We start from the raw sequence: 72,089 nt of genomic DNA, 5'->3' as shown, positions 1-72,089 counted from the left end.
CTTGAAGAAGCCTGGTGTACCCTAACAACTCTTCAGTGCTATCCCATTAATCTCTGAATTGAGGGACTCACTCCCCATCTATTCTCTCACCACAGGTAAAGCCCATGACCCACTGCCTTGTCATATACTCAAGCTGTCTGAACATAACTGGTATAACATCCAGGCTCCTCTGAACTGACTAACTCCACCAGGAGGTGCTAACAATGACCCAGATTCAAAGTTCTCCCAGTGGGCAGAGAAAAGCCTTCTAACATCTGGTCATCTGGCTTAACCTTTCCTACATAATGGGCACCGAGCCTGACCAGATGGGCCTCTCTACTGTGCAACTCCACCACTGCAGCCAAGCCACTCTCTGGAACTTCTATCCATGCCATGGATTCTGGAAGCCTCCACCCTCAACTCTCTACATCTCCGTCAAGTCTAAGGTCCAAGTCAGGCATCTATACCACCACACTGAAGCTTTCCTTTTAGGTAGAAAGCTATCTTAATTGCTGGCCAAGTAACATAATAGTCCTTTCTTCTTTACTAAACATTTTCTGTTATCTGCAGGGGTCGTAGCCAGACAAGTCCTCACTCAGGGCTTCAGTCCTCTGCAGGCTTCTAGTTACAAACTTTTCACCTTAATGGCAATGTTGACTGCCACATTGGAAACATAGGCTCCAGAAGCCATGGCACTATTGCATCATACAGCTTTCACAGTTCCTACTGGATCTGTTTCTCTGCCAGTACTAATACCCTGAAAAGCTCCACCAAATGGAAGAAGCCACCTGCGAGCCACTGATGAAGATCCTTAAGCATCCTCTATCACCAGGCAGATTTTAAAGACCTCTCCCAAATGGGTGGATTTGCTCTGTAGATACAGTATAGACAAGTTGCCTTCTTGGCCTGCTATAAGCAAAAAAATATTCATTTTAAATATTAGCAATTCTGTTTCTATCCCATTCCTCTCCAAGGACATTGGAGAAGCAAAAAATTCAGAAATTCCTTCTACTTGTGTAGGAGTTTTTAACAAAACATTTATTTAACAAAATCACTGTATTAGCCTTTCCTAACCTGCTGTTCTCCAGATGCGTTGCAAGCATAATTTCCAGATTTCCTAGCCAGTAACATCATTGGCCATACTGCTGGAAAATTCTGGGAGCTGTATCCCAGCAGATCTAAAAGACTGTACTGTAGAGTGGAGGGATAATTTGAACTTCTGTAAACTAAGCTAATAGATAGATGTGACAGTCAGAATAACACATGCCTCACTTGTTCAGCTATTACAGCTGTCATAGTACTTGAAGTGGGAAAGGGCAACACAACACTCAATGACAAGATGGAGAGGTAGAGAGGTTTTACAAAATTTGAAGTCGTGTATAAACAGCTGCCACTTGAGTAATAGCCCCGACCCAAGACATATGAATCCCACAACTTGCCATTAAAAACATAAAGGTGGAAAATTTCAAGACATTTTTGGATCTTTTTTCTTTAAGGCCTTTACAAAAATTCAGGTGTGTAAAAGGGAAATTAGGAGAATACTGGAAAACTCTTCAATGAAAAATCACTGTCATATAGTGGCTATGGTATTAGAGGGGACACTGAAGATCCTGGTTTAAGTCCTCAGTCAAACCCAGAGCTTACTAAGTGACTGAAAATCATTCCCACTCAACCTAACTTACCTCACTGGGTTATTATTTTGGAAACAAAACTACAAAAGAACCCCCACCCCCCATGTAAGCTATCTTAAGCACTTAGTGAAAAAATAAAAAGTAAAATAAATACAATGTAATCAATAATAAAAAATCATTCTATTTGGGTATACCATGGAAGAAGTGCATCACTAAAAAAAACAACAACAAAGGTGGATATTGCAGAATATTTCCATATGCTCCTTTCTCTGTCTAGATGAAAATCCAGCATGGATTTCTCTGAAGAACAACAAAATACTCAATCAAACCTTTACTGGCATTAAAAGGACGAAAAAGGAAATATAAAAAACACACAGTTACATATCAAAAATTAATCAAAGGGGTAGCCATACTCATTGTGGGAATTGTTTGTGTTTACTTTTGAGTATTTCATCCATGAATTTAGCAACAATTCTGGTAACTGCAGGCACGGTGTCTTTCAATAAATTTTGGCAGGATGAGACAGTGTTTAGCGGATATTTGCCCTGCAAAGGTTTTAAAGCAGTTCATAATGGAGCGTCTCAACTAAGTGGCAGTCAAAAATTATATGGTGAATTGTATCAGAAGTGCTACAAGAACAGCCCCTCGTGATTCGGGATGTGTTTGTATCTTCTGAAAAGTACCTTGGAAGTACTTACTTCTGGCCAAACTTACTCTGGCCAAAAAGAAGGCCCTGCACTGAGTTGGAACCTCAAGATAACCGCAAAATACATCTCACCATCATGAGGAAGACCAGGATTTTTATGTGGTGTGCTGTCCAGGTTGCAAATGTGGATGGATGAATGCAAGATGCTTATTCTATCTTAAACTGAGCATCCCTCCCAAACAAGGGATTCTCTTCTATATCAGTCAGAGTCTTTCTACATCAGGGATCCTCAGGAGAACCTCGCCTCTACTGTGGCATTGTGCTGCCATTTTGGGATAGGGTTGGCATGTTCTAACTCTCATCCTATCAAGTGTCTTCCCTAAACAGAAGGACGTGTGAGTATTTTGAAGACACCAATCAGCTAATAAATAGCCAACAGTACCTGGACAAAGAAATTCACTGTTAAGGTTGGTCTGAAAACATAAAAACACATACCTGAAAAAAAGCAGGGACGAAGGCTGTTATTGTATATTACTTGTTAAATGTATATGGCTGCCTACCCACAGAGCAAACATTAAACTTTTAAAGCATGGCAATGTGGCAGTTTAAGAAAGTAAGCTTAAGTATTTTAAAGAGCTCAAATCAGTTGGATAATAAGATTTAAAGTAGGGGCTAGAGACAAAATAAGGTCATTGCTGTGGGGGTAAAATGAGAGTTGTTAGGTCATTCAGGTGTTGTTGTAAATTGCAAGTAAAGAGGGCTCTCTTAATGATAGCCATACAATTGCAAAAAGTGCCCGACATTATTTTTCAAGGTCCTTTAAAGAAGAAGTACACAAGTTAAATGTGTGTGTGTGTGCGCGTATGTGTGTTTATCCCTGTCTTACAGCAAGTCCAATTTTATCCATGCACAGATATACAAGGCATTATTTTTAGAGAGGCTTTCTCTAGCTTTTTAATTAGAAGCTTATCACTTTCCTGGAATGGATTTATCAAAGGACAAAAAGTTCTAAGACTTGCTCTTTTCAGGGCTTCAAAAACTCCATAGAAACATCTCAGAAAAGCAAAATCTAACTTAGCTTCCCATACTTTTCTTCTTAGTTTGCTTGTTTGCTACCCTTTGCATTTAATTGGTTGTTAATAACAGAGCTGGTGGTGTGTAATGAACCAAATGTTATTGTGGATGGACAGAGAGCATTTAAACTGAACAAATTCCCAGTTCTGATTGCTCGGAGTCTGGTTCTGCCTGTTTCTTTTTTAATCACATTTCATGTCATTTTACATCGTAATTAAACTAATTTTGAAGAGAGAAAGGTACAAAAAAAAATGGTAACAGATTGAATGATCAGTGTGCATTAAGGGCAGCATTAATAAGGGTTCTAGAACTTGGGGGATCTATAAAACTAGCAGGAATGTTTCCATATTCACAACTCTTTGCCAGCAACTGTGCAAACTGCTTTTTTTCTGTCTGCCGCTACAGTTGGTGATATGCCTTTGAATATATTTTATGTATATATATATTTATTTATTTATGCAACTAAGGACCATAGAGAGAAGATAGTAGCATAATGAGAGGGTGGGGTGAGAATTTTGTGTTTGTTTTTTCCTCCCATGGAAAGTGATTTTTTAAAAATATGTTTAGATCCATCTGTAATAAGACCATTTAAGTAAGGAAGAGAGGGCACAGCTGATATGTATTACCAAGATCTGGTTGGGCAAGGACAGGTTCTGCCATCAGAAATTTGTCCAAAATGGATTTTGGGTGGTACAATGGCCACAGTTACAAGGCCAGAAAGGGAAAGGGGCAATGAACTTTCAAGAAACTTTAGTAATGCCCAGATGATCTAGTGTGCACATGAGCAGAATATAATTCCCTGCAATTCAAGCTGGGGACATTTTTAATGTACTACCTAGTTGTCTAGATAGTCTCAATAAAACATATAACTCACACTGGGTAATGAAACCTTTGAATAACTCTGGCTTGTCATCATACTTATCAGGGAAGAAGCAGGAAGAACAGGGACAGGAATAGTGGCAACACAGATGACAGATTAATTGGGTCAAACAGATAGATAATCTGGACATCCATCTACTTCTGGTGGAGGTCCACTAGATTCTTATACTGGAGCAAGACACTGGCAACTTATTAAGCAATCAGTGATGTTTGGGAGAAAATATGATTAAATCAATCAATCCAGTGTTTTGCAGAGTGCAGCTATAACCACAGTTCTTGCCAAAAATACACACCAGTGTTAGAGAGATTTAAAGAATGCAATGTCCTTATCTTGTTCTCCAAAGAAATCCAGCCAGAAAGTATAAAATATCTGGTTGTTTATTGAGAAAAAATAAAAACTACATAAAATACAAGTTTCATGCAAAACATAGAAAAAAGCACTTCTTCTCATATATGTGGCATCCAAGACTTATCCACTACACAAGTTTAACAAAGTCTCTAACCAAAAACTCTCAGAGAAGAGGTACACTACTTGGTTATTAGTTACTACTACATAACCCATAAAACTGATTACATGATGGCTAAAATTCTACTGAGCAGTGAGACATGTAATCCTCCCACTTTATTGACACTATGCACTACCCCTTGAGTAACTAGCATACAGACGCCAATAGGTGGCAGTAAATAGCAGTATACGTGTGTACTAACAAAAATAACTGCAGATGGTCTGTTAGTAGTCTAAACAATGTTTGGAGATAGCGAGGTGCATTTCTTCCCATGAGAAAATCCTAACATCCAGAGTTCTCACTTCAGTGCTTTGAAGCAATGAAACTTCAAGTAATATGAGCATTGGAAATCTACTCCAATCATATTCTCTCCCACTCATGGATATAGCTGTGTTGAGTTATACTAGGGAACAGACAGATCTTATGTAAGTTTAGGAGTCACAGGTAGGTTACTGCAGTTTATAGATTTGCTGAATCTATAACCATCAGAAAGTTGGTTACCTGGTTAATATAACTTCACATAAATTGTGCCCCTATGATTTCAAAGTTATGATCAATGGAATGTAACATCAAATCCCAGTGGCACTGATTTGCTATTTCCAGATAGCAAATTGACCTCACTACTTGCTTCATTATTTTATTTATGTATTTATCAAATATCTACCTTGCTGCAATTAAATGACACCTGGCAGCTTACACAGTGTATCAAAAACTAAAACTTCTACAGATTAAAACCAATCACAATCATAACAATAATAGCATAAAAACCTTGTCAGAAACATAAAAAACAAACAGCAGATGACAATAAAGGTAAGTGAAATAAGTCAAAAATAAAGAAAAAGGACAAGATGACATCAGATTATAATCCTAAGAAAAAGCCCTCCAAAATAATTCACTTTTTAATATTTACCTAAAAAACAGAAGGGGAGGAATTAGCCTTATCTCCATTAGAAGGTAGTAATAGTTCCCCTAAACCTCTCAGTAATGAGAGACTGTGAGTATTTTTTCCTTAGAAATACCCTAGCTAGATCAGACCAACCCTGACTGGAGAAGGAAATCCTGTAGGTACCCTGGAAAAATGGCAAAAAATATTAAGGTACTGGATTCCTATAATCTAGATGCTGAATCTGACATGATGCTTTTGCTATCCTATTTTATTGCCAAAAAAATAAAAAAATAAAAAATCACATTGTCTCTTAATGAGTTACTTCTGTTTTTATAGTAGCCTCAGAGAATCAGGATAACTAAGTGAAGTTCATGGCAATTGATAATAAAGGAGATTTTTTTCATTTAATGTGGTGAATATATTAGATGAGCTTAAGGAAAACTAACTTGCTTGTTTTTCATCTTGCTTTGTATAAATATCATGTCCTGGTTGACCAGATTTCCAAAAATAAAAATTGGGACATTTTAATGTATATCTTTCAATCAGTCTTAACTCTTGGCAACTGCTTGGACAAGTTCCTGCAGGTATCTTTGGCAGCATTTTTGAGAATGATTTGCCCTTGTCTTCTTCCTAGGGCTTCTTCTTGGACTGAGAGAAAGGGACTGGCCAAAGTCATCCAGGTGGCTTTATGCCTAAGGCAGGACTAGAACTCACAGTCTCCCAGTTTCTATCCTAGTGCCTTTAACCACTACATCAAACTGTCTCTCTGTATAAATGTATTTATTAATTAATGTGCTCAGGTGCTCAGACAGGCACAGTTTATCTTTGTTGCAAAAATGTGAATGATCATTATATGGCAGCAAACAGATACAGCAAATGCTAACTTACTCTTCTCATCTAGTGGCCAACTGGAGTTTTGCAATCCTAATATATTAGCCCTATACACAATGAATTGTGTCCTGTGTTACAACTTGCTTGAACCTGCTTATGTTGCTATTATTATCCAGCTGGGATCTTGAAGTCTGGGAAATTTTCCTGATTTGGGAGTATGCTTAGCACCTAAGATGCCTCCTCCAAAACCTGGACTGTCTGATCACCTGGTCATGTGAAGTTTATGATCATATACTTAATACATGTGATGGTTTTACATTACCATTTAACTTGCATCAACACAGCTGAGTTGCTTTAAGATACGTTGGTAGGAAAGACCTCACAGAGAGGGCAGCACGTCCTGCTAAGACTGTGATGCTTTGTAATAGAGAGATGAGAAAAGCTGCAAAATTGCAAAGCATGGTGTTAACCATAAGCATGTGGAGGCAGGGGGGGACCAATTGTTTGCTATGGTGACTCTGCTAAATTGTCTAGTAGTAGGCATCTTTACAAATCAATGACCATACTGGGTGTTTTAAAATTGGCACAGAGTAGGATATAACCACATTTTTAGTATTTATCTATGGAAGTTTCCAGAGCCTGCTGATCTCTAACAAATATAATTGGAAGCCCTGGCAGGAAAAATGTACTTAGGACATTTATAGCCAGTATTCAGCCCCAGGCAGTGAATGTGGATTTAAAGTACACAATCTCTTGGACAGATAAGCAATCTTCTTGGATAACAGGCACCTCTAACAATAGATCTAATGTGCCATGTGGAATAATTGTCCATGTAGCCCAACAAAGAAACAGGAACATTAATGATTCTTCTGATAAGACGTGGTTTAAGAAGGAATGATTGATTATGTGCCATCAAGTCATTATCAACTCATAGTGACCACATAGATAGATTTTTCTCCATGATGATCTGTCCTTAATCTAGTATTTCAAGTCTTCCAACAGCATACTTATCGTCACTGTAGCTGCTGGTTGTCCTCTTCTTCTCTTTCCTTTCACCTTTCCCAGCATTAGAGCCTTCTCCAGAGAACTGGGTCTCCACATAATGTGTCTAAAAGAGGATAATTTGAGCCTGGTCATTTGTGCCTCAAATAAGAACTGTGGGTTGGTTTGTTCAATAATCCATTTGTTTGTTTTCTTGGCTGTCAACAGTACTCTCAGGAGTCTTCTCCAAAACCAAAGTTCAAAGGTGTCAATACTTTTCCTATCCTACTTGGTATACATTTCATATAGTTAGGATGGTATCAGTCTCAAAGTAAAAGAATTTCAGAATATAGTCCCATCTGAAATGATTCCAACAGTCAGTGAACCAGAAGACTAGTCACACTAACATTTCCAGTGCCCAAGAAAAGTGAAACAATTCACTCATGTGAAGGTTTGAAACAAAGGTGTGAAAAGGGGGAGATACTTCCTTCCTATAAGATACTTCCTTCTTACTACAGATGATATTCTTCAGTGACATGCATGTGTCCATATTATTACTGCCTGATCTAGCCACTATATTTTAGAAAATCTAGTTACATTCAGATTGTGCCAATTATATTTATTACACAATTTGGGACATTTTTCTGTAAAAGAATACCATTTAGGATTTCTAGTGCTCCCAAGATGTTCCAAAGGAAGATGGTGAGCATTTGAGTTTTTGAGTTTTCATGGCTAATTTAAGATGAACCTGTCCAAAGACTGCCTAAAGTTCTTGCAATGTTAAAGACTGCAGATTGAAAACTAAACACAAGAAAATGTCTCCTATCCCTAAAAGAGCTCACATATCTGGGTCACCGCATAAATTAACATGGAGTTAGTCCTCATCCAAATAAAGTTGAAGTATTTTAGGAATTAACACCCCCCACCATCTGTTGTTGATTTAAAGAAATTCAAGGGTATGGTGCAATACTTTGGAAGATCTTGTAGGAGGTCGTGCACCCTTTAAATGAACTGTTCAGAACAATAATATTGAGCAATGAGGACTGTTTGGTAATAGGGTAAAAGATGAAGCTTTCATGAAGTTAAATAATTTTTAATGAAAGCCCTGATGATGGCATCTTTTATGGGTGTGGTGTAGTCAGTTCTGACAGAAGCACCTATAAAATAGTCAAAATACAACTTCAAATTCAAAAAAGATTGCTAAAGCTAATAGAACATTCATAGATCCAGAAACACCATATCCCCAAATTGGACAGTGCAGCCATATGAACAATTTTCCAAGCTTCCTGTTATTGCACTTGAGATACTGCAAAAAATACTGGAGGATTTGCTGGCCATGATTGAATCAAAGTCTTAAACTGCCAAGACCAAGAGAGTACCATTAGGAGAACAGAAGACTCTTACAGGTAATTCCAGCAGTATTCCTCATAATCACAGGGATTTCCAATAATGGCATACAAGGTCAGTGTTCAGGTAGTACTAAGAAAGGCCAACAACATCCAACTACTATCACCTAACCAGGTTTTGTTTTACCTCTAGAGGCATAGCAATCTGGAAACCTGTGCATATAGAGGCTAGTTTGTATAGCTAGAAATATCACACATTAATTGGGGGATAAATATTATTATTGTATATGCAACAACATGAAATCACAGCTGCCAATTCTTTAGCTGGTGTTGGCCTTCATTTGCACTGAGTTCTTCCCAAGAACCTAGGATGTCATATTATATTCATGGTATATGCTGCTATCATGAACCATTATTTAGGTTTTTTTAAAAATCTTTGATCTATTTAGTTTGGGGATTGAATTTGGAATAACTGGTTATGTAACGTAATCTTCATCAGTTACTATTTTGTACATGTTTACATTTCCATGAATTTTATATGACTCTAAATTATGAAATATGACCCAAATACTTATATATTTTTCTAAATGTATACAAAACAATATAAGTCATCAGGCAGAAAGCTGATTATTGAACAATGTATAGATTGTAATCTGGTATTTCTATAATTCCTCATATTTTGAAAGTTCTACCTCCCCTTTTGTTACTGAGAAGCATACATACAGCAATTGTATCTTGGCAAAAATAGGAGAAATAAATAACTCAGCATGGATTAAGGAACATAAATAACTCAGCATGGATTAAGGAACAGATGGTCTATTTCAAATTCTTTGTCCAAAAGAAAACTAAAGATAAAAAACAATATGATTATTAGGGGTCTAATTAAATATGACTACTACTTATATAGTACAATTACTCATGGACAGGGAGATCTGGAATGAAGAATTGGTAGATGTGAGAGAAATGGCCTATAACCCATTTTCTCCCAACAATTTCTCTGTTCCCATTCTCCTCCCCAACTCCTTTTTGCCCAGAATTTCAGTGATATCAGTGTGAATCTTAAATTTGGCAAGAGGCAACAGCTGAGGGAAATGCAACAGAAAAATGACAGGCAAGGAAAACATCAGGCACACTTTGTTCTCCCCCTCCTTGGCAACATCTTGGCCCTAAATCACTCCTCTTGAAACAGAAGCATATGCCAAGAATTTTGTTACATGTTTTATTGGATAACATTCAATTTAAGTTCTCTCAACACAGAAAAGATGTACATATATTATCATACACATACTTAAATGTGCTTTAAAATTAGCTTTAAAATAAACTTTTTTCAAATACGGTAATTTCAGTTATCTTCAGATTATAAGAGAGTCAGCTTTGGAAGAAATGGTTAAAAATTATCTAAACTAATAAAAAATTCTTCAGTTGTTCTTGCAATATGCAAATTTCACTTTGTGGAAAAGTGAATTCTATTTTTGTATTTTGCTTAGTTTTCCTACACTATTTCACTGAAAATTTTATAAATAAAGTGTTACTGTTTTATTAGGGTCCATTTATCCTGTTAGTTCACACTCTGATGGAGATAATACAACAAACATTGGAATGACTGGCACATTGAGTGATTTGCTGTTTTTACTTACCTACTCTCTCATTCCCAGCAGCTTCAAGATAGCTTATATAAAATACTGAAGTACAATAAAAGATAAAAAGAATAGAATGGAAACCAAAAAAAATTAAAAATACAATAGCAGATCAAGCAGTTAAAAGAGATTACTCATACTGAAATCCAAGAAGATGACCCCTAGCCTGAAAGTTAGTAATAAAGTCACCATATATGGAGGCTACCATAGAAATATCATTATCTCTAATGGCCGTCCATCTATCCTCCTATTAAAAAGTGTAAGGAGAAGTATGTCTGAACATCTTAAACTTGCACCTTGTAAATGCATGATTCATACACCTAACTAGGGCATGCAAAGCAAAGATCCTTGGGGGAAAAAAGACTGTGTCTATTATTTTAAACCATTTTGCTCTTGACAAAATGCTCTCTGTACACTTTTCAGGCATCAGATGCCGTTGTGCAAACTTCTGCAATAGCATGACTCCTCTCAAAACTAAAAATACCTGAAACCTTGTGAAATCACCACTTGTCATGAAATTTCAAAGATATCCCTGAGATATTATGAGGTGTCATGTGAGAATGCCAAAATCTTGCAAGATTTGATCATTATTCCATGTTCTGTATCCTGGGGTGTTAGAAAGCTGGTGTAGCCCTTTTCAAGGTACTTGAAGAGGGCTATCATATCCCCACCTTTCACCCCAGTTTCTTCAATTTCTCCTTTAGGACTTTGTTTCCAATTTCCTGATTATCCACGGTGCTCTTCTTCAAACTGATTCAAGATTGTCTGAATACTGTTTTAAATGTGATGGCCTGAACTAGACACGATATTCAAGGTGAGATTTAATAAAAGCAGAATTAGGTCCCATATCCTCATAGAGACATCCATCTTACTGGGGTAAGTTCCTCAAATTCATTTTGATATTACTGTTCTTTATACAATATAATTATGGGTTTGCACCAAGAGCAGAAGCAAATAGATCTTTGCTCCAAAAAGCTTATTGTCTTAACTTTGACAAAAAAGAAAGAGAAGGGAAGGAAAAAGAAAAGGAAAAGGAAGTGGGGTACAGGAAGCAATATGTGGGTCTTTCAGTCCCATCAGTTCAATATGCAATAATCTAGTAACTCATAGCAAGGCAAAGGAACTGGGGAGCTTGATAGAAAATTGTGAAACTCAGTCTGGGAAATTGATTTATAATATACTAAACAATGATTTAATACCAGTAAAATGTTTTCTATAAATTATTGCTAAGAGGAAAAGGAATGTCATGAAATACCTTATCTATCTATCTATCCTGGTAGATTTATATCTAGATTAATATCTAGAACCTCAAGGAAGGATACTTAACAATCTGTCCTCTATTTTTTCTCTACAATAACAATCCTATCAGGTAAATGAGCTAGCCCAAAGTTATACTATGAGCTTCATGGCAGATGGTGGATGAATTGTGTCTCCCCAGTCTGTATGGGGACAGTCTGTATTACTGTATTACACTAACTGGTTTATATTCTTATATTTTTGCATTGCACTACTAATCCAAATAAAAAGCACATGTATAAGAAAGTCTCACCTTAAGACCTTGAATGTATTACTCATTACTATTATGTTCTTTTATTAATCTCTAAAAAAAAAATTTTTTTAAATGCTCTTTAACTTCTGCCAGTCAGAAACTGGTATTTCCAAGGCCATTGTTTTATTTACCTTCTTCAGAATACCCAGGGATGGATCATTTTAGGGCATTCTGAAAAAGAAAGGCAGCTAGTACAAAAAGTAACCATCTTTGTTGGCTGTGTAGTCAGAGGAGTCTGCAGAGTATGGTTAAAAAAAAAAAATGTTGGCCACAATGACTGATTGAAGCTCTGCCTGCTTTTTATGTGCAATGTGGCCCTCATCTTAACTTTTTTTTTAACCATACCCAGAAGACGCCACTATATATATTTCCACATATCCATAGTTGGTGAGTTGCTGAGGTGGCTCCACTGTTGTTAATATCTGCCGCTCCCTCCTTGCCTCATTTTAATCATTGTTTATTATTTTGATTGTTATATTACTGTTTTATTGTTTTTATTGTACGCCACCCAGAGTCGCTTTTTGTGAGATGGGCAGCCATATAAATATGATGGATGGATGGATGGATGGATGGATGGATGGATGGATGGATGGATGGATGGATGGATGGATGGATGCTTATACCAGCCTTGTCCCCACCTACTCAGTTGCTGATTCTCTCATGTTGAACATGGAACTCTTCAGAAGAGAAGGCTATTTGGGACTGTACATCCAGAAAGAGGACAATAGTAGAAACAGAGACATTGGAAGTAAAGCATGCTTTAATGTCTCCTTTCACTTTCAGCTTTCACTTGGCCAGAATTCTCTCTCTGATGGAAAATCAAAGATCCAGTAATTTACCAAGCCAATCAATCAATCAATCAATTAATCAATCAATCAATCAATAAGACTGAATCTGAGTCTCTATGGCCCAGGTTCAGATGTAATGTTAATCACTACATTACATAAACTCATTATAGTGTTTAAACCATATATTTTCAGATAAGAAGCTCTAGGTGGGGGGAGGGGTGACAAAAAGGGAGGAGAGTTTGGGATTGTAAATTTAAAGTGAGGGAATATAGGGAAAATGCCATATAGAAACAATTGTCTATCAAAGAACAGTCTCATTTCTTATGACCTGAAACGTTGAGAATAAAAAGTTAACTGTACATTGCTGTTTATCAGTAGAGAATATTTTGGGTCATTTACAAGAAAATACAAGTTCACTGTGAGAAATCTGTATGTATGATTATCATTGTCTCAATGAGCAATTTGGCAAAAAGGACAGATTACCAATAGTATGACAGTAACTCCATTTTCTTCAACAGACTTTCATCCAGGATTAATTTAGCCCACTATTATTTACAAATAATAGATGCCCTATTTAATTCAGAGTCATCAGAAAAATAACAGAGTGAACCAGACCAACCACAGTGATGCGCGAGGAAACAATTATGGCAATCACTCCCATCCTCAAGATGTGATAAAATAAAGATTGAAGAAATTATCAACAACTTTGGTTAATACCAATACTGGGGAAAAATTCTTTAGATAATAATCAGAAAATCAGTCCAGAATAAAATATAAGAGAACATACTAATTAATTGAAAACAACGCAAGTGTACTTCAGAAAAGAAATATATCAGAAGTATTCCTGCTGAAGTTGAGCACATCCTGTTGACTGCAGTGGGAGAACTAAACAAATGTCTAGTTCTTTCTTGTTCAAATCAGTGGAACCTGTAAATGCTTAACTTTGTATGGAATGTGCCCTTTGTGTTTTTAATATATTTTTGATGAAAGTTTTGGTCTTAAAGTTCTTAAGAAAGGTGTAAGAGGAATCCCTGTCTCAGAAAGCTACTTAGCTTTCTTTATGCCAAGTTACCAAGGCATCTAAGAACAGTAATAGAATGCATGGTTTATATTAAAGAGATCCCAGATTCAGGAATAAGGATTTCTTCCACAAAAGTGCTGGCCACTGGAACTGACCACAGTGGACTAGTTGGACAAACAGTGTTACTTAGTAATAGCAACTTCCTATATTCTTAAAATAAATGCAAAATAATTATTATTTCAGAGGGTCTGCCCTTCCCGCCCCCCGCCCCCCATTCTTCCTGAGAATGCTTTTATTAGTTTTAATAAAATGCATAGGGATCCTGTCTCACTATTTGCATACAAAAACCTCTATGCTCATATCATTCTGGATCCAGTCAGTGAAAAACAGATATACAAGAGACTTCAAAATATTTTCTAATAATTCTTAAGGTTAGTATTATTCATATTTGCATGATATTTTGAACTACAAATTAGCCAGTTACATTTTAGTGTAGGATGCTGCATGAGCCCATCCTGTATGGGGAGTTTATGGTCCAATGTGTTGTGCACATCTAGGACCCTGCTTTCATTCCACAAATCATGGTTAAGTTAATATGAATAAACATGTCATCGGAACCTAGTCTCTGTGTCTTACCCATAACATTGTAGAAACTGTGTCTGTGACTTTAGACTCTTATCTGTGATTATGTGATTTAAAAAAAAATAAAGCATTATAAGCCAGTATTTGAAACAACCATGACATCTTATGGCACTCATATAGTTTTCTCATTTTATAGATAAGAAATTAAAGCTGAATGAAGGCCAGACAGTGAGTCTGGAGATGTGCTCATGATTTAAGATAAGCACTCTAGGTCAAGCCTGTGCACATTATGTTTAGCACACAGTTGGTGCTGCCTGGTTCCTTTAAAAAGTTTAAATAGCTGCTGGAGGGAGAGGAGTCCAGACTAAGGCTGTAGTAAGAAGGGGAGGTATTCTCTTAAGGCTCTGTTAAACTGTGAGTATGGCATGTTCTCCCCTATGCCTAACAGCAGCATAGGAGGGAAGGGCATCATCCAAGAGAACAATGTCATTTATTCCTCTCCTACCACAATTCCTATTGTCCTTTTAAATGTTTCTTCAAATTTGGAAGGAAACAGGCAGAAACATCATTGTCATGCTTTAATGTATAGCTTATCTATGAGTCTCAGTGTTTCTAATATTTCTGGTTTCTGTTTCTAGAAATATTCCTTTTATACTAAATGAGGGCTTTTGTTTTTATTTTTTAAAAGGGGAGGGGTGAGAATCCAGATCCTTGTTATAAAAAATGAATATCACTAAAACTTCTGAGAGTGTGGAAGGGTATTTTTTCCTTTGGAATACCAATATCTAATATGGTTTGATTTTTGCCCATATAAAATTAATCCTTAAGCATTCACAGAAACCTATGGCATAGCCAAGATTTGCTCCGTACCTACACTGATTTCACAAAGGGCATATGTGCTGTCCACATGGAATTAATGCAAGAACCAGCTGCCAGTCACCAATTGCACATGCTCAAACCATATAGTGAAGGTCAAAACTTGTTGCTTTAGGGTAATCTACAAATTTCAAAATTCCAACAAATTCTGTATTAAATCTTTCCTGAACATAACTGTATTTTAGTATTAATAGAATTCACACCATCTTTTGCATATTGTAGGGCATCTGTAATTTCTCACTATATATTTGGCTTGAAGAATGTCTGGATATTCCTGTGATTTACAGAAATTATTCATAGGATTTTTCTGAATAGCAAAGGCTCTTATTTTCATTATTTAACATTAGATAACTTTCAGCACTCATATTTTATGTTAAGACATGTTCTATCAAGAAAATCCAAATTCTTTCTCCTCAAAACAGAAAATAGGCCAAATTCTGTCCAAGTCATACTTCGAAGTTATATCAGAAAACCCTTCTTGCCTGCTTGCTTGAAAAACTGAGATGGCAGATAGCTATCATGCCAAAACCATTCTCTCTATATAGAGGCATAGAACAATATATTTAACCAAAAGGAACTCAATGCTTAAATTAACCCCCACCCCAGAAAGAATAAGAGAAAAATATAAGCAGAGAAAAAAATCCTGTCCCACCTTCTCAACCTAGAGTTGTCAACTTCAGCTGAAACCAATCCTAAGATTCCTCACTCCATTAGATGTTCCATGTGACACCCTACTAAAGGTGTAAACATGTGTTTGTATACAAAGTTCATTGACCCTCCATCTGCATGTGACAACTCCTTTCTCATACACAACCCATTCTCTCACATAGAAATATATATACAAGTCTCCCTCCCTCCTTCAGCAATGAAGGAGGAGGAAAGTGAGGTAAGGGAAAGGGTTGCAGAACTGGATGGAAATGAGGCACAGGAGATAGCAAAGCAAACTTGGAAGGAATCAAAAAGAGAGGAAAGACCTATTTAGATATTATACAAAGGATTAGCTTTAGCAGGTAAGTTGCTAGCACCAAGCAACTGCTAATTTTCCAAGGTATCCATGCTTTTCAGCTGCAATGGTTCCAGCCATTTGAACTGCCACCCACCTCCTTGTTTTTAGCGGCTCTTTTCTTCTAGTCACTGAATATCAGACTTCCTTCCTCTTCCCATTCGCTGATAATTATTGCTTTCTATCAGATAAAAGGAGCAGTGTGCATTTCTCAGTAATAAATAAAAACAATTTACAAGGTGTAGCCATGGATAACTGGATATGCAAAATGATCTAGCACTGCTCAGAAACCACAGAGAAATCCATTATTGGAAACGTGGAGCAAGATGACAAACATGGAATGTGAAGGAGACAGAGACTGAGGAGAGGAGAGGAGGATCTGGAAGACCATCAGCTGAACCAGAGTGGGAGGCAAAGAGATCTGATTCATAGGGACACAGTTCATTCAAAAAGCTTCCTTCCACTACTCTTTAATTCAATAAACACATTTCTTCTGGTTCAAGAGAACTTCCCAATTAATTGTGCCTCATATTGTTTGGGTTTGAATTTTCTGCCTGAGGCATTAAACTGTCTTAGGCAGAAACCATTTTTTCCCATTGCATTAGAAAGCAGCTTAGTATAGACCTGACTACTCAGCACCATTTCTAAAATCCAGCTGTTAAAAAAAAGTTGATGACAATATTGCTATAGATTCATTGATCAATTCATTGAATTGGGATCAATAGCTGCAGTTAAGAATAAACCATCTGAAAAGCCCTCCCCCACAACTTAATGGCAAAAATTTCAGACATGCAGATTTTGATGCGTCCTCCCTTTCCCTCTTCTCCTACATGCGCCAAACATGGCTTTAGTCAGAAAATGCTGATTATGCAGAGACAGCAAAGAAAAAGAATGTTGTCACATTCCTTTTTCATACCAGCGATATCGCTAACAAGAAATGCAACCACATCGGCAACTTTGGATAAACATTTTCTCCCTTAATAAATACAAATTACTTTTGCACCAAACTAGTTAAATCATAAAAAAATGGAGCTTCCAACATTGACATATTTTAAAGAAGAGGAAGGTCTTTTCACTTTTTACTCCAAATCTCACACCAGTCAAAATAAGATGCTTTTTTTCCTCACACATTAGAATATTACATCAGCGTTATATTGCACATAATTGTGGATAGTGCACAGAAGAGCCACTTCTTTCTAGAATTCATCATCTGAAAAGATCCTTCATTTAGGCCTGTTTTCTGGAGCACCATCGTGTTAGTTTTGAAGAATGGAGTAATAGTGCTTTAATAAGTAGAGTCTAAACAAAATGAGACCAACAATACTTACAGTTATGACCTGAAGTAGTATGGATACTGTTGTGGTGAAGAAGAAAAAAACCCTCACGATACTCCTTGGAAGTCATTCTGAAATTCCTTTGAATTTCTGACTTAGAAAACAGATGTGCAAGCACAAAACTGCCAGACTCCTCTCCATTGAATATACATGAACGGCTGCTGAGGAACATATGTCACTCCTGTTTCAACATTAAGAGGAAGCTGAAAAGGTACACTTGCAAGTGCATAATAGCAGACATCCAGCATCACCACCACCATCATCATAATTATTAAGTTTAGAAATAATTTAAGTGTTCATTAAAGAAATTTTATCTAATATAGCATCGAGTGGGGGACTAATCAGATTTCTTGTAAGTATTTCTCTCTACTACATATCTGTTCCTTATGTATTGCATGCAACATTGTCACACAAATACAAAAGGGCAGTGGCTTGCATATCCAAGCAATGTGTCTTTATTTTGGCATCATTATGATTAGGAATACCAATGACACTGAGACAACATCTGAAGTTTTTTAGAAAAAAAAAAATCTAAAACTAAGGTTGAATAAATCCATTTAAGGAATGTTTTTCTATTTAATTATATGATCCATACCAAAGGCCACATCTGTATTACATGGATGGAAGGTTTATAAATAGCATTCACGTTACTGAATTTTCAAGAACTTGTCACCAAGCAAAATTTCAAAAATGTATGGGACAAATGAAGGAGGGGGAGGGACAAGGCTGATGGTCAAGCCATGTTATAGCATGTTATGATCTTAATATTCCAATAGTATTCTCAATATAGATGTGGGATTTCCCATAAGATTCTTATTGTTGCTTGTTTTAATGCAACTCTGTATTTTTCTAGAGTTATATTTTTTCTCATTTTCTTTTTCTATTTCATTTAGACATTATAGTAGGTATTGGAGCTACTGCTTTGATTTAGACCATATAATAATAATAATAATAATAATAATAATAATAATAATAATATAACTGTAATTTATTGAAATTTTTATTTGTACTTATGTTTCTCTTGGTGTTTAGATTGAACTTTGACAATTTCTTTAAATAAATAGTAAAGAAATCATACCTCTCAACATTTGATTTTTCCTACTACTATTGTTCAGTTCAATACAGTGTTACACAAGTTTAAGAATTTGAATTCAGAAGTTTACATATTATGTAAATCCATATTTCTTCTTATATATGAATGAATACAACTTTTTGGCAAGCATTCCCCTCACTATATTACATTTGCCAGTTATTTTGACTATGTTTTCTTCTATACACTTTTCTTTCACTGGTGAATTATACCATGACATTTGAAGAAATATGAATTTCAAAGAATTGTTTTCTGGCTTGCATTCTCATTTGTAATGACGCATTGTTTGAGTAGTTTCCAGAAGAACAGTTCAGGTTAGCAAATTACAACAATAACACCAAAGAATCTTGCGCAGCCTTTCTTTTTTTATAATAACTTTATTAAATGTTAAATAAGAAAGATAAAAACTAACAAGAACTAATATTTAAGATAAAGGAAGAAAATAAAATAAATAGAGAACAAAGTCAAGAGTGCATAAAGAGAAGAAAGAAAAAAGAAGTATAAAGAAATGACTTCCGATTTTCTTTTACAACAGCTATATAGATTTAAATTGAACTCTTACTCTAGGATTACAACATATTTTTTCTAATCACCAAACCCATATATCATAATTTCATTTTTTCTGTTTTGCACAAAAAGTCCACAAGGGATTTCCAATTAGCATTAAACTTAATCAATGTCTTTTCTCTGGTCAAAGCTGTTAATTTTGCCATCTCTGCTAATTCCATCAACTTCACCAACCATTCTTCCACCGTCAGTAATATCTTGTCTTTCGATCTCTGCGCATATAAAAGTCTCACTGCTGTTATCATGTGTAAGAACAAAGTTCCATGAGTTTTTTTCCAGTTCTTTATCAATCAGTCCCAAAAGAAACATCTCTGATTTCAATTGTATATTAATCTATAAAATCTTCTGAATTAATGTATGTATTTGGATCCAATCTTTTTTTTAGCTTTTTTACATGTCTACCAAGCATGATAAAAAGTCCCCTCTTGTTCACATTTCCAACATATATTCGAAGTACCTTTATAGATTTTAGACAATTTTTTCCAGTGACAAGCACCAACAATACATCATTTTATAAAAATTATTTTTAAGATTATAACATAATGTAAATTTCAGTCTTTCCATCCATATATTCTCCATTTTTGGCCCATTTTATCATACATTCTTTCACTTCTTCTTCTGTTTTAAATCTCAGTAAAAGTTTATACATTTTAGCAATAACATGTGCACCATTTGTGCATAGTTCTGTTTCAAATTCAGTCTTAGAATATTCAAAACCAAAATTCCTTTTATCTACTTTAAATCTTTCTAATAATTATAGATAGGAAAACCATTGACACGTATATCCTTCTAATGTCAAATCATCTCCTGATTTCATTTTGAATTTTCCTTGGGAAAATTCTAATATATCACCATAAGTTAACCATTTATATTTAGTTATCATTTGTCTTCTATAATATGCTTCTTGTGGTGAAAGCCTCAAAGGAATTTTCAGACACAATCTGCATTTATATCTATTCCATATTCTCAATATGGCCTGTCTAACAAAATGGTTTTTAAAGTCAACATTAACCTTAGCTTTATCATACCATAAATAACCAAGCCACCAAACTTCAAATTGTGTTCTAGCTCCAATAATCTTCTATTTCTCAGCATCACTCACTCTTTCAATCAAAGTAAACAGCAAGCTGTAAAATATAATTTAAAATCAGATAAACTCAAACCTTCTTTCTCTTCAGCATCTTGTAACACCTTATATTTGACTCATGGCCTTTTCCCCTGCCAGATAAATTTAGATATATCTTTCTGCCACTGTTTAATTGGTATATTAGTTGTCAAAACAGGTATTGTCTGAAACAAAAATAACATTCTAAGCAAAAGATTCATCTTAATCACAGAAATTCTCCCCAACAACAACAATTGTAATTCATCCCATCTTAACATATCCTTTTTAACTTCCATGTCTTAACAGTTATTTTGAAATAACATATAGTTCATATTTGTCACCCAAATATGTTACTATTTCTCAATCGTGAAACCCATTTTGTTAATCAATTCTGTTTGATCTTGTGTCTTCATATTTTTGTTAGCATCTTTGTCTTCTGTTTATTAATCTTAAAACCAGCTAATGCACCAAATTCTTTTATTTTTCTCATTAGTAGTTCAATCCCCTTTAAAGGATCTTCCAAAACCAGCATCAGATCATCTGCAAAAGCTCTCAACTTAGAATCTTGTGCAGCCTTAGAGACTAGCATACCTTATGACATAGGTTCTTGTGGACTACAGTTCACATTTCATCCAATGCACATGGAGCATAAAACATGAAAGTTTATTGCATAATTTTTGTTAGCCTGAATGCCACAAACCCTGATTTTCTTGATTAGATCAATCACCAAACCATTGGAGATGCACCTAATCATTTAGCAACCAGCCAACTACTTTTAAAAGGATCTTCCACAACCCTACTGTTTCTTCACTGCAGCTGAGATACAAGTTGACTCAAATGCAGGTTCTGTTTGTCACCCAGGGCAGATCCTTAGCTTCCAGTGCTGATGATAAATCATGTCATCTCTCACCTTGCTGGCTCAACATCAGGCCTTTACTGCATGTTCACTCTTCTATTATCCACATCACTGTAAGGACCCTGATTGGTCCTCCTTCACTGGCAACCCTTCTCCCCGGACAGTCACGGTTCCAGCCCCACTGACTGCTGTATAACCAGTGTGCAACCCTTTTTTAAACATCTGTTTTAATGTGCAGTCAACTGCTCATTTAAGAGTTTGAAGCATTTATTATTGCATTTAGAATAAATATACATAATCATACATACATTAGTGTCAGTTTTCCACATCATAATCAAGTTCCTCATTTCATGAATATTCAGAGTTGCACGCTCAAGCCAGAAGGAATGCCCTTACCATCATTGCTGACACTTTCCAATGCTCAATCAGCATGATCTCTCTCTTTTCTTCTTTTTTCTATCCTGTGTCATTGTCTGGTTGAGCTGACAATGGTGTATGAACATCCTTCTCTCCATTTACACATAATTATATATATTCCCATATTTCACACTCAAGGATCCAATGGGGCTCTTTAACTCCATCAATCTTAGAAATCGACTGCCCTTTTCAATGCATCCACCCATGAACTATCCAGTTGCTGTGAACCCTGTCCTCTGTTTTCCAGTCACATTGTGAACTACTCGGCCTTTTACATGCTGTTACAAAAGGATTTCAATAGAGGCTGTGCACCTCTGTCATGTTCTTGCCAATTTCCAGAGGGCAACTGTCTTTGCACTCTGGGCTTCTCATGTACCACAGCTGGTAAGGCTGGGGCACATTGGTGGGCTGAGGAAATTGAGCTCCTCTTGGTTGGTCCTGGAGTTGGTCCTGGAGTCAGGCTGAAAGGGGTTGCTTATTGCCAGCAGCCATCTACTCTTTTTAGCTGCAGACTGGCGCATTGTGCATGATCTCAAGAGGAAAGTCTTTGAACATACATCTCTGCAAGTCTGGATGAAATTTACAAGGCTACAGGAAGAGTTGTATAGGGTTCTCTGTAGAAGGGGAAGCCACCACTCATACACTAACCCTCGTGGGACTGTGTGAAAAGGAGGGAGTTGCAGCTGACCAAAGACCACATTGTTGCTTCTCCACTTCTGTGATAGTGGCCATCTGCTGTCTGTGAGGAAATCTTGCCCATCTTTTGTTCCACAGTGCAAGCAGCTCTGCTTTTCCTTAAAGCCATTTCTGCCCCCACTCAGGGATTTTACCCCACAGACCGGTTCTTGACTGCTGGTGTTCCTGGAGGTGGCTAGTGTGTGCTGTTCTAATCAAGCAAAGTGCTTTAAGCTGCCCAGATAAAAGTCCAGACTCTCCCCGTCTGTTTTTTCAATCCAAGCCAAAGGGTATGGCATAGCAGCAACTAGGTACCTGATGAACATCCCAAGATAAGAGGATTGGGAAAGCAGGATCTAAAGCAACCACATGAGAAAAGGTCCAAAGGACCAAGTACGGGTAAAGTGTAGGGCACGTTCTGAGGCTTTGGTGTTTCACAGAAGCAACGAATAGTTGACTTTGTGACCGATGGGCCCTTTTTCAAAAAAGAGAATAAAAATACATAGAGACTTGCACAAAACAGGAATTGCCTTGGTGTGAAGAGCTCCACTTGGCTGTGCAGCCATGGGAACACGGAGGGGCAGACAGAGCAGCAAAGGACCAGGGTGTGCTATGGCATACGGCAGGACCAGTGGGAGAAGCAGAAGTGCCATCTGACATACCTCCCCAACACTCATCAATGCAGTGTTCATTGCCTGCATACGGTGACTTGAAACAGGATGAGGGGGAACACCACTTTGCTGAGGAGCACAAGTACCCACCCTATGGATGAATCTGCAGTGGGATACTGGTAGAAGTTTATGGACACGTGCTCTTGACATGAAGGATGAGGCATGCCTGCAGTGGCACAAGGCACTGTACGGATTAGGCCTCAGTGTATTCCAGTAGGAGATCTGGGTTCAAATCCCAAATTAAATCCCCACAAAGTGCAAAACAAAACTAAACTAACATATCAAAAGAAATGTCCAGTTAAGTTATACATTTTGCCCACTTGTCTGCCGTTTGCATTTGATTTGAAGATGATGTTGAGACAGGGAAGGCAACCTGGCATTCCCCAGATGTTTTGGATCTCATCTGTCACAATCCCTTTACATTGGTTCCTGCCCATAGCAGAGAATGGGTGTTTAAGTCCCAGACATCTAGAAGTTACTGGGTCCAGATCTGAGAACTACCAAGACGTTGTACAAAAGTTTTGAGCACAGTATAAAAGGCAAAATAGAAGGTGCTGAGCTGTTATCCCCATCCCACTCCCACACAAACACACACACACACACACACACACAATGTAAGAACTTCAGAAACCAGTGAGGGAGGCTGTGTGAAATGCTCTGCAACTCACACACTTGAGGTGCAATGCCCAGACCATACTGAGCTGTGCCTCAGGTCATCGCTCCCATGAGGACCTGCTGGAGGCCCTTGAAAATGTGAACAAGCTGCTCGCTTTCCGTCGGCGGGCGGCTCTTTGGAAATCGTCCGAGGAGAAAGCGCCGCCGCTTCAGCCTTCCGCCTCCCTCGGATAAAGGCAAAACACACTGGAACTTCAGTTCCCCCGCCGGTCAAAGAACGCAAAACTTTGCAAAGGACCCTCCTCCGGCCGAGGGATCGTTCCCAGCTTTATTTCCATCTTTCTCCTCTAAGTTCTGAAGAAACAGGGCGAAAAGTTGTCTCGACCCAAAAGCGGGAGAACCAGAAAAGAAACGAAGTCGCATAGGGCGAGGAGACGCGGGAGGGCAGCGCGCTGATGGATACCTTTCCCTCAGGCGCCGGGAAGGCGAAGCTGAGGCACACGCGTGTCCGTCAACGCCGCAATTTCATTACGGGAGCCTGGTGGACGACGGGGGCGGGGAAGAGGATCGTGGAGGTTGGAAGGCAGGCTGAATCACGCGCTGGGAGGGGCAATGGGGCGGGAAGAAAGAGAGATGGTCAAAAGGGGGTCTCCCAGGAGGGAATGGGGCGGGTGGAGTGAGCTAGATGGGAAACAAGCGGGCAGAGTCCCTTGCTATAAATCCAGAACTAACACCGGACAGGTCCAAGTCTCATGACACTCTCTTCGAGTTACCCAGGGGACTGGATTGAGCTCAGCCTCCGCCTTCTAGCAATAGTACCACCAGCACGCTCAGAAGGCGAAGAGAAGGGCTTGGAGCGGGCAGAGAGACTGAACTAAGCAAGAAGAGGGGACGCTCCACCAGCCCGTAGGTGTACCGCCGCGGCCGCCTCCTCGCCCTGCGAGACACGCGCGGAGGCTGTCCTGTAAGTTTCTTTCCCCTCCGCTCTTTTTAGCGCAACTCCAACTTTCTTAATAACACCCGTGCATTTGGTTTTTCTCCGAGCCCACATCTGTAGGATCAGGTAAGATGGAAAGGTCTAAGTAACTAGGACTTGAGGGATACTGATGTTGCAGCAGCGGTGAGCGCTGGCTGCTCCTGCGAGGTGCAGTTGCGTTAGTAATACTGGGGGTGGGGTATTGTTATTTCCTCCTCCCTGTTCTTTGCTTAAAAGATCAGACAATTCCAGCTAAATTCCAGCAACTTGATTTATGAATCTCATAGAACTGGGGTAAACTTATTGAATGGGCTACAGAACGTTAGCCAAGAATTACAGCTGTGGAATACTTAACCCCCTCCATTAAAATCTATAGAATTTGGAGGTATTTAACTTGCTAAGATGTTTAAAGATATTTCATTGTTGCTAGGATAAAGTATTCTTATGCTCTTCATGTTCCCAAATTATTAAGATTTACTATTATTTACAGTGCTACAAAGATAGCTCTTTCTCTGATGATGTGCAATACAAAATATATCTGTTTCTATATATATCATTTTCCAAACACTTTTTTTGGAGGTTGTACACTCTGTTCAGGGAACACTGAAAGTGGAATTGCATTAATCAGTTCACAACAATAATTTAGCAACTGGGCCCCACAATGAAGAGAGTTCTGCTGTTTCAAGGCTAGCTCCTTGAAACAATGCCACAGATTTAGTTGTGTGCAAAAGTTAGAGTGTTGGTACACTTCTGGCCACATCATATGAATCCTCTTGTATTTCTTGTCAGCACCTCCAAACCATCACTTAACAGGGTAGGCTATAGGCCCATTACAAGTGGCCAATTTTCCAACTTATCACAGCAACCAGTGGAAGAGGTGACATTCTCAACCATAATTTGGATCTAGAAAATAAACAATTGATTTCACAATCTATTCTTTTCTGAACACCTGAAATAATTTTCCTGCCAGTATTGTATCTTAACTATCTCCTTGTTTTTCTAGATTTTCTCTCACAAGATAAAGTTTATGGATACTGATTTCTGGGGGCTTCAATGCATTGGCTCTGTGCTGGATTTCAGCCAAACACTGCAATTCTGGGGAAGCTCTTTAGGTTCGGTTAGGCTGTTTAAAGTCCATTGAATTCAGTGGCATTTAAATAGCCAAACTATATACAGGATCATAGTCACATACAGTATTCTGGTTAGGAAAGAGTCTCACTCCATTCTATGACCTTCAGTGCCTTTCATGTCCCCCTGATTATTATTAAAGCCTGGCTTAAATAAAAGTTTAGCATTTAACTAGTAGGAATGTGTACTTTAATGTACTTTGCATTTGGAAAGCTCCATGGATATGTTTAACTTAGTTACTTGTTATTACTTCTGACTCTTCCAAACCTGTTAATTCTATCGACACTTGGCTGTTCTATATGTGTCTCTGTACTGTGGAACACAGAAGCTGGCTTATGTTGGTAAGATGAGGGGTGATTTCTTAACAGTCCAATCTTGGTAGGCAGGTTGGAGTTGATAGTCTTTGGAGTCACAATAACTGAAAGAATCTGTCATTTACTGTATTGCAAGTGCAGTACTGGATTAATCACTAATAAATATTTAAAACTCTGATTAAGAAAAACTGAAGATTATACTAACCTTGGGTCCCACAACATAGCCATTTCAAATGGCAATATTTGAAACCATGTGGAAGAAAAATGGTAAAACAACTCCGCATGTCAAACGTCACCAGAATGGGACCTAAGTGGACATTTCCATTACTGTACAAAAGTAAAGGGTGAATCGCACCTACATAAAATCTGCCTAATACATCAAAATGAACACAGATTCTTTGCTATGTGTAAAACAACCATAATAAATATTGCTTGGGTTGGGATATGTACAGAAAAATGTGCATGAAAGATTAAAAGCCATCCCTTTCTGTCTCTGCCTTTCAACTGAAATTAATGCTATTATGTGAGTAGCGTTGGGAAGATTTGCTCCATGACCTTTGGGGTATAATTATGGGACCCTATAAGAAACTGACATTTGAAAAGGGCAAAATATGCTTCGGAAATAAAGACAGAGAAAATGGTGGGAATTCCCCAAATGGAATGTTGATCACTTTTTCATCTGTGGAAAGCATGCATGTGAACATCCCAAGAGTCTAGATAGGAAAAGAATTATGTAAGATTGGAAGGAGCAATACCAGAGACACCTTAGCTTGCATAATGTGTAGAGTCCACCAAAGAAACTTCAAACAGGAACCAAGGAACAGCCCTGGCATTTGAGAAGAGCAGCCATGTGCTAGGCCTCAGACACTGAGGAGAAGGGAAATTGAATGGGGAGTAAACACAGTCAACCCAATTCTCATCTCCTTCTGCAATTGGATACAAACCAAACTTGATCCCTTTTGTTATTTCTTAAGGAGTCATGAGTTGGGGGGAAGCAGGTGGCTCAGAAACACAGTTTTGGCATATTGACAGTGTCCCTGAACCTAGTCACCTCCCAGGTAGAGTTTTGGGTTTTTCTTTCTCCCCACCCCCCACCCCCACACTATGGCCTTTGGGCTCACTAGCTCTGTCAGCTACGTTAAAGAGGATACATTTTTGTCCATCAGCTTTTTCCCTCCCACTGGTGGTTCCAGGGCTAAGAATTGTTTGAGGCTTCCTTTTATTGTCCTAGTGACATCATAGCAAATAATTCTGACCTGATTCACCAGCTTAAAATTAGAATAGATTCTTGCTTTGCTATCTCATTGTTCTGGCTAAGCACTGCAATAGTTAAGGCTGTAGACCCTCAGACCAAGAGCCAATGTGGTGCACTAGGTAAGGTGTGGAACAGGACTGGGGAGAGTCAGGTTCAACTCCAATCACAGCCATAGGAATGGATTTGGGACCAGTTACACTTCCTTAGTTCAACTTACTTCCCAATGTTGTTGTTCCCCATGAAAGCTGTCTTGAGTGCCTGGAAAAAAAGTTATAATGCTGATGACATCTAGCTTTTTCCAAACTGCTCCTAATCCACAGCATGTTTATGGACTTGGTTGACTGGGGGCTGTAGTCCTACACTTCCAAAAGATGCCAGGTAAGGGAAGTGTGGTATAACCCTAAACTAGTCCTATTGAACTAATTAGGGCTTCTTTCACAATAATCATGGATAAAACTGAACTGTCAGAATGAGATCTGTGTCTGTCTTTCAGAGCAAAAAAATGTTGTAACCTGAACCCATGTAGAAATTTATCTGGGGCTTCAGAAAATCAGTAAATCAAAATGGTTAATGATGGGTTTCATTATGGGGAAGAGAAGATCAATAGTAGATGTCTTATATATAAACGATCTCAAATTCAAGCCTTTGCAGTGGTTGGAGAAGACCTCTGTTTAAGAATTGCTACCAGTGAAGTACACAAAACTGAGTTAGTAGTCTGTATGATCTCATAAATTGGCTTCTTAAAGAACTATAATGATGAAATCTATCAACATCAGAAGAGACAGAAACAACATCAAACCATTACACTGCATTGTTGACTGACTTTGCACCTATCTTTTTTTTCAAAATCCAACTTTTACAAATAAAAAGAGAAGGACTAGTTCATTTGTACGCAGAATGTCCCATGCATTATCACTAACTAAAAGGATCAGGTAGAATTGGATTACTGGAAAGACCTCTGCCTAAGATTTAGGAAACTGATGCAAGTTCAGCAATATTTTATTATCTTTCAGACAGCCTACTCAGAAGGCTTGCCTCATCTATTCTAAAAATCTTCCATTTCCAAGAGAAAAAAAAATATTTTCCCATGCCTTTAGCTCACTTTGATTTTATACTGTTTTAGTTCTCTAGATTATTTTTCTGCCCTGAGTTTTAGGCTGACTTGTTATTACAAAGTTCCTTTCATTGCTGTGTTTAAAACTGGTATGCAGATTTTATAGATGCATTAATATGAATTTGTTTATATTATAAGTCTTCCTGACAGCTGAACTAAAGTGCTACCCACCTGTCCTTGAGTTTTTAGAAAACTATAACTTGCTGGGTCTATTGACAGTCCTATTTCTGCTATAGGCATGCCAGCAAATGGTGCCGTATTTATTTAAGGTGCATAGTGCAGATTAATGACAAAGATTGGTGGATTCCCCAGCTATGTTTTTCTCCATTCCCACCAAATGTAACCATCCGATGGGAAAATAACCACCAATATTACTGTAACATGGGATGGTGTTGGGGAGGAGATAAGTTTTGAAGATGGCTAGACCAGCATGTTTAACTACCAACCATTCATTCTGGTTGGGGCAAGTGTTTTGTGCGAGTGCATTAAACTAGATCATGACTATGAGCTTATAATTGAATTCCCATAAACAGGGCTTTAGGCTATTCTGGAACAATGCTAAGCTCATCTCCAAAAGAAGCCTGTTCATCAACCGCAAAACACTGCCAAAGCAGAGATGCTGGTTGGGCTCCTTTTAGATACAACTTGAGTAGAATTCTAGAAGAGTGCTAAATCTTTGTTCAAAAACTGCCTGAAAAATAGCTTACAGGTGCTAGGAAAAATTGCATTGGGAAGCAGCAGAGAAATTATCATCTTATTTTCTCTTTTTAACATACAGCCTCTCCCTCACCCTCACAGCTGCTGTTTGGTCTGATTCATTACTCTCCCACTATTTCCTCTACTCAAAGCAGAATGACCTTGGAAAATACTACCCATAGATTATGGAACATGCCCACAGAAGTCTAACTTGGTCAGAAAGTGCCAGAATGATCCTCCCTGTAAAGTTCACCTGACTGCAGCACTGACCAAATGATCTGTGAAGTGTGTTAGACTGTGCTCATTGCAAAACTGCACAGCTTATTGTCCACTTAAAGAGGAATACTTTAACATAGCATGGTTATGGATGATTTTAAGCTGTCTCAGGTATGGTTGAAGATGAGATGAAAGTAACATCATGAGAACATAGCAGAAAAAATGTTGTCAGACCATGTCCATGTCAAGATGCAAGTGGAGAAAGGCCCTTAATCTCTGCTAGCTGCCCAGAGAACTGCAGAGAAAGAAAGGGAGAAGGAGAATGAAAATTCTTTACTGTGCTTACGAGATTTGTAGTCCAACACAACCGAAGAACACCAGGTTGAAAAGGTATGAGATGGCTAGATGAATAGGCAGATGATAAGTCTACAGTGGTTTTCTAATAGCCATAGTTTTGTGCTAAATCATTTATATCTGTAAAGTAAGGCATAACCCAGAAGGAATTATTATTGGCAGAAGATTTTTGACAACCCACCACCTTGTTAATCTCCCACTATTATCATAGCAATGTTAGAAAGAAGCAAATCCCATGGAGATCTGTGTGGTTAACTCTCTAGTGAATGTGTGTAAGAATTTGTCTTTTTTTTTTGAAACAATATTGCTAAGTACACTTGATTCAACACACATTTCTTGTTTTAGATGTATATATTCCATTGCTAGCCTCCTTGCATATTTTACAATCAGAATTGCTGTGAGATACTTCTCTTAAATGATCTGTAAATGTCTGGGCTTTTTCTAAATGGCAGCAAAGAGTCAGAACTTTCTGTAACTTTTTCTTTTCATGTAGTGGACATCAGGATGTTTGTAATCCAGATTTCATAACCCTATTTTAAACACAGCATTATTACTTCCTCATACATTGTCCTGGTAAGAATAACACCAATCATATGTTAGCATTGTATTTAGCACATCTTAATTGAATTTGAATGGTATTCTATTGCCTTCTACAATGGTAGGGCCACTATGCATATTGTAAACCACTTGTTAATCGACTGAAAGTCTTTACGTTTTTTAGAACACAGGGATTTCATAAATCCCCCAGCCTATTTTTCTTGCCACATTAAGGCATTAGATTGGCTAAAACAGAGATGATGCCTGATAATACACAGTGGTACAAAAGTAAGACATTTGTCAGGGTGACTACTCTTAGAGGAATGTCCTGCTCTCTATTTTTGCCAAAATCCTTTTGATTTTGTGGAAAACATGACAACTCAAATAATAACACTGAAAAAATAGCTTCCTGTATCATCTGTTGAGGTCTTGGAAGAGGTCTATCTATGTGGTGGCTAAGAATCGACACCAATTTGATGATACATAACCAATCAATATTATCTGAGTTGTTTTAAAAAAATCCTCATTTTGTTGGTAGTTTTCACATAATTTCCTTAAAAATAAAAATAATAATGCTTTATTGGTGGGCTTCAGTCCACTGTGTTTATTTTATTTATTTGTTAGATTTATATCTCACCTCTCCTCCTCCATACATGGGGAGATCTCCATTCATTTTATCCCCATAACAGCAATTCTGTCTCTTTTTATACCGTTCCCAAGAAGTCTACCTGGATGTCTTTTTGCAGTCATTAATTCAGCTCAGAAAAGACTTAGTTCTATTGGTCATTCAAGCAGCTATACCCAACGGTGCATATTGCCCTTCCACCCAAAATAAAACACAGAAAGTACTAGGAGCTCTGCTTAATGATTCAGAAGGTTGTGCCAAATAGTGTACATGCTCCACCAGTATTTTTTTGGGATGGGGGAAAAGAAGCAGAGTGAGTATTGAACATTATGTTCTGAGGCACATGAGACAAGTTTGGGTAATAATTCCCAGCTGTCCATGTTTCCCCAGCTTTCTCCTTGTGAGAGAGGACGTTCTTGCTAGCATTTTCTTTGGAAAAGGAAAATAATTTCTAAACATTTGACCTCTAGCGTGTGGCATGATAACTATTTAATGTATGTTAACATTTCATTTCTTTATAAGGGATGAATGGAATGTGAAGTGAGCTTGAAGAAAGGAAACAGTTCCTAATAGAATAAAGGTCTCCTGACTCAGCTTTCTGAAATCTCACAGTAATAGATCAGGTTAATAAGAGGGCTTCTTTGCAAGAGGGAGTGCATAGACCTTTACAAAAAATACCACATTACATTTAGTTGGTTCATTTATATTTCTATAAACCAATCAGAGCAAACCAAGGCAATAAAACCTACAATTCTGAGACAATTGTAAAACCACCACACATCCTAAACTACCACTAGGATTAAAACTAAAGTGGAAAGGAAGGAAAATAGATTTTTCATTCAGCATTGCAAAGAGTGGATGCATGAATAAAGTATATAGTGGAAGGACATTTGGAAAACACCTTAAAATTAAACAAGATATTCTCTGGACTCCATTCACAGCATTTTCCTTTTTTTTTTTCAAATAATTTGATTAAGAATTATAAATGAATAAAAGAATAAAAGCCAATACAGGCTACAAAAAATACAAACAGAAAAATACAAAAGAAAAGAAAAAGTGTGAAAAAGAAAAAGAAAAAGAAAAAGAAAAAGAAAAAGAAAAAGAAGGAAGTAACTCCCCCCCTTCATCCCAGCAAGTAAAGGCAAATAGCTATTGCTATCTCTAAATACAACATAATCTCTCTCTACCCCATATCTCATCTATTGAATAAAAAAAACCAAAATGCTTCGTCAGTCAATCTTTATCAGCAAAAGTCCAGTAAGGGCAATCAGATGTAACTATTTTGCTCCTTATTCACAACATTTTCCCCAACTGGTGCCTGAGGTTACATTGGACAACAACATACATCATCCCAGTCAAGATTACCAATGGATTCTTACACAATTCAGAATTTAGGTTAAAAAAAATGTAGAGAAGGAAATCATTTCAGGTTTGTCAATCACAATCCTTTGTTGTTCAAAGTGATTTTAAGAAAGAAACCTGTTCTTGAATGTCACAGATGTGCAGATGGAAAGAACAAGCAAGATTAGTTTCCCTTTAATTTTAAGGCAAACAGAAAAAAAGAAAAATTATCTCAATTTCAGTATTGCATTAACTTGGATATGAAAATATTCTTTTGGAATATTTTCCAAATACTTTTTGGAAGTATTTGGAAAATTTGTTATTTCCAAATACCTTTGGAAGGTAGATGTTAACTGAAGACTCCATCGTACTGGATTTTATGTTTGCCCACTGTTCAATTTCTATGTAGAACATATTCAAAACGAGACAAAAATAGTTCTTTCACTACAATTTTTATTTTCTTGGGAGAATAATTTGCAGAGATCTTCTCAAACTTTTTCTATCATTTGCAAAACTAGTCCAAAGTTTGGATTCTCTTTTATTATTATCTTAATAAATTATATTGTACAGTTATGCAATGTCTCCTCCCCAATTCATTGTTTTAATAATAATCATTTGTGATAATTCACTGCTTTTCTGCTTTGCAAATGAGTAACATCAAGAAATGCGGAAAGTGTTTTATGACTCAGTGGCAGAATAGATTACCCCTAAATACATTTTGGTTTAAATTAAAAGCATTTTAGAACTCACATGAGGTAGGACTTGAATCTGAGCAGGAATACTAGACAGTTCAGAAATTCCTTGCTACTAGTTATTGTGGCGATTATAAACATCACACTTTCCTTCCAGCAACAAATAAAACTGCTGTAATTTGCAGGAAACATGTTTTTTCATGATCCATTTCTCTAGTTGTCATTACAGTATAAATTTGAAAATATGGGTATTCAACCTATGACTGCAAGACTATAAGCAGTCTTCCCAAAATTCCCCAAAGCCCCTTCAGAACTTGTCACTGAATTCTAATGTCTGTATGATAGAAGGAATAAATTATTAAACATATAGAGAATGAATATATTGTTATTTAACAATTCAGTCTAAAGCTAATGAAATTTAAATGAAGTGAAACCAATGAACTCTTTTTCCTGGACAAGGTTACTTGTTGGAGTGACCTCCCTGTAATCTATTCAAAACCCAGATGTTACTTTTAGTTTGAAAAAGATGAATCCTTCTGCTGTAAACTGTAAGCCAGACTGCTTCATGTTGACAAAAATGAAGAAATTCAGATAATTCGTGCAGCAAAGCTGAAGATATAAAGTGAATCTCAAACCTGCGATTAGACGATAGAAAGACGCAGAGACAGAGACCGACAGACAGACAAATATTATTTAAAAAGCTATGTGTTCTTTATAAGTTTAAGTACTGTGTCAGAATTACTGACCATTCCGCATGCTGGAGAGTGAAGACATGCATTATTGATCCTCATCTCCAGCTTCATGTAGGTTGGGGCAATATCTAAAGAGAAAGCTAAAGTGGACTGGGATTCTGTGAACATCTACCACACCAGGAAAAGCTTAGAGATATTTAAGAGAGAAAATCTCGAACTGGAATTTTATTTCTAATGTGAAACAGTAGACATGCTTGAATGGGAAGATGTGCATTTGACTAAACAGTTGGTCAGATAATTTACTAATTATCTGGTCAGGTGAAATGTCAGTCATTACAGTGAGCCTTTAGGAAGAAAAGGTTTTACTCTCCATTTTCACACTTTCCATACTCTGACTCCTGCATTTATCCATTTGTTTTGCATGGTACAAGGATGCTAAATTGCAATAAAATAACACTCTCTTGTTTGCATAAAAACAGATGTTAGGATAATATGTAGTGTTATCTTAACATCTGGTAGGAATATATATTAGATTTTCATAGATTCTAAGGTTTATTGTAGACTGCACAGTCTGTCCACATAAGATAATACCTTATATTATCCAAACATCTGGTATCCAACATCTGTGAAACATGCCTTATACTTCCAAGCTTTCTTAAAGTGTATCCTTGTTTGCACACTCTGGTTGCCAGAGTTACTGATTTATGATTTTCCTCATTTCTACCCCACTGCAATCCAGAGACTCTTGGTGATTTAAATAAAGCATAAAAACCAAATAAAACACCCACAATATAACAACTATCAAAACAGTAAAACACTTCCGCCCAAACAGAAAACAGAGTTGTGTATGAAGCTGGAACAGCGCTGGGTGGAAGGATGCATTTTCGATGATACATGCCTAGCCAGTCATGTCCTGAAAAAACAATACATTCTACATAAACATCGGAAAGCACATCTCTGTGTGATTGCCTGTTTAACATTAGGGGCGTATGTAATCCAATGTCCTGACGGCACATAGTCCTAAAGCCTTTTCAGATGACTATGTTCTGGGACAGGGCAAAACTGGGCATGTACCATTGGACGCAGAACCAGCAACTTGAGTCTGCTCCTGATCCAACGCATGAATGCACTGTTCTCTCTCTGAATCAGATTTTAGTCAGATTGTTCTAATTCAACAATATCTGGAGGAAAGCCATCGCTTTCCCATCCCAGCTCTATTTGAAGTATTCTTCAAGTTTGGCTAAAAGATAAAGAACCATAAGAAGAATGTGACTATACTCTTCAATGCTGTTTTTAGTTTAGCTAATTCCAAATCTGGAATGTTGGTTTAAAACTACGTACTGTATATTCACTATTCACTAGCAGAAAGTAATGTGCAATTTATTGCTGATCATTTATTAGACTTATTATTTATAATTTGTCATTTTCTATTTCAATATATAAGGAACTAGAATTTTGTACCATATCCCTGGGATTGTAAAATGATAAATTGCAAAAGGCTTAATTATCAATAGCAAATTATGACTGAAGTAAATTAGTCAAAATAAGCTAAAGTTATTTAGAATGCTTAATGGAAGTATATTAAATATTCAGTATATGTCAATGGTAATGATGAGTGATCTAATTTGGTTTGATGGAGTGGCTGCAACAGAAATCCAAGGGTTTTGTGGTACCAAAGATGATGGGCCCAATTTTATAAACTCTAATTTAAGGAATGTGATCATTTGAGTTTTCCTATGTGTATTGGAGCTCCAGTTTTCTTGGGAAAGACTGAAAAGCTTTCAATTTCTGCATTTTTCTTCTTCCCAATCTGAGTCAGGCTTTCTGTCAGCCCCAGAGAGAAGGAATAATATCAACACATTCACAGTGCCTGTATTTCTGTGTGAAATATTATTTAAATAGTTTCTGTCACCCTTCAGTTTAATAAATTCTTTTTGTTCCATATGGCTAGTAGAAGGAAGGAACAATTTCAAGGGAAATACTTAATCAAAGGCCCACATTATTGTGGGGGTGGGGGGTTGTTAAAAATGCTCATGCGCTCCAAACTGCACTTGAGTAAAGAGAAGAGCAAGTTAAGGTCACTAGCCATCATGACTTCTTTTGCAGAAAGCATTTTTGGCTCCGACTGATTCATTATTAAGTTATAATAAATTTATCTTTAAAGTGTCCCATGAATGTTGGTATTTTTGTTTGTTTATTAATCTCAATAGAAAATTATTCCAACTTTAATAGCAGCCAAGACAATCTTGTAGCAATAAAGCAAGTTGAAATGTTTTCTTTTGCTTATCCATCCTTGGGAAACCATCACTGGATCCTTATATAGTCAACAAAATAGCATCATCCATACACAAGTTCAGTAGGTTTCAGAATAGCTAAAAGAGTTTCAGCAAGGAGAGGAAGCATCCAAAAACAAGTGAGACACCTGTCACTTATCATCCACATTTGATTTCTTGCCTCATTTTTGCCAGTCCTGAAACCTCTCAAGCTTGTACTGCTGCAATTTGGTGGCAAAGTAACACTGGATTATACAGTTTTGGGCAGGTTTGTGTGTTAAACCAAAGCTGCAGTAACATCCATTAAATAACCACTAGGCCTCACACACCCATATTCTATTTAATTACTGCAATTCCCCACCAGTTACATCACTGTTTCATTACAATGCTTCTTGCATATCTTAAAAGTAATGTAGAAGAAGATAGAAGCAAGCATGGACCCAGATGGAAAAAATGTCAAGAGAAGTTCAAGAATTGACCATGCTGAATGACCACCAAATGTTGATGAACTAATGGGGAAGATAGAATGTAGTATCTTGAATAAACATTTTTACAGGTCCAACTTATTCTCTTTTAATTGCAATGGGAATTAGTGTTATTAACTTTTTTTGGAGTGGAGCCAAGATCCACAATCCATATCATCTCAACCAATGGCATGCATGGGAAAAAGTTGGTGGCATTCAATCTTGTTCTCATAATTCTTGAAGAGTTGGATCTGAAATTACTATGAAGGGAAATATGTTTCAAATACACTTCCTATTTATTTCTTTGCTGCTGCAATGTGAGATGGTAGGATGAAGCATGGAAAGCTGCAGGATGAAGGAGGCTTGGTCCAAAATCAGGTGAAAAAGAAATTTCATCAGATACTTTCACCCAAACTGGGGGGATTTCTTCATCTTCCAGCACCTTCACACCATGATTGATTGATTGGTTATGTGCCATCAAGTCATTGTCGACTCTTAGTGATGACATACAGTAGATTTTCTTCATGACAATCTATCCCTTTCAGCTCTTCTAATGGTACATTCATTGCCACTGTAACTCAATCCATCCACCTTGCTGCTGGTTGTCCTCTTCTTCTTCTTTTTCCTTCTACTTTTCCCAGCATTAGAGCCTTCTCCAGAAAGCTAGGTCTTTCCATAATGTGTCCAAAGTAGGATAATTTGATCCTGGTCATTTGTGCCTCGAGTGAGAACTCTGGGTTGATTTGTTCAATTTTTTTTTTTTTTTTGGTGTCCACAGTATTCTCAGAAGTCCTCTCCAACACCAAAGTTCAAAAGCATCAATACTCTTCCTATCCTGCTTCTTCAAAGTCCAACTTTCTGTTCCATAGAATGTCATGGGGAATACCATGGCTTGCACGATTCTGATCTTTGTAGTTATAGACACATCATGGCATCTGAATATCCTTTCCAAGACTTTTGTGGCTGCCTTACCAACTGCTAGTCTGTGGGGTGTTTCTTGACTGCTTGTTCCCTTACTTTAATGCAAATGGCTTACATTTATTTTTAGAAAATTATTTATCATCCAATCACAGCAGGGTGAGAGCAGAAAGTCTTCAGAGAGATGTAGGTAAAAGTTTAAAGAGTTTGAACTACAAGGCAAAAGCAATAAAGTTGGCTATTAAAAGCCTCTGAGAGGAAAAACAGAACAAAGTGACTAAATGTAATCTGTTTTTAGAGTTATAAACACACCTGTATTACTCTTACCTCTCTGAAAGCTACTCCATAAAAGATGAGACACCACCACTGAGCCAACCTTGTCCTTTGTTGCCACACCTCTGCCCTCTGCTGGTGTAGACCTCAGGAGGTTTGTCTCCAGCTAGTTCACCTCAACCTATTTATATTTCTATATAACTTGAATGTTTCACTCCACCCTCTAATTTTTTACCTAATTCTAGGACCATAACAAAGGACCCATTAAGAAGCCCCATGCTGATTCTGCTGCTCTTTTTTTTTTTTTTTAATCTTTCTGCTTCAGGCACTTTTAAGCAGCCTTTTTATCATTTTTAGAAAATATATTTAAGTAAGGTCCCTCCAACAGTGTCGTTGTCATATGTAATAATGCTAAAGTTACTAGGAAGTTCAACTTGCATATACATCTTAACCATCTCTTTTTATTCAGGACCTGATGGGAGAAAGAATGTCGAAGGACTGTTTTGCAATATTATAAATATCTTCTAATGTTAGAATTTTATTTGTAACTGCTTTAGCTTACTTTTCATTAGAAGTGATCCCAAAGTGGGGCATGATTGTTGTTGTTTAGTCATTAAGTCGTGTCCGACTCTTCGTGACCCCATGAACCATATTGCGCCAGGCCTTCCTGTCCTTCACTGCCTCCCTGAGTTTGCTCAGTTTCATGCTCAAGGGCATGATAACACAAACCAAAAAAAAAAAACCATATGAAATTCAAAAGTTTAAAGTATACCAAATTATATAGCTACAATTTAGCCATGTATAATATCAATTTTATTTCCTACAATGTAATCGATCTTGGTGGAGAAAATTACATAACACAATACACAATTTCATTCCGTTAATCATACATGATTTACTGTAGCAGAAAGTCGAACTTTTAATTGTTGACCATAGAATGCCATTGCAGCATGAATGCTTTCTTGCTTTATGAATTTGCTTTCTCTTTCTACAGACAGAACTGGAATCCTTCTGAAGTGTGATTGTAGTGTATACTTTGTATACTTTGTATACTTTGTATACTTTGTAGCGTATACGCAGTCCTATCCTATACATGTTTATCCCTGTTGAGTTCATGATACCTAGCTCTCAAAACTTACTACTTGACTTCTTAAAGAAGTCCAGTGATGTACAAAACAATGGTTATAACTATAAATTTATAAATAGTTATAAATATGTTATATATTCAGCTATACAACAATAAAATTACTATCCACCAGCGAGCATCCATGGGGGAGGGGGGTCAAGAAGTCAAGAAATTGGGCATAACTGTGTGATTGAAGCCCCACCCCCTTTTAATGTGTGTAACATGTTGTGCACGTAAAAAGAGGTGAGGTTTCATTCACTCAGTGGCACACATCACCTTGACTTTTTTGAGCCACCCTGCAGATATCCCTGCTATCAGCACTAAAAATGAAGTAGGTCTTAATTATGTACCATCTTGTTTTCTCAAGTGCCATGCTTCCTTAAATACCACTCTGTTTTCTGCACAGGGCACAGTAGCATATTTTGCTGCACAAAATGCTCCCACCCTATTACATAGCATTCCATAATGAAATCATTATGCCTATCGCCTTAGACAATATTGGGGATGATGGGAGTCACAGTCTAATAATTTCTGGAGAGGCACGTGCTGCCTATCCCTGTGTTAGCAGCTCATGAGAATGGATGATGTGCATAAGCATATGTAGAGTACCATATGGAAAAATTGAAAATACAGATGTTGCATTAATGTGTGGAATAAATTGGGGGGCAGTCTTTTTATACATTTTATTTTTATCTGTCCTCTCTCCAAACATCCAAGAGGCAGCATTCTGTCCTTTAATCCAAAGTGATATAACAGCCCACTATGGTCACTGGGAGACTTGAAATATGTTCTATAAGCTAAGCAACAATGATTAATGTGCATTTGCTTCAATTACTCTTGGCTCAGTTTGGATGGCATGCCTAATCCAATCTGTTACTTTAAAAGACTTGTCTGGTAAAGCAGTGACAGACAATCAGGGAAACAGAAAGCTGCCCTTATTATACCAGAAACAACCATTTTCACTGGTATTCGGACTCTTTTGTGAAAGCTGACTGGCTGTCATTTTTAATATGTAAAATACAAAATAAGAATGTGCAGAGGCTTCATAGGGTTAAAGCCACCATGGCTGGATTTCAGAGGAGACATATATTCCTTCCATCTCTTTTCTACTCCATTTTATACTTTTCCCACATTTTTGTGGGCTCAGGATTCTGTGTCCAGCAGCCAAATGACAGGTTAATCCTATGTTAAGATTATTTCTTGTTCAGATAATATCACTGTTTAAGGAAGGATGATTTAATTCAAACACAGAGTAAAGTTATCCCTTTTCTGTCCTAGTACTGATTGGGTTTTTGTGTTTCCAAGATGTGCTAACCTCACTTTTGACTCTCTTAAGCATATCATGCAAAATGGGCTATAAATAGTGCCACATTGGGAATCTTCTTCACATAAGAAGCGGATAACTTCCCTTATCCACTGCTTCTATTTTTGCAGATTCTTCTCCATCCAATTCTTTGTAATATTAGAACCAAACTAGAGGAAAAGAAGTAGAGGTAAGAGGATGAATTTGTGGCTTTTTCCTCCATGCTCTGTTGATCCAAAGGGTAAATCACTCCATTCTTACTTTGTGTGTGAAGGGACAAACATACTTGCCAGCAGCCCTGTTGAGATGTCACACATAACTGAATCAAGCAGGGAATATGTCATGTGAACCCCATAATACATTCAGCAGTTGTGGCGGGGAGTTGTTTTAGCTCAAAATATTTGCAGGAGGAGTGTTAAAGTAACTCTTCCCAATTATATACTGTATATCATGTGAACTGGAAAGAGAGAAGCCTCTCCTTCTGCTGTAGGAAAGAAGCCCTGCAAAATTATCTCTGTTTTCATTTGATCCCCTGCCCTGTAGCCACACAATGGAGTAGAACTTCATCATACACATTGTATGTATAGAGAAGTCTCTTCTAGCTATCTGAAATGTAGGGACAATGCTGTGAGACAACAGAAAGCAACTTGTCAAGACAAATCATGCCACCTCTTGATGTTGCTGAGGCAAACTATGTCCCTTGTTAGGGATAACTGTGTTGGCTTCACAGTGCAAAGCACCACATTGAAGCAACACACAAGCCATTTCACATAGACCTAGAGAACATCTAACATGTGTGCATGTTTTCTTTATCAGTCATTTCACTACCTGGTGCCATTTTTAAATTGTTTTGAGCTTAGAGTTCACGTAGTTATGCAGCACAGATGTTCATTACGTTGTCTTGACTTTTGTTTTTAATGAACGCCTCTTATCATGAAAGCTCAGTATTTACTCAATTTTCCAGTGGTCATCAGTGTTTATAGATGAAAATACAGTTCTTAGAAAACCATTTTAATGCAGTATCTATATTTTGTTTTATAGTACATTTGACCTACTGTAAAACATGTCACTGCTCCCCACTCTGGAGTTTATAAGCACTTTTTATGTGCTATCCTTTGCCAAAATTCTCAGGTCATCCTCATGCCAATCCATTTCCAATCCCATAAAAATGTGTGGGTAGTAAAGGAAATTGATTGGAAGAATAAATGTTCTGCAGGGATGTTCTGCTTTTCCTGACTTTTGCCTTTTTGTGATTTGTTTGTATTTAACAAATTCTCTCTCTCTGAAATCAGGGAATAAATTAATTTATCTCAGTTAGAAAGCTGAGTAGTTTATTGGGGAGGAGAAGCGTGTTTCAGTCTGATGTATCCAAAACCCTTTTGGGTACACAACATACTTACTTTCCCTAGTGATGATGCTACTGCTTACCACAATATGCACGGGAAGGCCTGACCTGAACTTTCCCATCCTAAAGACTGACAGGAGAAATGAAGATGTTGGATTGCAGTTTTCTTCTGCAGTGCCTCCAACCCTTTTATATGTCAGGGAACAAGAAAGAAAAGACATGAGTTCTTGTTAAGGAGTACAGGAGAGAAATAGCAAAGTGCTACATATATCAAGGGAGGAGGGAGAAAAAAACAGAGGGGAGTGCTGGGGTCTCCAGGAGCGTGAGAAACCTAGTCTTTTGCCCAGAGCCTTCTCAACCTTGGTAGCACCATTACTTCCCTCCTCCTGTTCCAATTTTGGAGCTCTAACACTGGAAAGGTACAGGGTGCAGAAGACTCCACAATGGCTGAAGATTTTCCCCTTTGAGGTTGCAGCAGCATCTCTCCCTGCAGTGGGACATTCAATCTATCCTATGGTTTCTGAAGCATCTTCCCAGGAACAATTATAAGCAAAACAGTGGGATATGAAATTAAAAATAAAAACTGTAACCTTGATCTATGTATATTTTGTCCAAACTTCACCTTTCCCCTGAAGTAGGGTTGAAATAATCTCGTACTAAGAACTAACTACAATTACTTTAGTAGGGCTTACACCTAGGTATATGAATGTAGCATTACAACCTTATTCAGATATGTTTATATGTTTGAAAGGCTATATACAAGGGAAGAAATATGAAATTGCAACACTTTATGTAGGTTTTATCATTTATTTAGGTCAGTTTTCAGTAGAATTGCACATAACTCATATCACTGTAGATGAAATCAGAAAAGGTATTTATGCTTGTGCTTTCTTTTGGCCTTTCAGTTGCTGATTCAGAAGAATTATTTTATATTTTTGCTAGTAAAATTAATAACTTTTAAGGAAATGGGTGTTAACAGTGCAACTGCAAAAAGGAAAAAGGTTTTGAACTGCAGTTTGAGAAGTTAAATAATACAGTATTTAAAACAGCTGCATGAAAACATGAGAAAATGCAAGAATGATAAAATCTAGTTTGATCAAAGGTCTATGAAATATGGTGCTTGTTTATCTAGGTTACTTAAAATCAAGAGTGGTATTTTCATATGGTATATTAATTGTAATTTCATCCTCCAACCAGGAACTATTAACAAATGTGGAAGAAAACCAAGTTCTACAGAAGTGCAAAAAAACTTAACAACTGGAAAAAAAGAATGTGTGCATTTCAGTGCAGAATGTTAATAATTATTTTTAATTTCCACTTTATAAAATAAAGCTTAAAAAACCACCAAGATTCTAACCATAATAGTTACAAAGATGTACTTCAAAGTGTGTGGGTAATGGACTTCATTTTCTAAGTATGCTTGCTTAAGTCTTCAGAAAATTGGCTGAATTCATTACAACATAACTGGAAGAAATTATGTACATTAAGATAATTTATGCAGATGATTATTTTGCCTAATTCAGGAAACTGAAATTCATTATAGAACTAAATAATGTCTCCCTTTCTTTGCTGTAGCAAGGACCTTTAATGCTGACTCTGTAAATCTATGCTTTCTTTGCTGCAACAAGATGGCTTTAATGCCTTAAAATTTGTATGCTTCTTCTCTGTGGCAAGAAATCTTAATGCCACTTATCTGTATTTCTATTTTTCTGCTGCACATTGTATGCTGCACTGAAGTGAATCAGTTTTGGAAATCCCTTCTCCACCTTTCTTTCAACTTGCCCTTTTTCTTTCTCTTGACCGAATGAATTGAATTCCCCATAGATTGTAAACTGCTTGAGATGCTTCTGGGAAGTATCAGTTGATTGGTGGTTGGGAATAGTGTTAGCTTTATTCTGGTTGGTCCACCCAATCAGTCTGCTGTGTATGGTTTGAATTAGGCACCTGATGAAATAGTAAATCATATCTAGTTCCATCAATCTGTTGATGGCTCATTGATCTGAATGCCATGCTTCTAGGAATTCTCTGACTTTTCTGCTGTTTGCATGGTCAATTATTTCTGTATTTTTCATTGACAATGTGGGTTCATTGTGAGGACAAAGGTGGCTGTTAGGTACATCTGGTCTTAGTTCACTTTTGTGTTCTTGGATTATTTGATATAGTTAGTGTCTTGTCAGTTCTATGTGGTTATGGCTGCAACCTGAACAGTTGATTCTGTATATGAAATTGGTTCTTTCTTCCTGGATTGTATAGTTTTTGATTTTCACAAGTGGTTGGTGTAATCTGCTGGCGTGTTCTGATGTATTCCTTATGCATAGGAGTATTATTGTGGTGGTTCCATTTCCATTTCCATAGTGAATCTGATCCCTGGGTATGTGGAATTAAGATTTTAAGGAGCATTTTCAATTTGGCTTTCATTTTTTTAGGATGACAAATGTGTCATTGACATATCTCATCTGTGTTTTGGGTTTGATCTTAGGAAGGGCAATGCTCTCTAAGTGTTACATACCTGCTTCTGCTATGTAGAAATGGAGATCCGTATTGTCTATTAATGTAAAGCATAATCTAAAATTTAAGGAATTTCACAGAACATCTCATTTGTAATCACAACCAGAGCACTGTAGTTCAGTTTTGTGTAAGTTTAATTGGTGGATCCACAGAACTGCTGAATCTAAATGCAAATTAACTAAAAACAGTTGTGCTCACAACATGCACCCAAACAAGCCATATTACCGCTTAAGATAATATGCTCACACAACGTATTCATACAATGGCTACATGACAAACTACTCAGTCCCACTTTAGCTAGACTAGTATGTTGGGCCACTTAGTCCTTATGACGCTAGAGAGTCCATTATACAATGAAGGCTGGAAAGAGAGTTTAGGTCCATGGAGTATAGAATGTTCAGATGGGCTGACTATACTCTCAGCACTGGATTGTGGAAAATATGTGAATCCCTTTAGGGGTAGATTTATGAGATTCATCATGATTCTTTTACACCATGAGTGGCAGCACTGGGCAGAATTAAGATAAATCTCTCTTTGATCAAAAATCCACAAGCCCTTCCACACATAAATACAGATCTAATATTGGTTTGTGATGTTCAGCTGAAAAGCACAATGAAGGTGATGCATAAAATAGTATTTCACATAAGAAAAAATACGTTTTAAAATAACATTGATCAGAAAAATTCAGGTAAAAAAGAATAATATCAGGAAATGTGTTCTTGAAATCAGTTTCCAGAGACGGCATGTTAACAACATTAATGAAATTGCTATAAAAGCTTCAGTATAATTTAAGATTTCATCTTATAGTGTGGGATTCTTTTTACCTGATCATTTTCTTTGCATTGTGTGTGTGTGAGTGTGTGTGCAGGCACGCTTGTGTGTTTCACTATCCAGAGTCCATTTGGATTGGTGTGGGTTAAACATTTTGTTAAGCAAATTAGTAAAGTAAAGTAAAGTAAAGTAAATTTAGTAAAGTAAAGTAAAGTTAGTAAAGTAAAGTAAAGTTAGGAAAAGCTGGATATAAAAACAGACATTTCAATAGATTTAAGAATACGTGTTAAGAAAACAGAGCTAAAGATTGTCCTACTAATATGAATAATAAAATGAGCCAGTTTTCCACTGATCCGTGTATCCTTTCTCTATGCACACGTATCTCCATTTCTACTGCCACCCAATTAGCAAGGGACATGATCATTATGTGAACTACAAATCACACAGGGTTATACATGCAATTCTGTAAGGTCTTATTTCAACGCACAAAGGGCACTGAGTTACTTCTACTTATAAAAGATGTTTTGTTTTGTCTAATTTTCCAGAAAACCCCTCCAAGATGTTGTTAGTGGAAAAAATAGCTTTTGGATTTAAAACAAAAAAATCCCTTTGTTATGCTGAGAATTTTTTCTCTAAGTCTGGTGCAACATTTTTGGCACTTTTTAATACTGTTTGATGCTCTGGTGGACAGGATTCCCCCCCCCACACACACACACAAATCTTTATATTCAGCTAATCCCAATCTGTAAACAAACATGTTACAATTGATTTACTTATTTATCATATTTATATAGCTACTCATCTCATAGGTGGCTCTGGGCAGCTTATAATGTAGAGAATTTATGTTTTATGACATGTCATGGTCAGAACAAACTCTAAAAATATAAAGGATTCAATCAATTTGCTTTAGTCCAATATGATGCATTTTAATTTAACTTAATTGGATCTAATCAAAATGTTCCATGTTGATTAATGAACACTTAGTAAGATTGGTCTATTTGTTGTTAGCAACCTCAAAAATATTTCCTTATGCTAGAATTTGACCACGTACAAACAGAATACATCACAGCTATGTTTTTAAAAAAACATGCTTTAGCCTGTTCTCTGATTTGGCATTTTAAACATCTTTCACAATGGTATTTCTAATTCAGGGCAGAGTGAAATTTTCAAGCAAGAACTTTCAGAGCTGAATTGTAGCATGGGATCCAGTGTGGTGTTGGTCACCAGTTTAGAGAGTTTCAATAAGAACAAGACATCTTCATAGAAAATAGGAATATTAGTGACTATAGTGACTAATATAATAAGTCACTATAATAGATAGTGACTATCATCTATCTGATTTATATGGCTGCTCATCTCACCATAGTAACTCTGGGTGACTAACAATTATTAAAAGCATAATATAATAACATAACATGTAAACATGCATGTAAAACGGGGCAGAACTTTGTAACGTCACACCCACCATTCTGATGTCACTGACTGCTCCTGCTGACACTTCCGTTCAAGGAGGACTCTTCTATTTTTAAAAGCATTTAGTCATCATTTTCCTTTTCCCTTTCTTTTTTTCTTTCTTTTTCCCCCTCCCCCCCCCCCCCATTTCCAGCAGTAGAGTTCCTCTCATCAGCTGCTGGCTGACACTTGCCATTTTTCTTTCTCCAAAATGTCCAAGATTTTTGGTTCTACATGGTTGGTATTTGGCACGGGCTGATAAAGTACTTCAGTCTTGTTCAGCCCGATAGGCCGAAGAGCATAGCAACAAGAGCCATCCAATCAGTATCTGATGTACACTCCTTCCTTCAGACCCTGGACAGCACATGACAACATGTGAGCAAAGAACAGGTTGAACAGGACTGGGGCTAGCACACAACCCTGTTTTACCCCATTGGAAATGGCAAGTGCAGCTGATGTATCACCATTGTAAAGAACCTGTCCTGTCATTCTGTTGTGGAGTAGCTGAATCAACTTCATGAATTTCCTTGGGCATCCATAACATCTCAGGATGATCCAGAGAGTCTCCCAGTTTACTGTGTCAAATCCTTTGTCAGGTCAGTGAAGACAGTAAAGAGGCTCATTCTGCTCAGTGCACTTCTCCTGGACTTGCCTCACGTCAAATATTGTGTCTGCTATACTCCATTCTGGCCCAAAGCCACACTGTGCCTCTGGGAAGTTGAGGCAGTGACAAGTCTGTCATTGAAGAATGTAGGCAAAGAACTTGCCTACAATGGACAGCAGTGAGATGTCCCTGTAGTTTCTGCAGTCTGATTTGTTTCCCTTATTTTTATAGAGAGCCACAATGAGGACATCACAGAAGTCATCAGGCATCCCCTCTGTGGACCAAATGTCTTCCAAGTTGTCTTGAAATGCCTGTAAGGTGTTTGAGTCTAGTGCTTTGTAGATCTCAGCAGGAATGCCATCCTGTCCTGTTGCTTTATTTGAGTTCATCTGCGAGATTGCTTTCTTGATCTCATCAGTAGAGGGAGACAGGTCTAGGGCATCCAAGACGGGCATCTGAAGAACCTGCTGGAAGACATCATGATCAGCTGTGGACAGTCTATTGAGTAGGTTGGAAAAGTGTTCAACCCAGTGATTTTTCAGCCCTTCCTGGTCTTTGATCAGGCTCAACCCATCAGATGACAGCAGGGGGAGCATCCTGATTTAGAAGGACGATAAACTGACTTTATGGCGCTGAAGAACTCTCTGGTGGCATGCATGTCTGCATAGCGTTCCACCTGCTCAGCCTTTCTCTACCATCAAGCGTCCTGCATTTCTCACAGTTCCATCTGTACTTTGGACTGCAGGTGCTTAAACTTATCTTTCTTTGAGACAGATGATGGATCATTCTACCAGTCTGCATATGCCTTGTTTTTGGGCTGGAGGGTTGCTGAACTGGTCTCATGGTTTTCATCAAACCTTGGTGCACCTGGGTTTTCAGTCCAAGTACAGTTGTTGCAGTCTATATGATGACATCTTTAAACTGCATCCAATTTTCAGAACAGGTTTAGTCGCCTAGAATGACAAGTTTTTCACTGGTGAGGGTTGTTTGAATAATCTGGTCCAGGTCCTTGGAGAAACCTTCCCTGTCTTTGTCTGGACTCATGAGAATTGGTGCATAGACACTGACAATGGTGATATACTGGGACTTGCTGAGAGGAAAGCGGAACTTCATAATGTGTTCATTTATTCCAGTGGGTAGAGCAGAGATGTTCTTCAGTAGAGCAGTTTTGATTGCAAAACCTACTCCACGAATCCTGTTGTCAGTCTGTGTTTCCCTTTCTAAAAGAACGTATATCCACTCACTGCTTCCTGTAATGAACCCTTGTCTGCAAGCCTGGTCTCTCTGAGTGCAGCAATGTCAATGCTATAATGGTGAAGTTCAGCTGCTATGAGCGTTGTTCATCTTTCAGGCCCTGACACCTTGTCTCTATCCAGCAAGGTGTGGACATTCCAGGCTTTGAAAATGAGTTTTATTGGATTGGTTTTTCTTAATACTCCACCTGTTGCTTCACCACTCCCCCATTGCCACAGGGCTCAATTCATTAGATTTGGACTGAGTTGATTTGCAGATGAGTTGTAGATGAAAATGAATTGCACAACAGAAACCTGTGTGTGATGGAGTTTTAAGTGGACACCCATTGCACAGGAGCAATCCCACTCTCTCAGCATAAGAGACTTTAATCCAGTAGCACGGAGAATCATTACAGCTGGAGATGTCTCTTGCTGCAGTAGATGATCAGGACATCTAAGTATCTTGTCATGCTCTTAGTGCCTGCTGGGCCTGCCTTCTTGACCATTGGACTGTCAGTCTTCTCTACTCAATCTGCCAGGGCCAGATTTCACATGCTGGGATAGACAAATCCCCTATCTCACCGAGAGTTGAAGACCCATCTGCTACCCTCACTGGGTTTGTCTCATCTCCCTAGACAGTTTACTGGGGTGTGGCCACTGCGGGTGTTACAACTACTTGGAGCTACAGATGAGAGCTGAGCGCAAGATGGGGACCAAAGGTGAACGAGCAGCCCTAGAAAGGGCACGGCAGGCTCCTCCACCAGAAGTGCTACTCCTCCCTGGACACCCATAAACCCCTGTTATTTTTCAGTAAGCCTAAGCCTATTCTCTTACACTAAAGGTGAAAGTTTTGTTAGGGAAAATCTAGTGTTCCTTTGAGATAAATGTAGTAGATTCAAAGATGCCTGTGCAGGTGTTAATGTTGTGGCTGGAAACAACTGAAGGCTGCAATCAAATGTGTGGAAGTATCTTGTTATATATTAATAAACCTGATTAGAGGTAGCATCCTCACCTTTTGCTCTCTTCCATGTACCTTATTCATTTTATTGAATTTTATTAAATTTTTACACTGCCGAACTTTCCGTAACTCTTGAGAAAAGATTTTGGGTTCTTGACTACGTGGTATTTTACTAAATGATTACATTTATATACCATCTCTCCTTAAATGTAGAGATGGCATGCTAAGTTCTTCACAATATCATAGACTTGTAAGGGGACTATTAGGTCCTTACTCAGTGCAAAAATGCAGATTAAAACACCCCAGACAGATAGCTGCCTAGCCTATTCTTGAACACATCCAGTAGAGGAGACAAACACACATAAAAAAACACATACACACAAACACTGCTCCTCTCTGGCAATCATTCCACTATCAGAATCCTCTTACCATTTTTTCTAACATTCAATCAGAAGCCATTGAATGAGGTTGATTATGTGCCAACTCTTAGTGACCACATAGTTTTTCTCCATGATGATCTGCATCTAACCTTTGAATACGTTCATACAAACAAAATCCTAAAGAAATATGACTAATTTATGTTAGTGGGAAAATTAAGCCCTTTCTTCTAATACTGAAGCCTCAATCAAGTTCAGCTCTTTCTCCTCCCCGACTGCTTTTAAAAGCTAATAAAAACCTGGCCACAGATTTCCTCCTTGCCTTTTTGTTTCCCTGGGGATGTTGTGTTTCATTGGTCTGTCAGCATTTCAGCCAGCTCATAGACTGAACTCCTTCAAAGTTCAGATTTGAACTTCAAAGTCAGATGTATTTAAAACTGCAGTCATGTTCAAACTTCTCTGAATGTTAGTCCATGAAAAAGTGGAACATATTTTCAGATAAACTTGCATAGGATTGCTCACTCTTTCTCTCCCCCCTTTTCTCTTAAAAGTATTCTTAGTTTATATTATATTTAGGATAATATTCTAAACCACCTTAATCACATTCTCACAAGTTTAGGCATCCTGGTTTCTTCCAGACATCTTGGACTGCAATTCTTATATTTTTTTTTCTTATTGGCCATGCTAACTGTGGCTGATAGAAAGTCCAAAACATCTGGATGGCAGCATGTGATCTATTGGTACATACAATTTTGGGGTGTGGCCGTGCTGTTACACATGAATGCAGCTTCATGAAAAAATACACATCATGGGTATTGGCAAAAATGCAATTTAAAAATGGGAATTTTCCATTCATGACTTTACAAACAAAAACAGGCATAGGCGTGGGGTTGGATTGATGTACGTGATTTTTTTTTCCTAATTCTTATTGGTGACATAATTTTTACTTATGAAATTCCCATATTTGAATGGTGTCAGAAACTTGGCCCACTGTTGTTCTTAACAATACACAAAGGCATCATTAAATTGCTATTCTGACTGATTGTAACAAGATGTTCAGTCACCCAGGATGAAAATCATTCTTGGACAGCCTTCCATTAAGAATCATTGGAAAGAACAATGCTATCAGGGAGGAGCTTAGGAAGGAATGATGAATCACAAGACTGGATATACTTTTAACTATTATAAATAGGAGCACAATTTCTAGGAGTACTTTTTCACCATATGCACTAAATCTTCACACATTGCCTTGCCCTAAGCCCATCTAGCCTCTTTTCTATCTATTGTATAGCAGACCAAAATTATAACATAAAAGGATCTGGATTAGGACAAATTTGCTGATATATTTTTGGAATGTCACTGAAATTGTAACAAAGAGAGATGCAAGCTAGTCTCACTGATACAGAGGCAATGCATAAAAATCTGCACGTGGTGAAGATGGTAAGAAGCGCTGCTTCATCTCAAGATATTGAGATCCTCATAGTCTGTTTACAAACCTATAATTGGCAGGATCAACTGTTGCCTTTTTGAAAAATAGGGACAACAATCATAACCAATTGTTTGTATCCTTCATTTTGCCCATATCCCAGATAATTGGGGTGTGGTTATTGTTTATGAACAGGGAAGTTTCACAAAGGTCTACTATAGAGCACTGCAAGATTTTGCAGCACTATTCTCAGTTGTTGGTTGTATTTGTGGAATTTAGGGTGGCCTTTGGCTCAGTCTCAAGAGAACTTTTATGGGAAAAGCTTAAGAAGTCTACTATCAATAAACAAGGCTGTTGATACTTTATAGCAACACAAGACTTAGAATAAGATGTTGTTGGCTGGATCAGCTCTCTAATCCAATTATTACAATAGTTAAGAGGTTACAATAAGGTTATATCTGGTCTCTTTTGTTTAATATCTGTGCGAATTCCCATATTAAACATAAGCAGAAGTTAGATTTACATGTCTGAACCTGGTGGATAAATGCTACATTTTCTGCTTTAGATGACACTGTTAGTTGGCTATTACTCAGATGGTCTTAGGAGAGCACTCAATACTGTAAAGAGAAACAATTAGTCATTCTATATAAAAAAAAAAACAGATTTAATGTCTCCAACAGTAACCAAGATGCTAAAGTAGCATATAGGCATACATGACTTAGATTAAGTGAAATGTTTTAGAAGTTATTTTTCAAGCTACTAAAAAGAAAACTGTTCATGTTAATTATGCTTCCTCTGTGGCTCAAAAAAGTACTGTAGCAATTTTAAGAATTCATGAGCTGCAGAAAGGGAATTTTATTCCAGCTGCCATCAAATCATTTGTTGTGAAATCAGTCACACATTTACTATACGGAGTACAATTTGGCTCTTATTCCAACTTTGGGTCCTTTAAAAAAACACAATCAGGGTTTAAAAAAAAATAATAATCCAAAAATTGGTGGAAATGCAACAATCAGGTTTGATCATTTTTACATATTAGTGACAAAGTTATAAAGCCCAAAAATTCTGAAAGGCTATTGAAACAAATGTTGAAATAATTAAACAGTCATAAAAATTGAATTATCTTTTCTGTTAACTGGGTTTTTTTGGAAAATATCACTAACACTATACCCCTCCAACTATACAGAGTTGTTTTTTATGTAATAACAGCTGCCAGGATACTTAACACTTCTTAATGGAAATCATACAGAAACTCTTCTTTAGAAGAATGGCAGGCTAAGTTATGGGAGTACCCACCAATGTCAAAAATAAGTTTGTATTTCAACAAAAGGTTTGATGCAGAATTTAACTTGGAAATCATTTATGGATCGTAATTCCACACATGGATTTATACCACACCTGAAGTTTGGATTTTTTTTTTTAACATAATGTTTTAAATATAAGAACTTGTCTGTTTTTTCATAATAAGGATGGATCACCATTACATCCCATCCCACCCAGTCAACCAGAGAGGGCATGTTGTGGTCCCCGTCAGGAACAGAATGTCGGCTGGCGGGGCCCAGGAGGAGAGCCTTCTCTGCTGTTGCCCCGCCCTTTGTAATATTCTCCCCCCAGAGGTGCAGCGGGCACTTACCCTCCTGGCTTTCCTTAAAGGGCTAAAGTACTGGCTCTGCCAGCATGCATGGGGAGATATGAACTCTAACTGTCCCTGGGGGTGGTTAGCGCCTGACAACACTCCCTAAGTTATCCACCAATTTTCCATCTTTCCTGGAATTTATTTATTATTAAGATTGTTTTTATATTGTATTTTAATTGATTTTAAATCTGCTGTAAACCACCCAGAGTCATTTCAACAAGATGGGCGGCAACAAATTTGATAAATAAATAAATAATATAAAATCTTCTAAATTTGATAGAAGTGTATACTAATTCATATTCCGATAGACAATTCTTACTATTTTGGCTACTTCTGTTAAACATTGATTATTCACTTCCATTAACAGTTAAAATTACTTTATATGTAGCACTGATTTAATGTTATTTTGAAAATTCTCATTCAACTTTCCAGTTCTTTTTAATTTATTCCTTTTTTCTACATGGTTGTCTATTAAATATATATTAAAAGAAAAAGAAGAAGAAGCACAATCATTTTTTAAAATGTTTCTCTTTCTGACTCCTAAATAAGTCTCTAATGAGGCTTTAAGCCTAGTGGCTAGATTACCAAGAATCAAAGCCAATGTTTGGTTAGTCATTTTATTTGCCTGAATAAGAATGAACTTAGATCCAACTGGGCTGCTTTCATTCATCTTGATAATTATATGTCAAAGTGATAGAAGAACATTATAAGTAAACTGCTTTCATGCTGCCTCTCACCCATCTATTCCTTTAGGATTAGAAAATGCTAACATTCTTATCAAACAGCAGATTTGAGCCATAGCGTCTCAAAATTATTTAAGTGAAATCTCAGAGATGTATTAACCTCTCAGAGAATCTAAGAAAAGTTTTGAGCGGTTTGCTTGTGCTCACTCTTCTCAAGTATTGATGGGCATTTTCTACAGCCTACATGAATGTGCTCCCCTTGGCATTTCTAGAGGTTATGCCCATGTGAATCAGGCAAGATTGAGTCAATTGTTCATGATCTTTTACAACATGAATTTAGTATGACTCTTGGCTAAGGCCAGTGTTGTCCAAACTTGGCCACTTTAAGATGAGTGGACTTCAACTCCCAGAATTCCCCAGCATGGCTGGCTGGGGAATTCTGGGAGTTGAAGTCCACTCATCTTAAAGTGGCCAAGTTTGGATAACACTGGCTAAGGCTAATTGAGCCTTTATTCAAAAATTTTCCAGCCCAATGAACTTCATACATAGTATTTAGTAACAGACCAAGACTTTAAAGTTACATACTTAGTTGCCAAGTTTTATATTTTAGCTATAGAGATTTGCTGCATTCTAATGGCTCATACAGGATCAATTTGAATTAGTTATGTGAATTTTAGAGTAACATTTTTTAAGACTAACCATACTGATTTCTTTATCATTTTTATTGTTCTTTTTATCTGTTAACTTGTGATTTATTACTGTATTTTTTCATAGATTCTACAGGCAAAATCGAGTAGAGTTTTTCTTAGATTGCTATGCTACACACAGGGAAGTCTCAAAATTAGGAGAGAGGAAGGCACTCTATCTAAACAGTTTGGCTGCCATATGCTGTTCAGGAGAAGACCTGGAGAAGATCAGAGACTAGCAGCTTAATGTCCTCCAGAATTTTTGAACTACAACTGCCATTGGTTAAACCATCACGGCAAATGGCAAGGGTTTGTGGTCGCTTTAGTTCAAAAAAGTGGGAAAACACTTGTACACGGTATTAGTACCTGATATTCTATTTACTAAACCCTGTTTCTAATATCAGAACATCATTGATCCAATGATAGCTCTTTTGTTTAATAATTCATTCATTATTTATGCCTCCAAATAACTCTCCTTACACATGGGGCTAAAACAAAGAAATCTTATTCTACTTCTGCTTTCATAGCTGACTTTGCCTGACAAATAGCATTTTTGTTCTATGCTAATGTTACAGACAATGTTTTTTTAAGTACAGTAGCAAATGAAACACTTTCGGTGGTTAAGATCTCTTGTTACCGCTGTTTTGTTGCCTATTGTTTTTGAGGTAGGCTTGCCAGGAAACTGATGAGTCTACTTGCTTGCTTTTTGCTTGGCAAAGGGATTATGCTGTTATTTTCTTACACAGAGAAAAAAACAAAAAGATCATCCTGTTGGTACTAGGTCAAGTAATCATTATCTGGAATGCTGAGACAGCTTACACAGTTATGTTTGTCAGTCCATCGCTGAAACATAAAATAATGAATTTAATGTGTGCAGGTGCAATCCTTAATCTAACACTACAAATACAACTTTGATGTTGTATGGTATCACCTCAAACACTGCTCCTTGGTAGAGTAACACTGAGCTGTGAGTAATGCAATCAAGAAAGAAGGAATTGCATGATTAGCATACTATCCAACATCTCAGTGAGGCATGATTTTATTTTTCAATGGGTTCATTACCACATGTAATCTATAGACCATAACCATTTGCCTTTAACTCAAGAAATGAATACAGGAAGTTGCCTTACATCAAACTCTCATACTGTTTTTTTGTATAATTTTTATTAAAGCTTTTAAACAAGAAGCTAAAAACTAACACAAACTAATATAAAGTAAGGAGGAAGAAGAAAAAAGAAAAAAGAAAGAAATCAAAGAAAAAACAAAAAGTACAAGAAAAGAAAAAAGTTAGGAAAAAATAGAAAAGAAAGAAATACATAAAGAAGTGGCTTCCGATATTCTTCACAGCAGTTATAAGTACAAATATATTTTAACTTCTCTCTGTAATGGTACATCATACTATTCTTTCTATAATCTATCCTGTCTAATCATCAAAACCATAAATCACAAGTTCACTTTTTTCATTCTTACACAAAAAGTCCATAAGAGGCTTCCAGTCACCAATAAATGTAGCTAGTGTCTTTTCTCTAATCAAAGAAGTCAAATTATCCATTTCAGCATGTCATACTGTTGATACATCTTTCTCAGTAGTATCTGCACTGATTGGCTGACACTCTCTAATGTTTCATCTACCTGGTGATCATCTGTTTGGTGCTACCTTGTGATCCTGGTGAAATCTGGGGATTTAAGCATGTTGATCACATGCTCTCCCACTGAACTGTGTCCACTCCTGTAATAAGAGTTCAGTTGGGACTTCCTTTTAAGGCCTGATTTCTTCATACTATATCCAGTAAGTAGCCTGTTTCCTTCAGTATGTTATTAATCCTTGCCAGATGGAAACCTAGGTAACCTATATGCTAGTCTTATCCCTCTGGAACTATCAGGGTGCTGTTAAAATTGTTCTTAATTTGATCACTCAAATCCTCTTTCTAAAATCAAATTATAAGATCCTATGATTGAAGGAGAGCCAGTTTGATGTAGTGGTTAAAGGCCCTGGACTAGAAATCAAGAGGCCATGAGGTCTAGTTGTGCCTAAGGCGCAAGCCAGCTGGGTGATCTTAGGGTAATTATTCTCAGCATTAGGAAGAAGGCAACGGCAAACTGCTTCTGAAAAATGTTGCCAAGAAAACTGCATGGACTTGTCCATATAGTCACCAGGATCCAAGACTGACTCACTGGCACCCCCTCCCCCCAGGAAAGTAAAGAGTTGAAACAGTCAACATCAATGTGTCACACTAGAATCTTAATATATTTTGCATAGGGTGGATCCAATGCTTTGAGCTTAGTAAACCTGTCATGTTGCCATGTCTAATAAAAAAAAATCCATTCTACATTATTCTTCCTCCTAGTTACACTGAATATTTCCTAGTGTGGAAAGATTAGAGGGTGAATAAAAGAAAAAATCCTTACAGCTTTCAATTCCTAAAGATGGACAAAAATATCTGTTGTCATCTTTGGAACAGTGAGTACAACATCTTTGCTGCCATATGTCAAACAGTGATATCATTTTCCAGCACTTCAGGAAATCCGTGTTTTCCTTCTCTCACCATCATTTTCTCATTAGAAGCTGGGGAAGTGTCCATATTTGTCAACTTCTTCCTTTTTTTTTCCCAGACACTGTTACACTCATTCACTCAACCACAGATGTGCAATTTCCACTATTTTTCCCTCTTTTTTCCAAAAGATTCCTGTTTTTTATCAGCCCTGGGGGAAACTGTGGCATTTTTGTCTTTCGGAAAACAAATTCCCTATTGGAAGACAAAACATAGGTTCTATAATTATTTAAATATGAGAGATTGTGATGAAAAGTTAGAAGAATAACTCATTTCTGTTTTTCTGGCATGGCATAATGATGTTTGTTTATGATTCACTGTTTTTCTCCTAGCACATACGTTAGGCATTCTTCCAGTTTCTGTAACAATCATAACTGGTATCATAATAATACTCCTTGTAACACTGGTATTTCCTATCCCTCAGTTGGAGGGGTATGGCTAGTTTGATGCTGAACTGTGGCTTTTTAAAGTATGTTTCGGGAAGCAGTTAGTTTGATGGACAGACTTCTGCAAAAAGCACTAAGTTTCAGCCATTATTCTTACTTTCTAAAACTGTCTTTGGTCCCACTGGTGTACTGGGAAATAAATATGAGGCCAGAGTTGGCACTTCAAATTGAGTTATTCCATTATCCCATTGTTTAAATTATCTATCTATCTATCTTAGATGGAGTTTGGAGAAGCTCAGTATGACGGTGTATTGGCACACATAATGCCTGCTGTAGCTTGATTGTTTTGTTAAGCCATTACTGTACTAAAGTATAGGATCAAATGTGGGAAATAACAGAGAGATAAATGAGAGAAGATATTATTAAACAAATAAGTCATAATATGAGTTAGTGTGGTCAAACAATATGGGAAGACCACAACTGGGCTCCTTTAACACGCTGAACTTCAAAATACCTAACCGAATTTTAACGTAGATTATCTTGTGTGACGCAGCCGTTATGTAAGACATGGCCTAAGACGGTAATGATGTTACCTATATATACTGTACTATGTGTTCATATACAAATTTTCTTTTCACGCAAAGAAAAGTGATATGAAATTATCACTCTTCATCAAAAATAATTGAAACATGACAAGGTGAACCTGTAGGTTAGAAATGTCGTAAATAAATAATAAAAAATTTAAAAACATAAATGTCTTATAAAGAAGAAGAGGAGGAGGAAGAACAGCAGCAGCAGCAGCTACTGTCTGGTACTGGGTATGTAAATCATCATCATCATCATCATCATCATCATCATCATCATCCTGAATATGAGAGTCAGTACCATGGATTAATAAGTAGCCTGAAAGGAATTTTATCCTTTCTACTACTACATTTCTTTAAATAAAAAAAAATGAAAGTACAAGTCAATATAACCTGCAGTTAGCCAAAAATTCCATGCTACTGTATTGATGGGAAGAACCAAAGTGTTGTAATGGGCAGTGTCCAAGGCCCATTGACTGTTTGCTTGGGCCAAAGGGGACTCACCTAATTATCAGATTAAAGGGGGCTACCTTATTATAGGATTCATTCAAGATAATAAAACTAATAAGGTCACTATAAGCAAGAGTCATTTCAGTTTGGGAGTTTTCCTACATACTCCTATTTTCTGGACCATTAACTTCAGTGGACAAAGGTAACAGAGAAATGACGACATTGATAGAATGTGCATGGGAAGAAAGAATCAGGAAAAGGATTCAAACTTTATATCCTCTGATTTCTCAGAATTTAAAAAAATTCTCTGGAAGAACTCTGCTATATATCTGAAAAGTATAGAGAATTATTTCTGTGACAGCGTTGCTCATTTTGCCACACAAGTGAGTTCTTCCTATTTCCTTATTGTTGAGTTTTTATTACGGTAAATATAGACTTTTTTCATAACTAGATTCAGTATGCTTATGGACTGCAAGCTATATGTGACCTTATAGCAACAGATGTCAAAATCTCAGTCCATGATTTACTACAGCAGGATATTAGGTTAAATGTCAGCAAATCAAAAATATACTAAAATAGCAGCAATTAGGAAGGGAAAAGATCTATTATTATCCTCTAATCTGCACAAGAAATAAAGTTTATCCTCCCTTCTGTTATTAATTTTGAAGCATGAAAAGATTCTTTAAAATTATAGATACTACTGAGTAATGATAAATTCTTTAAAAAAAAAAAAAACAGATGTTATACAGACCTCTAGTGGTCAAGCCTTATATTTGTGGGGAAGTAAATTTTGAACCAAATGAAAACCATTTCATTCTGAGTAATACAATTACCTTCATTTTCGACTAAAATCATCCTCAGAAAAAAGAAAAATAGAAGAATCTAGTTGAAAATAGCTTTATTTTTTCACCTCTGTCTAGCCATGCTTTCAGCAGATATTTTCACACAAAGCCAAGAAAATTGCATTTATCTGAAGGTGTCACAAGCGTTATTTTTTTTTCATAGTTGCACAAAGGTTTTTAAGTAGTCTTCTTTGTCCCTCCAACAGCACCCCATACATAACAGTCAGAGGCCCTTTTCAAAGGCACCCCATGATGGCTGGTGGCAAAAATGAAACAATCTGCTTCCCCTGAGAGCTTCAAACAGTTACATACATTTAAGCTACTGTATTTTGCTTCCTGGACAGGTTAAATGTAAAAAATAAAAAAAAACTTAAAATTCTGCTTTCTTAACTCAGATTTTCCATTCTATTTTATGCTAATAGCCTTGGAGGAGGAAAAGGACATATGATATTGCTTACATACAATGTTGTTGTTCAGCAATCAGCAATTTGGTAAAGGGCCATTTTTAAAAAGTACAAGAACTAGGATAGAACCTTGGCATGGAGTGGGTGGTCATCCTTTGCCCCAAACTGGAATCCCAACACAGAATATCTTCCCCTCATTCAAATGCACCTATTTGCCCTGAGGGAAAAGTTTCCATAGAAGCCAAATGAAAATTCCCCCACATCCCAGTGTAAAGGTACACATGGTAGCCAATATGAACAGCTGTGGTGGCAAAGAAAGGTCACACACATTTCTCACCATTGAGGTCCCAATTCTTTGTAGATCTTCCATAAGGCCATTATGCAGCCCTTCAAGGTAGACCGGAAACCAAAGTGATGAATGCTACTACTTGTATTATAAAGTTACAGTAACAAAATCTTGCAAGTCTGAATGTGCCCCCCCCTTTATCTTCAAGACAACTAGGGGGAGGGTCAATGCTGAGACACTTTCTCCATCCCCATTCCTGCTTTGGACTCAGATTTCTCTTATCCAACCATTATCTTGGTTGCAGCTCTTCCTCAAGGTTACTTTTACTTCCCATTTCACATTAGAGCTGAGCATTGCTTCAGATTTGATTCCAAAATGGTGCTTCAGAACACATAGGAGGGTGAACGTAGCACCTCTCTGCAACTCTTGAAAGCAGGCATGTGTTTTCCCAAGATGATGTAGCAGGGCAGACGTGTCATCCCAAGATTTAGCTGCTTTAAAGAGTGGCAGATGGGTACTACATTCATGCTGAGAAACACTTTTTAAAATGAAATTCAGAAGTGCTGCAAATCCCTGGAGCCCATGCCTTTTTCTTTTATCAACACTTTCATACAGCTACATGAATGACATCATATCTAGTTTGTCCTCAGTTAGACAAAAGATTAAATGAGCAGAAAGAGTGACAGAGGCAGTGAGATAATTTATTCACATTAACACATTCTCAGTCATGACAAGGTAAGTTCTCCACCTCAGTCTAGTTGGGCTCAAAGTTGGGCTTAAAATTACAGAATTGTCTCTTCTCTCTCTGAGTCCAGCTGGACCTCATTCATACCCACCAATGATGTCATCATTAGTGGTGTTTAATCTGTCGTGCAGCTTCCTGGTGGGCTTTTATGTATCTTTGCCATTTCATCTATCTATGTATAGTGCCTCAGATACTATAAGGCAGAGAGAAAGAGCAGCTAAGTGGTGAGTGAGAAGAAAATGAAGGTATGAAGAATTTCATGTGGATAAAAGAAGCAGCAGTTAGCATTTCTGAATGTGAAAGTGAAATGAGTTGAATTCTTCTCCAAGCCAAGAATTGGGTCTTTGTGTTCACTTTTTATTCCAATTACACCTAATCTTCTCCATGGGGTGCTTTGTCTTATAGAGATGAAGCACTGAAGTAAAGATGATCCAACTCAATCAGCACATCAATTCAATAAAGATGATATGAGCAGAAGCTACTCTTACAGGCCAGAGTGAACTGGGGCAGCCACTATATTGTGACCTTTAGAAATACAGCACTACTTTGTGGATATCAACACAAAACCCTCTTTGGAGATATGTAGAACCCTAATGAAGGACTCCAAAGACTCAAATTTCCGAAATAAAAGCATACATTTTGTAATTTATCATGCATATCACAATCTTGTTCCAAACTATTTGGCACCAATGTTTATTGCAGAAATTAGGATAAACCTAGGCTCAAAAATGATGGGGAAAATAGCAAAATGTATTAAGTTTGTTGACTGTGGTAGGAAGAAATCAAATGAATAATAATTGTGAATGTAAACATTTTGATTCTGGTGTAATACTGCTACTGGCAGAGAAAGACAAGGAAGGAAGTTAGAATCTCTCCTCCCCCTCTCCCTCCTTTAAACTAAAACAGTTCAGTGGAGCGCCATGAGAAATGGATGAAAGACAGCAAATTATTGGTTAAGATGAAGACTTAAAAGTATGTCTGTCATAAATTATATCGTTCCAAACTAATACTGAGTCAAATTAACTTCACAGTCATTCTTTACTCTGAAAGTAATGACTGGACATAACTGCACCCAAATCTAACCCTTGATCCCATATGTGAGGTGACAGAGGAACAGGGGAAGCTATTCACTTTCTTACTGTTTTGCTATTTGTTAGGCATTCCCCACTTTTCCCCACTTTTCTTCCACAAACAACTCTGGCCAATTGGGGATTACACACTGCACATAATAATGTCACAATATTCTCTAGCTAACTAAAATTGAATTTCTGCTGAAATCTAAAATGAAGCCATTAGACTGAATCCAGTTTTCTCTCCTGGTCACATGAGTAAACCCAAGCAGCTATGAATTAATTGCAAAACTGAACAGCTTCATCTTCTTTACGCGATGGTCCAAGAAATTGCTGAAAGGAAAGTGGTGATTGACCTTTTTATCAAATTATACTCAAGTTTTATTTTGCTTAAAGTCATATTCCCAGATATTTTCCCTTCTCAAGGCAGTTGTAGAAGAAGCTTACAAGTCATATATGAGTATTATTTTGTGCCAAAAAGAATCATTTTGGCCATGTTAAAAAAATAATAATAATAAGGCTATATTTTCATTCCATTTGCAACAAGAGCAAATATCTAGAGATTAGGCAGTGAAATAGTCCTTCACATAAGATGTTCAGGTGACCTTTTTACAGAGCGTATCCACTTACTGTCAAGAAGGCCCTTGTTGGAAGGCAAATGCTGAAAATTTATTTCTCTTTGAAATCTGGCTTGCAGTCCTTGCTTACGTGATTGCTGTTAATGAAGTTGTCACAGGAAGCTGCAGCCACCAGTATCTCATCTTGTTTTTCATTTCAGCAAAGTGCTGTTTACCTTGTAGAGAGGCCCAGCATCCTTCTCCGTTATCTCAGGCAGTTTAATTAGAAGGTATGATCATCCAACATAGGAAATGAGCATAGTGCTAAATAATAGTTGGTGGAACAGTATGAAGCAACAGCCCATTCTCATCAGTGACTTATTATAATCATTGTAATTAAAAAAAAGAAAATAAAAGGTCAACCAGGACAGTCATATGCAACAGGGATTAGCAGCTTTCCATTTAATTTGATGAGAGACTGAGCCTTCAGCGATCATCACAACATTTGCTGCCACTTGAACGTGGGCCTGTTGACAAAGACTACTTTGGCCTCTCGGTGTTAGGGAGGTCAGGGCACAATTTAACACTGTGGCCAAGCTTCTAGTTGGCATTTATGGAAAAATCTGCAACAATAACACATGCAAGTTGCAGAAGTACAGAAACAGCAATTTGGCAGCTATAATTGTGATGTTTGTCACCATATTTACCCAGCTAAAAAAGTAGACCTTTCATGGGAATTGTATTACGCCTGAATATGATATGGGAAGCTTCCTTATGTGGGCTGAGCTCTCAAGTCATACATGTGGTTTGTTTGGTTTTGGCTAAGTAGGGTGTGTAAACCCGGCCATTGTGGTTTGCAAACTATGATTTGTTGCTCAGTGTGTTATGTGATATTCAGACCACAATGGTTTGTCAAATAAACTATGTTTAAAACATAGTGTTACTTAGCACACTATGAATTCAAACTGATTCAGATCATTGGTTTGTCAAACTCTGTTGTCCTTGGATTTCAAACAGGGGTGCTTCCTGCTCTCCTTGGTGATCCCTGAGCTTGAAACAGGGAACCTTCTCTATGGAAGTCTATGTCTTATACCAGTGTTTCTCAATTTTAGCAACTTTAAGATATGTGGACTTCAACTCCCAGAATTCCCCAGCCAGCATGTTGAGATACACTTCTTATACGGTTAAGCTACGGATCAGCAATCTCTAGGGGAGGACCAAGGTCAGGTGTAACACTCATGATCTTCCTGCACTGAGCTGGAAGCATTGTAAAGAATTTCTCCACGCATTCACTTCAATGCAAATGGAAGACTCTTCTCAGTCGGGAATGCTACTTTGTCAAACATTCATACATCGTTATTTGAGTATACAGGGCTGGATAATGATGAGCATCATCCTACTGGAATTTACAGTACTGGTGATTTCTAGCACTGTTAATTCTAATACAAATGTTTGTTCTTTTCAATTGCTAGAGCACTGTTGTTTCATTACATAACTCTAGATGCATTCGCTGCCTATTTGAAGTAAATATTACATAACGCCAATTTGCCGGAACTTTTAAAGGGAAGGAAGGAAGGAAGGAAGGAAGGAAGGAAGGAAGGAAGGAAGGAAGGAAGGAAGGAAGGAAGGAAGGAAGGAAGGAAGGAAGGAAGGAAGGAAGGAAGGAAGGAAGGAAGACTTGAATGATTCCTGTCTCGCTTTTTTTTTTTATTATTAAAACTGTTTGTTACAGGCAATCAGCAAAATGGCAGCATAATATGAACTCTGATCAAAGAAGGCACAAATAAACAAAGTGTCCTTTCTTAATTGCTTTAGGTTAATTAAATATTCAGCTTTGCAAGGTTCTTTCCATTGATTCCCTGATAATAATTAATTACATTGTGAGGTATCAAACACAGTTCTTTTTTTAAAAAATGTTATATATTGTTAAAAGGAAAAGGTCAAGACCAAACGGTATTATTTGCCTTTTTTCTATAGCTAAAATCTAAAGAAGGTAACAAATTTTCACAGTGCATTTTCTGATGAAAATAGAACCTCTCCTGATTGCTTTACTTGAGCCAGGTTTAATCCCAATTGTATTTTGATTAGCTAAAATCAATGCTGCTAAATAATCTGCCACTGAAAGTGACATTCTAAATACAGCCAGGAATCATTTACAATAATGTGCAATTCTCCACTTTTAAACATATTTCATACATTATTTAGGGATTTTTTACATTTTCTCCTGATCAGGCTTAGGTAAATTAAATGTATCTTAAGTAGATATTGCTGTTTTTAAGGGGGGCATTGTAATTTTTATTATTTTTAGCAACTTAGTGCAAAGCAAAAGTATTTTCAGAGGCGTCGCATACCATCCTATCTCTGCCAGCTGCCGTCTTGATTTTCTAGTTTAGCAAGAATATGTATTGCTTAGTTCTTAAGCTTTCTACTTGCTTTTCAATTTTCTATAGTAGTGCCATTGCTGTGAATTTCTGAGCAACAAATTGGAACCTTTGGAAGTGTTAGAAGTTCCCTTTGGTATAAAAATCCAAATTGGATTTTAGCAATGGTTCCTCTATGCAGCTTAAGTACTGGGATGTTATATCTGAAAGATACGTAAAATGTCAAATAAATAACCGCCAAGGTCATACAGATAAGGTAATGACTATATCTCACTGTTACCTTATCATGAGAAAGTTATACAGGTGTTACTTTTTAGGGCTCCGTGGTGTCAAATGAAAATTCTTAAACAACAAACAGTAGCAATCATTATAAATTACTGGGGGCAACATGATGTCCTCCACATGTTGTGAGACACACCTAGCTATCATAAGAGTTGCGCCCTACAACTATTGGGAGTTGTAATCAAAAATATTTTGAAGACAAGAAGTTGAACTGAAGGCTCCGACACTTTAGAGCTCACTCAGAAAAGCATCCATAATTATGTAAAATTAAAAAAAAAGAGTTCCCATTTTCTCTATTTAAGTAGTTTAAAATATAGTACAAGCATGTACAGGTTTTCAAACCATTTCCAAAATCTTTAGCATTAATTTTAAACTAATTTGAGAATCTGTTTGTGTTTGAATCCATTGTTTACATCAATTTTCCTCCACCAGCAAACTTCCATATGTGCTGGCTGAGAATTCTTAGCGCTGCAATCCAGGATATCAGAGAGCAATATATTTGGAAAGGCTAGCTTATGGCATGCACATTCAAAGGTTTGCATTTTATTAAATGCGTTTCATTTACATTTCTTCTGTTTCATACAGTGATTTTCAGACTACTAGAATTTGTCTGACAAACAAAGAAAGTTCACTTAAAAAGAAATCAGTGTCTCCCATAAAATCCATGAACAATCTTTACTGCAAATATTTTAGTTAAACTCTAACGTGAAGGTGTTTTTTCCTCAGCTGACCACAAAAACCACAAAAGGTGGCACCCTTTTAACCACTACTCATTAAATCATCCCAATATGCTTCAACTTCAGAAATCTGCTTCAGTCCCAGCCTTCCACTTGCTAATAATTCTCAATGCGCTCTAAAACCAACCCACGACTTCTCTACAGGGTCTTTACTGTCTGCAGGTTTCAAAGCTTTACTGCATGGCCTTGTGAATCTGAAGCTCAGAGACAGTGCTGGAACTAAGTATTGTTCATTTTAAAGTAGCCAATAGCTGAGAGTAGAGAACACTTTCTCTTTCAAACTGGAGAATTGTTCAAAGCTTCCAGTGCTTTATGGATTAAGAAACCATTTCCCCTCTTTCCTTCGTAAAAGAATAAGTTTCTAGTATGCAGTCACAATCTCCCTTTTTTCCCAGCCGGTGGATCAGCTGACAGTTGGGACCAGGTGGCTGCTTCCCTCTGTTAATGGCAGTGTAAAACTGCCAATATTGATTTTTCCAAAAGATCTAGTTCAGGATTTTTGGCTAAAATTAATCACATAACAAATTACTGGGTGGCATCGGTGATATGGTGCATGCGGAAAATGTACAAAGTGACCATGTTCACATCATATGTAATCTTGTCTCTGACTTACCCATTTTTGGATTTATGCAGTATATTAAAGTCACCAGTCAATCTGAGTTTGCAAAAATGGCTAAGCCATAAAAATCCTAACCAAATTTAACACTAATCACATTATACAAACACAGTCACTAGGTTTTTAACTGACTTGGATAAGCACGTTGTATGAACACAGGCAGGATAGAATAATATCCATTGGCCCTTCCAAATTTATATTCATTTAGTATGCCTTTTGTGTAGGCCTACACAACTTCAGATTCACAGAAAAAGGTTACTCACACAGAACTCAGGATCTTTTATTAAGTAGTTAATTAAGTAGTTTTGGCCTGATAGATTAACGCTTACTGGAATAAGCTTTTTTTCCAACAGAAGGTTGAAAACTACTCTTTTGCCACTGACAGCAGACCAGAAATACAGAATTGTTTCTTTTTTTTAATTTTTATAATCAGCATTAAAACATTGGTTTTGCGTCCTATTTATTTAACCAGGTTAATTTTAGCATAAGCAATGTGAATTTAAGGATAAAGCCAACACGCTTCCCTAATCATACCTAAATTAGTATTTGTCAGGGGATCAGATAAACATGTTCCTGAATGTTCTCTTTTGCTTTCCTTAATGTCTGCTAAATTTCTGTGATCTCAGACAACATCTTTAGAGAACCATTAAAACATACATTTAATTGTGTTGTTTGTCTTAGTATTCCAAGAGCAGCCAGAGAAACTTACTCAGATGCTTACCAAATCTATCCCTGATGGATCAGATACAGAACTCTAAGGCTTGGAAACTAGCAGTTGTACTATATTTAGTTTTTACATTGATAAGATAACACTGGGGAAAGAGCAACATTTCATTTATTTATGGTGTTTTAATGTCCAGGATACAAGGTCACCTTTTGTTCTAATAAAGTCTTAAAAAAAAAAACTGGTTATACCTCAATTCAAGAAATATTTAAACTATTACTTAGGACACAGAGCTATCTAAGGCTTAGGCCTGAAACCGTGTATGCTATTTAGTCTGATACACCAACTTAATAAACCTCATACCTTAGACCAAGAGGACGAATGGGAGGAAACCATGAAGTACAGTGTGATACTAAGCAAAAGTGTTGCTTCAGGGGTATCATCAGGCACATCCAGACAGCTGGTTTAATATGGTCCCTGCCCCAATGGCAATTTAGATGCCAAAAGAGACCAAACTACTAGATAAAGTATCTAAGCCATCATAGAGACCTGATATGATATAGTCTTTTAAACTCTAACAAAATTAGGGTTAAGGGGCTATAAAAAGAGTGCTCTTAATATATTGAAACCGAAAACCTGGAGTAATAACCTTTTTATTTTTCCTTCTCAGGTGCTGTTGGTATCATTTCCCACACAACCTCTAGCAGGACTGATCACGATGATCCTAAATATCTCTACAGAAGAGACTGATAAAAAAAACCCCATTGACTGTCCCTTTTTGGGACACGACTATATTTTTGTCATGATTCCAACTGTTTACACCATCATCTTCATCATTGGTATATTTGGAAACAGCTTGGTTGTGATTATCATTTACTTCTACATGAAGCTGAAAACTGTGGCCAGTGTATTTCTGCTTAATTTAGCCCTGGCAGATCTGTGTTTCCTAGTAACTCTGCCATTATGGGCAGCTACAACAGCCATGAAGTATCACTGGCCTTTTGGCAATTGCTTGTGTAAGATCACTTCAGCTGCAGCAACCTTCAATCTGTACGCCAGTGTGTTTCTCCTGACATGCCTCAGTGTAGATCGTTATTTAACAATAGTGCATCCGATGAAGGCCCGCCTTCGACGCACAATGCTCGTTGCCCGGGTAACTTGTATCATCATCTGGCTGTTGGCAGCCCTTGCCAGCTTGCCTGTGGTGATTCACCGTCGTGCATACTTCATGGAAAATGAAAATATCACAGTATGTGCTTTTTGGTATAGCACACGCAGGAACTCAACCAAAAACACAACCATCAAAATTGGATTAGGCATATCCAAAAATATTCTGGGGTTCTTCATCCCCTTTGTGATCATTTTAATAAGCTACATATTAATCTGGAAAACTTTGAAAAGGGCTTACCAGTTTCAGAAAAATAACGGCAGAGGTGATGACATTTTTAAGTTGATTGTTGCAATAGTTCTGTTTTTCTTTTTTTCTTGGATTCCTCATCAAATATTTACTTTTATAGATGTGCTGATTCAGCTTGATGTGATTAAGAACTGTGATGTTGAGGATATTGTGGATACAGTTATGCCCTTCACAATCTGCTTAGCTTACTTTAACAACTGCCTGAATCCTGTCTTTTACGGCTTCTGGGGAAAAAACTTTAGAAAATACTTCCTTCAGCTACTCAAATACATCCCTCCAAATGTCAGGCATTCCAGTCTGTCGACAAAGATGACCTCCCTTTCATATCGACCTTCAGAAGACTTAATCCTCACCATCAGAAAAAAAGAATCCCTGGTTGCTGAATGATAGTACGGCAGCACATGTTTTGCTGTTGGTTGGTCAGAGCGACAATGCTCATCTTCTGCAGCGCTGGATCTGAGATACTTCATCCTTGGGAAAATTGAGTACTACCTTCATTTCATGTTACTTTCATTTCATGTTATGAAGAGGAACGTCTTAACTAAAGAATGCAAGCATCCTGCCTTCTGATGTTAGAGCTTGGTGGGAAATGATATGTGGTAGAACATCTAATCCAACTGCTTGTAGAAAAGTCTCTGAAATTACCTTGTGTTGCCTTATACATAAGTGTTATATAGAAGGCTTATTTCCAGAGTCCTGAAACGAAAGGAAAGGAAAGGTCATGGTGTGTTTCAAGAATGTGAAAGAACTGCCTATTTAACTATAATCAAACCCTACTTGGACTACATTTAATTACATACAGTACACTCATCTTCTCCAGAAACTGAAAACTGCCAGAACTGAACTAATGTATATCAGTAATACTGTGAGATTTTGAAATGAGAGTAAAGTGTAATACAATATAGAATGAATCCATATTTAGATAAACTGTTTTTCCATGTTCAAGTAACATTTGCTACATATACGGCTAAATGTACCACATTCAGAATATAGCACTGTTTCTAAATGCAGTTGAAAAAAGCTTCATTCCAAAGATAGTTCCCTCTCTATGAGCTCTTGGCAAAATACATCTGTGGAAAGTTTGTTTACTTGCACACAATTTTAACTGCCTTTCAGAAATACATAGCTACTACTGTTTATTTAATGCGGTTCCTTTCAAAATGGGCCTTACGGTATGGAAAAGTTTTGATAACACAGCCTTTCCTAAACTGGTGCCTTCTATATGTACTGGATTACAACTCCAATGATTGCTGTATTGTCATCACAGTGTATATCTGGAGGACACTATGTGGAGAAGGTTAATTTGTACAAGGAAGAGTGAGCACATTTTCAATCATTTTTCTGAGTTTCCCCAAAATGTTGATCCAACTGAGTGGTAGCCAGTCACTCTCCCACTTGGAGTTTTACCCCATAAAGTGTCCTTTTGCATCTGTGGGATTAGTCCAAGAAGCATACTGATGTATGCAAATCTCCTCTGTGAAAATAATTTATGCAAAAAACAAAACAAAAAATAAAAGCCAGTTTTCATTAGAAACACCATTTAACTACCTTATATTCATTTATTTTATCAGTATAAATATCCTTCTACAAAAAAATTCAGAACTCAGAATATTTTGTTTTAGTTTTAATATACAGTCATTCTTTGTCAAGTGCAAAGGTTCCATAAAAAAAAAAAAATCCTTATAGTTGGATAATATAAATTGGTAAATTTAAGGCCTTGTGGAAAAAATAGGGTTAGAAGAACTAAGTCATGATTCAACCTATTAAATCCCTCATTTTTTACCCCATAATAAAATAATAACATCAGAGAAAAGAAATACAAGGAAACAACATGAAAGAAAAAATGAAGGCTGACTGAGAAGAAATGACAGCAGAACATGTCATTTCTTTCCTTCTATCTCTCATGAGAAGAAAATCTCAGCCAGCATGCACCCACCCACCCCACCCCACCCCATTACTGATCTTACACAACCTTGTGGATTCAATTCAGTTCAATTTTATTCAATTTATATAGCCACCCATCTCACTTATGTGACTGGTTGGCTTACAAGTTAAAACAGCAAAAAACAAATGTATATAAATAAAATTAAAAACAATTAAAATAATAAATCACAAACATAAAAGCATGGAAGATCTCTACTCAAAGCTCGCATATAGTGCAGCCATCTTGCAGACTCCCCACATCCACAGGATCCCCACGCCTGAAAGCACAGCCATGTCTTCAGGGACTTCCTAAAGGCCAACAAGGTTGGAGCCAGTCTGACCTCAGGGGGGATGATGTTCCAGAGGGCGGGCACCACAAAAAAAGGCTCTCCTCCTGGGCCCCATCAGACAAAACATCTTTGTACACAGGACCCACAACATGCCCCTTCTCCCAGATCTGATGGGATGGACAGATGTAATTACGGAGAAACAGTCCCTCAAATACCCCTAGCCCCCTGCCATGTAGGGCTTTATAGGTCATAACCAGCACCTTGAATTGAACCCAAAAGCAAACTGGCAAACAATGCAGCTCACAGAGCAGAGGTGTAATGTGCACCAATCTTGGGCTGCACATAACTGCCTGTGCCACCACATTTTGGACCACTGTAGCTTCCAGATACTTAGATTCAAAAGGGGAGGTTATCACACAGGGCAAATTGATATATAGAACATTTCTCACAGATACTCAAATTTGCATGTGGTAAATGTACACTTGGGAATTCTGGGAGTTGAAGTCCACCCATCTTAAAGTTGCCAAGTTTGAGAGCCACTGCAGTAGAGCCAACCAAATATGGTGAGATGCCAAAAAGGCACCCCACCATCCCTATGAGCATAGGCACACATGTATGTGCACAAATACACAGACACACTGTATTGATGCTCTGTATTATATGAACGAGACAGTGCCATTAAAGTATACCAAAAAAATGAACCAAAAGAGTCTGTCTGAAACCAGCTTGCACAAAAATAATTAAGAATGCACAATGATTTGAGGAAGTTTTGTATGAGATACGCTATGTCAGTAATAAAAGGAAAGAGGTATGGTATAGTATAGTATAGAACCTCTGGTAGGATCAGTAGGTATTAAAAGTCAGATGGATTTATTTTCTAATTGCAAACTAAGCACATGTGCTCTATATTCTTTCAGCAGCTGTTATCAATCCCCAGAGCTCTTAATCACTATATCTGTGTATATATACTTTGCATACTTTTAAATCTGTAGAACAGACTTATTGTGTGCAAAGAAAATCATGCAGCTATTTTTTCTTAACAATAATTAAAAGTACCCTTGATCTTACGGAGGATTTATATCCAGTATTTCAACTCAGTATCCAATAATGGTCAAATAACTGCAAGCAAAGACGACAAAAATGAATAGCCGTACCCTGCTGCTGGACTTATCTATGTCTTTTTAATGGAACCCAGGATTGGTGCTTCTAAGGCTGTATAAAATGGGTCATCTTAGTCTCCAGGTGGCCAATCCTGCATTGCCAAACAGGGGAAGGAAATGCATTATTTGTTTAACATTACTATAATAGTATATGACAACTTTCCTTTAAGAAAAATATATATTCTGATACCATCTGTTTTGAAGATAGTAGAATCTCCATTAACATCTCTGTGGGTGCACTGGCTACCAAAGCATTAATTAAATGTAAGACCTTTAATTAAAACATTACTTTAAGGCCTTTAATTAAAACATGATGTTCCTCCACCTGCTATTGTACCCACTCTTCACTATTGGTGATGTTGACTGGGACTATTAGGAGTCATAGTTTAGCAACATCTTTTAAGAAAAAGATATATTACACTGCCATAAGTCATTAAGGTATAAGTAGCAAAGGAGAACTGTGGTTGGTCCAAAGCATTCTCTTGCATAAAGATTCTCCAAGTGTGGAGGACTCAAACTGCACAGAGAACAAGGTGGAACATGATCTCAATATACTTCTGGGAAGTCTGAAGGAGAGCAGGATCCATGCATGCATCAATGCAAGAACAACTATTTGCATGAGCTGAGACAAAATTTTATTAAAGTCTTAGATCACATGGCAAGATGTACTCAAGTTCAAACATGAGTGCAGCTGTCCTTTATAGTTCCACCTGAACATCTGCATTCTTTCTTAAAGGAGCAACATACAATTATGCACTTTCATTGTCATCTTCATTTCAGAGCATCATCTTGAAAATTGATCAGATTGCTCACTTGTTAAACAGAAAGCATATATATTTAACTAACACAGGAATTATTTTCTTTTTCAGCTATTGCCACATCTATTAAAAACATTTTTTTTTCTGCTGGCAGAATTGTTTTTAAATGTTGGCTTGCTGAACTTGTAAATGAAACTATATTCATTTCTATTTATTAAAAACAGAGCTTTATTTTATTCATTTCCTCCCATCATGGATGTAATGCTCTTTTTTGGAAATATAGCATAAAATGTAAACATCCACAGAATGGATTAACTTGCAGAAAGGTAGCAGTCAGTTGGTGGTACAGAAAACATGCCAAAAGAAATGTCTTTTTGATGATGTTTTGTTAGTGATTTCACAATAGTATGTGCTTGGAAGCATTGATATTAGAAGTCTGTTGAAAGTATCTATGAATTTCCTGCG

The 72,089-nt window shown here is 37.2% G+C and overlaps 1 protein-coding gene across 3 annotated transcripts; it reads left to right on the top strand.

The window, feature by feature from the left end:
- The first annotated feature begins 24,191 nt into the window (after nt 1-24,191).
- On the top strand, nt 24,192-69,446 carry AGTR1 (angiotensin II receptor type 1). Of its 3 annotated transcripts, XM_088131725.1 has the most exons (3): nt 24,192-24,509; nt 39,974-40,032; nt 66,747-69,446. In XM_088131725.1, exon 3 carries the CDS (start codon nt 66,795-66,797, stop codon nt 67,878-67,880), a length of 1,086 nt encoding a protein of 361 aa, XP_087987851.1. In that variant the 5' UTR covers nt 24,192-24,509; nt 39,974-40,032; nt 66,747-66,794; the 3' UTR covers nt 67,881-69,446. The 3 variants fall into 3 exon arrangements, with proteins under 3 accessions (XP_087987851.1, XP_087987852.1, XP_007428388.4); XM_088131726.1 differs by lacking the exon at nt 39,974-40,032 and having other exon boundaries at nt 24,192-24,608; XM_007428326.4 differs by lacking the exon at nt 39,974-40,032 and having other exon boundaries at nt 24,193-24,509.
- Nucleotides 69,447-72,089: the final 2,643 nt, after the last annotated feature.

Source organism: Python bivittatus, unplaced genomic scaffold (genome assembly GCF_059951505.1).
Source record: "Python bivittatus isolate LINGU-HERP-01145 unplaced genomic scaffold, Pbiv_v1 ctg000980_np1212, whole genome shotgun sequence".
In the NCBI taxonomy this organism is placed as follows: Eukaryota; Metazoa; Chordata; class Lepidosauria; order Squamata; family Pythonidae; genus Python; species Python bivittatus.
Note: the sequence above shows the minus strand (reverse complement) of the source record. Positions and strands in the feature narration are given on the sequence as shown.

What these genes read in the sequence shown, in the direction of transcription:
- AGTR1 (XM_088131725.1), top strand. Translation starts at nt 66,795, where the DNA reads ATGATCCTAAATATCTCTACAGAAGAGACTGATAAAAAAAACCCCATT.